Below are 72,089 nucleotides of genomic sequence, written 5' to 3' on the forward strand. Positions count from 1 at the left end.
CCTGGGTTAGTACATGGCAGTGACAAGCAGATATCTCCCAAGGACGTGAAAAAGAGAGATAATTAAGAGTGAAACTATGGGATCAATACATTTTTTAAAACGGAGTCGAGAAAGACAAAGTCACCTAAATGTGAAAGAATGACTCCCAAGGCCGTACATTTTGCCTGTAATCTGATTAATCAGTGGAGTTATTTTATTAATATATATGAAGAAAAAAGATGTCATTAAAATTTAAGTAAGAATTAGTCTCCTATAAAAATGTAGAAAAAGTAGAGTACCAGAGGTAAAAGTTGGCAGTGCACATCAAAGTGCTAGCCAGGTGAGAGTTAAATTAGTCAGTGGATTCGAAATTTCTTCTGTCTTTGGCCACATCATTTTGACTATCATAGCATAAAAGATGAGTGTTGGCAATCCTGAATAATACAGTCTTCGGGAACTGTACTAAAAGTGTAAGATTATTCTGTGATTATCTGGTTTAATAAGGACAATGGATCTAGACCACATCTCTGTAGAATAGACACTACAGATGGTTTCTGCTACTAACCATCCTGATACGAAATTAATCCTATGATAGAGAATTAAGACTTATGGAATTCAGCCTGAGGTTATGACTGGGGACACCATTTGTTCCCTCTGGAGCTTGGAGTGAATTTGGCTTGAACCTCAACACTTTAGAAGGTTCTATTGCGGATCTGGTATGGAGTGGTAAATTGTCCCTTGACAAACATTGATAGGCTGGGATCCAGGCCAATCATTGTCTTATAAGAGGCCCTGGGGTGATCGAAAGTTATGCGATAGTTTGGAATCTCTTCCATTATCCCTGAGCTTCAGGAGAGCCACATTCAAATGGATTAATCTGGTCTCAGCTGCACTGAGGTGGAACCAAGGCACGGAGCCAAGCAGGGTAGGGGAGAACAACATCCCCTCCCTGGTGGCCATGACCTGAAGTTACAACTGTTGTCACTGGAGAGAGCTTGCCAACCCCAGTGGAGAGATCTCACAAGTTTTTCTCTGATCCGTGGCTGCGGTGTAGTGGCAATGCTAAGCAGTTGGGTGAAAGGAAGTCAACAGAATTGTCCCCGGGGAACATGTAAGGAGGTATTGGAGACTGTCATGGAAAGAAGTGGGGGACATTTGAATGGGCTCATTTCTGTGATTGGGAGGTAGGGTGGAGGGGCCATAGATTTATAAAAAGGATGTGAAATTCACTTTAAATCACAGACCACACTCTTGCTTACACAAACATATTCCAGCCACACAGAACCTCTTCAGGTTTGCTTCCCGGCCTAGAATGATTATATTTTCCTTTTCACATGGCTTGCTGCTTTACATCCTTTTTGCCCTCACTGGGTGCTATCTCCTCACTGAAAATTTCACTGAGCCCATGAGCACATGCCCAAATGGACACTGCCTTCCATCTTTTCACCCAATTTGTTTTGCTTTAATTCTTTGAAAATATATTTTTTCATTGTCGATTTTGCTTCTACTTTGTCTTCCTGAAAGATGATGTCCATTTAGCTTCTATAGCTTACTCCGGGGCCCAGCACAGAGCCTGGCACCTAATATCCATATGCAAGAAAAATATTCATTGAGTTAATGAATGACTAGGTTACAGTTTATATGAGTGTGATGTCATTAAACACCAGATTTACTATTTTATATTTTTTGTAATGTTTATTTTTTAGAGAGAGACAGAGCATGAGCAGGGGAGGGGCAGAGAGAGAGGGAGACACAGAATCTGAAGCAGGCTCCAGGCTCTGAGTTGTCAGCACAGAGCCCAACGCGGGACTCAAACCCACCAAACGTGAGATCATGACCTGAGCCAAAGTCAGAGGCCTAACCAACTGAGCCACCCAGGCGCCCCCCAGATTTGCTATTTTCTGATTTCATGCTCATCTTTTTACTGTGTTTTTGTAAATTTTATTGAGGTATAATATACATACAGAAAAGTTCATGAATCCTGATTACTTTTGACATCCAGATAAGCTCAGCCTAAAGGGAGAGAAAGTACAGTTTAAAGAGATACAGAATGTTGTAATTTCTTTTTTAAAATGTTTTTTACTTATTTTTGAGAGAGAGCATGTGAGACTCGTGCAGGGACTGATAGAGAGAGAAGAGAGGGAGACAGAGGATCTTATGTGGGCTCTATGTTGACAGCTGTGAGCCTAATGTGGGGCTCGGACTCATGAACCGTGAGATCATGACCTGAGCCAAAGTCAGACACTCAACTGACTGAGCCACCAGTCAGTTTGTAATTTCTTTATTTTTAATTTATCTTTACATTCATAACTTGACATTCTATTCTCATACATTATTTGTGTTTGCTAGTTTAATGTGAGTCCTTCCCTGAGAATAGAAATTGTATTCAACATCCTAAAAATTTCATGTTTCCAAGTTTCAGAACTGAAGGAAAGACCCTGAGCTTTGGTAAATTCATTCTGATGACAGAATACAGCCTCAGATGTGAGAAGGCCTTCTTTTATTCATATGTTTCTACCCAACTCATCTTGCATTGATTTCTTATTTTTAACTTCTAAAGAAAAGACCAAGTATTTATCACAATTAACATGGGACAACTCTCTAATAAATATATATTTCATCCACATTAAATATATTACATATTCAATTAATAGAAATGTATGATGAATAGGGCTGCAATCTTTATTCCATCGGAAAACTATCTTTAAAAACGTTTGAGGGGCACCTGAGTGGCTTAGTCGGTAAAGCATCTAACTTGGGCTCAGGTCATGATCTCACAGGTCATGCATTTGAGCCCCAAGTCAGACTCTGTGCTGATAGCTCAGAGCCTGGAGCCTGCTTCAGATCCTGTCTCTCCCTCTCTCTCTCTCTCTCTCTCTGCCCCTCCCCCACTTGTGCTCTGTCTCTCTCTCAAAAATAAATAAACATTAAAAAAAGCTGGAGATCATAAATCATATTTCACTCTTCAATATGAAGATTTCATACAAACAAATGATCACAAAATACTTTCATAACTCCACCACCTTTTTTATCCTCTGGTTCTTATAATTATTGAGAACAATTTTGACATCTTTAATCAAAGGGATGGTACCTTCATTATGGAAACTGTAACAATAATATCCATAAGCCTGCTTTTCAAATTTGTATATATATATTTTTTATTCTTATTTCATTCTCCATAGAGATTAGAACTGATGCATCAGTAGTCATCAACTACACAGGGTAGAAATAAAAACTAAAAGCTGAGAAAATGCAACATTCCTCACATTGTAATTAGGAAGTAATCACAGCAATTACTGTAATTGGAAGTCAGTATTTCCAAACCTTATAATGTTATACATCATAAGAGACACCTAAAGTCAGTTGAAGTCAAACCACTGTCTTTCATCCATAGATAATTAAAATGGCCCCACGTTTCAAGACATAAGTCAAGGATTTTCAGGAGTACAGTAATCTTTAATGGCTAACCTTCAGGAAATTTTCTTTGCAACCTGGGAAAGGTACTGAAAAGAACCTATGGACCAAGAAGATAATTTAATGGGCTCTTAATCCCTTTCAGTTGAGGTGCAAGATGTGGGATTAGGAAATGGAGCAACAATTTAAGTCTCTCCATTCTATTTTTCACTCAGCTCAGAAAGAGTCCAGCTAACAAAGCACAGTCACTTGAAATTGTACGTGCATCCTTATTCCCTTGAGTATCAAACTTTCACATTTATGAGAGTCTTATAGAGATATTTCTAGAAGCTAAAATCTCATCTTCCTACCTATAAACTAGCATGTTGCGATAATATCAAAAAGACTGATTTTTAATGTTATAACAGTATGAGAATACTACATTGAAATATATGAATTTCTGCTGTGCTGAGAGTGCTATAAAATTAAAATGCCAACTTTAAATTGTCAAAGAGTTAATTTCCTGACCTTGACTCTGTTTGTTACTAATGTGTGTTATACTAAACATGCCTCCTCAATAATTATATGAAGAAGCTGCAAAGCTTTTAAGATTTCTGCTAATCCAGCACCCTCTGCTTGCTTGTTTCTAATTTGTTCATTTTAACATACCAATTATGCGAATTAGAGCAAATAAACATGTGAAAAATCTCTCTTCTGAGACGCTGACCTCAAAATGTTTTGAATCAGATGGAACAATCCCCGTTCTGGCTTAATTATTCAATTTCTAGAGTAGATTAAAGGATTAAAAGGCTGATTTATTTAATTGTGAATAAGCAGATATAGCTTGAGGTTTCGAAATTTTTATTGTGAATTCTCAAGCACTAAGTATTGTTGTCCTGCTCAATCCAAAGAGGACTGAACTCAAGTTAATGTGCAATGAATCAATAAAGAAAAAAAGAGCAAGACTGTTTAACACATACAGTCTGTTTATGGCAAGCATTAACAACTCCCCTAAATATATCTTTTTAAAGAACTTTTTAACACATAGTCCTTTTATTTTCTGTTGTCTGATAATATTGGGTGTATATATCGCTCTGTTTAGTTCTAATTTTTTTTTTCAGGGCTGATTTCCCCACTGAGATGGAGATGAATTTCTTTTAAAGTTTGTGAAGTAGAATACATCCAGAATTGCTAGATCTCCTGCCTTTCCAGGTCACCTAGCAGATAATGATCATTATCTCCACTTAGTGGATTTAATGGTGCACTCTCCTGCCCAGAGACCCTACACAAAAAGGGTGGCACACTTTTTTCTCCTATAGACTGATAAACAGTGGAAAAATTAAAGCTTCCCAGGTAGTAAAACTTCTCTTAGCCCAATAACTGAGTCAATATTTATGGGAAGCTGATTCAATAGTTTTTATTGTGCTTCACCTTTTTGATTATAAAAATATAGCATGTACAATGACAGATTTGGAAACTCCAAAAAGTAATAGTCACACAACTCTACCATCCTGAGGATCCATGATACATAGTTTAATATTGCTTCTACTCCCCCTAGCTTCTTTTTTATTTTTTAACATGTTCAAGATCATAATATATGTACTTTGGCAGCTGGTTTGCTTCCTGTAATATTATAACGGCATTCTCTGATGCCATGAATAACGTATGAACAACATAATAACATTTATGGTTTTAGGGCTATACACCAATCCACAACATATGATAATGCATAAATTTTTGTTAATTCCTCTACTGTTGTGCAGTGAGATTGTTTCCAGTTTCTTGTGGTTATATGTAACATTACTGTGGATACTGCTATATATAAATTTTTGCTAGCAAACACTGTATTTTGATTTTTTAAGTTTATTTATTTATTTTGAGAGAGAGAGAGAGAGGCAGAAAGAGAGAGAGAGGTGTAAAATTCCAAGCAGGTTCCATGCTGTCAGTGCAGAGCTCAAAGTGGCGCTTGATCTCATGAATAATACCATGACCTGAGCTGAGATCAAGAGTTGGACACAAGTGACTGAGCCACCCAGGTGCCCCAGTATTCTGTTATTTTTGAATAGGGAATGCGTATATATTTATATTTACTGGCCATATGGTGAGTTTTCAGTAGCTGCCCTAGGCATCATCTTCCTGGAAGCAGACATATATGACTGAATAAAAAGTGTCATTAAACGTTTCCTACACATCAGTGTGGTTGGCCTAAGTGAGATACTAGTAGCCATCCCTATGGTTTTCTTCTAGGAAGGGGCAGTGATTTCCGAAGATATTGGCTAGAATTCCTAAATCTCTCTCTTTAATTATGAATTCCTATCTATGTCCTTATTTCTTGTAAATCACCCCTATTGAATTCTAAAATATATATTGAGCCCCTCAGAATATATCTTTTCCTCTTCTTCACCTGTATGTTCTAGTAATATATATTATGTTCCATAACGTCACAAAGAAATCAATTCCTCCTTAAGGAGTGTCATAGTGAAGCATATATCCCTATAGTAATGAAAAGTTTGATAATGCTAATAGTTGAGGTAAGCTGAAAAGTGGTCCCCAAATATATCTGTATTCTGTACTAATCCCAGAAAACTGTGAATGCTACTTTATTTGACAAAAGAAACTTTGCAAGTCTCATTGAACTAAGGATCTTCAGCTAGGAGGATTATCCTGGGTCATCCCCGGGACTGGATAATCCAGAACGATGTGATTGCCCTTACACCATCCCTATAGGAGGGTCAGAGTCTGAGAAGTTGATGTGTTGGCGGAAGCAGAGTGATCTTTACAGATGGAAAAATATAAATGGCCACAAGCAAAGGAATATAGGTGGTAATAGAAGTTTTAAAAAGGCAAGGGAACAGATTTTCCCTCAGCACTTCCAAAAGGAACTACTGACACCTTGGTTTTAGCCAATGAAACCGATTCTGGACTTTGGACCTCCATTGTAAGAAAATAAATTGGTGTCATTTACATTTTTTTAATGTTTATTTATTTTTGAGAGAGAGAGACAGACAGACAGAACACAAGTGAGGGAGGGGCAGACAGAGAGGGAAACACAGAATCTGAAGCAGGTTCCAGGCTCCAAGCTGTCAGCACAGAGCCTGACGCGGGGCCTGAACCCATGAATTATGAGATCGTGACCTGAGCCGAAGTCAGACATTTAACCAACTGAGCCGCCCAGGCACCTCAGATTGGTGTTATTTTAAGCCACCAAGTTGGTGATAATTTAAACAGTAATAGGAAAGTAATCCAATAGTTATCTATGTTCATTCATGTTAGAAAATCTGGTAAAGAAGAAAGAAATAGAAATAAACCATGAGCAAATCATAGTTAACATGTTGGTGCGTTTTCTTCTGTATATATCTTTTATCAAGATATAGATCCAGCTGCATACACACAAATACATAATGCACGTATGTACATATACACCCAGAATCATATATTCTAGGGGCACCTGGCTGGCTCAGTCTGTGGAGCATAAGACTCTTGATCTTGGGGTTGTAAATTCAAACTCTATGTTGGATATAGTAGAGATTACTTAAAAATAGAATCTAAAAAAAATCATATTTTATTGATCATCTTATATTGTACTTTCTTCATGTAATAAAATAATTTTGATTCTCAAGTTATTAATTGTATTACTTAATATTGTATCTATTTATATAGCATGATTTACTTAACCAATTCCTTATTTTATTGTTTTTAAAGTTTGTTTTATTCATTTATTTTGAGAGAGAGAAAGCAGGGGAGAGGTAGAGAGAGGGAGAGAGAGAATACCAAGCAGGCTCCGCGCTGTCAGCACAGAACCTGATTTTGACCTGAGCCAAAGTCAAGAGTCTGGAGCTGAACCAACTGAGCCAATGAGGCACCCCTTAACCAACTCCTTATTTTAGGCCAAAGGCTATTTTTTTCAATTCTTATATTAAATATGTGTATATATTGATATATCATAGTACATATTATTTTTCCCATATTAAATAATATTGAAATCAACACCATCATAAATCTTTGTCCACCTCTGATTATTTGCTAAGGTTAATTCCTAGAAGTAGAGTACTAGTTCAAAGGTTATATATATTTTTCATATACTTGATACAAGTTTTTCCTTCAAAAATTCTTTCTCAATTTACATGTTGTCAAGCAGGGAATTAGACTATCTATATTTGCCAACCATTCTAATTATTTTCATCTCAATATGTCATTTTGAAAGGAAAAATGGTTTATTACTTCTATTATTTTTTAAGTTTTTTTTCTAGAGAGGTTGAACATTTCTTTCATCATTACTGGTAGTTTGTGTTTTTTCATGTGTGAATTTCCATTCATAACCTATGCCTGTTTTACCATTGAGATGTTTTTTTTTTATTATTTTGTAAGAGTGCTTTAGATGATTATAATACTAATAATTTTATCCATTATATGTTATAACATATTATTTATGATATACTCTTTTTTTTAATTAACCATGATTTTGAACGTATGCTGTTTGCTTTTACAACCTAAAAACCCTAATGTAAGGAAAATGTTTATATATATATATATATATATACAATATATTTATATATATATATTTATATTTATATATATTATTTTAAATCATGGCTTTTCTTTAACATTTAGCTCTTAAAACCATTGAAAAGTATGAGGAAGTGTTCTTTTTTCATTTATTTAATTCTCTTCTTTCTAAAAGAAAATGGTGACATCTTTCTCTTCCTTTCCCTGCCCTGTTTTTTTTTTTTTTAAGTTTATTTATTTTGAAAGAGAGAGGGAGAGCATCTCAAGCAAGATCCATTTTGAAAGCTCAGAGCCATGCATGGGGCTCAATCTCAAACTGTGAGATCATGACCTGAGGCGAAATCAAGAGTCGGACACTCAACCAACTGAGCCACCCAGTCGCCCCGTACACCCGCCCTTTTTGAACAATACAATTTTAGAGATATTGATGGACTCAAGAAAGGCAGGCATCTACGTGAGGTGGAAGCACCAGCGGCCCAAGCAGGGAGGGTATCCAAGCCCAAGAAGAATGAGAAGGGCAAATGTGTAAAAGGGTTATCCAGAGCAGTGTGGCAGAATGTAAGCAGGGTAAGGAAGCTAGCTGTTAAGGACAGCCTGCTATAGTCAAGCAGACTGCCACTGGGATGAGGAGGAGAAGAAAAATCGTGTCGGTTGATTGCCTGCCATGAGGTGTTGAAACCCAGGCTTGGTAAAGAAGGATCTTGCAGCGTAGCATATCCCTGTGTGGGGCATCAGAGTACAGGTGCTGACCAGGTGTAGAGCGTTAGAGCGCTAGTGGGATGAAGAGGGATCTCCAGGGGAGGGAATGGCAGCAGCAGTGGGAGATTTGTTCCATACTGGGAGATTAATCACATCAGTAAATTAAGGGTGATGGGGGTCAGTTATCTCATTATTAGAGAAGAGAACTACAAATTCAGAAAGGGAGAAACTAGTATGAATTCTTCAGTGGTGGAATGCTAACAGGTGTCAGTATGTGCTCATTGTTTTTAGATAGATAGAATAGATGATAGGTAAAAAGATAGATAGATAGATAGATAGATAGATAGATAGATAGATAGATATGTAGTAATGTGTGTGTGAATACACACCTAAAAATCTCTGCAGCCCTTTCCACAGAAAGAAAGAATCTGGGAACAGCAATAGCCTAACAGTAAGGAGGGCACCTAGCACGCAGGTCTTGATTCTACTAAAAGGAATCTGAACACCTTAGTTGAGGTAAGCTGAAAAGTGGCCCCCAAATATATCTGTATTCTGTTTTGATCCCACAGCTGGAGGAGAGAAATCATAAGATGGGATCAGAATATACTCTCATGTCAGAATGTAAAAGTGCTTAAAGAATGATAGGGACACATCAAAGGGACACAGGAGCCAGATCAAAGGGGCTCCTACCTCTCAATCTGGGACAATTTGAGCTTTTAAATAAATATAGAGGGGCGCCTGGGTGGCTCAGTTGGTTAAGTGTGCAACTTCTGTTCAGGTCATGATCTGATAGTTCACGAGTTCCAGTCCGGCGTCAGGCTCTCTGCTGTCAGCACAGAACCTTCTTGGAATTCTCTGTCTTTCTGCCCCTTCCCCATTTGTGCATGCATGTGTGTGAGCACCTGCCCCCTCAAAAATAAATACAAACATTAAAAAAACAAATAAATATAGAAACAAATTATAACCATTGAACAAAATAGAGTACCATGAATCTATACCAATATAAATAAATAAATGAATAAGTAGAAAGTTTGATGGAGAACAGAATATTTTTATTGTTCCAAAGTACCTTCCCGACAATATTTATAAATTACAAAAGGAAAAGTGATAACTTTAGAATGGAATAACCCGACCAACACCACTTTAATCAACTTATCAAAGGTATATATTATTAGTAAGGCAAAGGAAAAATGTGTGTATCTGATACGATGAGATAAAATGAGAACACGTTATTTCTAAAATAGTCTCTCCAGAGATGTGAAACTTGACTCTAATATGAGGAAACACCAGACACATCCAAATTAAGAGACATTCTACAAAATAAGTAATATATAATTTTCAAAAGTGTCAAGATATAAAATACAAATAAAAAATGAGGTACTGGGATGCCTGGGTGGCTCAGCTGGTTGAGCGTCCATCTTTGGCTCAGGTCATGATCTCGTGGTTCATGAGTTCCAACCCCGCATGGGGCTAGTTGCTGTCAGTGTGGAGTCTAAATCAGATCCTCTGTCCCCCTCTCCCCCACTTGCACTCTATCTCTCTCAAAATTAATTAATTAATTAATTAATTAAACATTAAAATAAAAGAATGAGGTACTATTCCAGATTGAAGAAAAATGAAGAGACACAATAAGTAAATGCAACATGTAACACTGAATTGGAGCCTTTTGCTGATTGAAGAAATTTGACTGGGGTCCAAAGATCAGATCATAATAATATATTAATGTTAATTTCCTGATTTAGTTTGTTTTCAAGAAATATACTCATGTAATCTGAAAATAATAATTTTATATTTTCCTTTAAAAATTTTTCATGTCCTATTCCATTGACTAGAGCTTTTACAAACCTTTTTCTTTAAATACTCATTACAATAATAGGCATTTTTACATTACATATGACTTTCATGAAATTATCTCTGATGTTTTCAGCTGTGAAAAAATACTGGATGTTGGCATCATACTAAGAATTTCCCTTCCTATTTCTTCCTATTTCTCTATCATAAAAAAGACCAACTGTTTTTCTGTATCTATTGAGATTAGTATATTCTTTCTTGTTTTGACTTGTATGATGTGATTAGGTATAAAAACATATTTACTTATGATAAATAATTTATATATCCCTGGAGTATATCTTAACTTGCTGAAGTTTACTAATAGTTCAGTATACTGCCGAGTTAGATTTACTAATGTTTTCTTAGAATTTTTCACCTGTAGCTGGGCTGCCTGGGTGGCTTTGTCAGTTAAATGTCTGACTCTTGATTTCGCCTCAGGTCAGGATCTCATGGTTGTGAGATCCATGCTGGACATGGACCCTGCTTAAGATTCTCTCTCCCACTCCCTCTGTCCCTCCCCTGTTTGCACTATCTCTCTCTCTCTCTCTCTCTCTCTCTCTCAAAAAAGAAAAAAATTTTCCACCCATATGTAAAAAAAAAAAAAATGTGTATATTTTTAAAATTTTTTTAATGTTTATTTATTTTTGAGACAGAGAGAAATAGAGCATGAGTTGGGGAGGGGCTGAGAGAGGGGGAGACACAGAATCTGAAGCAGGCTCCAGGCTCTGAGCTGTCAGCACAGAACCTGACATGGGACTCAAACCCATTGAACCGTGAGATCATGACCTGAGCCAAAGTTGGATGCTTAACCTACTGAGCCTCCCAGGTGCCCTTCTATATTTTTTAAATTATGCTTTTTACCCAATGATTTTTTTTTGAGAAAATGCTAACAAAATAAGATTTATAACATCGCTCAGTTTTCTATGTGCTTAAACAATAATTGATATATCTCTCAATTTTATAGTCTTTTCTGCTACCCACATTATTAGTTTTTCATTTCATTTTTAATAATCCCTTTCTCTGCATACTTCAGATTAAGAACCAGTAAGCTTTTTCTGTAAAGGGCATATAGTAAAGGGCTGTGTGACTTTGCAAGCCAAATGGCCTCTGTCACAGCTACTCAGCTCTGTACTTGAAGCACAAAAAGAAACATAGACAACTCAGAAATGAATGAGCATGGTTATGTTCCAGTAACCAGCTTATTTACCAAAACAGATGGTGGGCTGAAATTGGCCACTAGACTGAAGTTTGCCAATCCCCGCTTTATTTTAGATATTCTTTTTGTAACTTTTTAAATGAAATTTATAATTTAAAATGTTTACCTTTTTTTCTGTAATCTTTAAAATATATAGAGACATTTATTTTGCTCTGAGTATAGTCTTGGAAATCTCTCATAAATTTTGATACGTGAAGTTCGCACTGCTGATATTTCCCTGCATGTTATATAATTTACATTTATATTTTCTTGTGGTCTAAGAATTATTTAGAAAAGTTGTCCGTTTAACTTTTAAATGCTAGGAAATGAAAAAGGCTTTGAAAATAGGGTCATGCATAAAAATAAATAAGCACAACTAAGTGGCATTTTAGGAAGGGCAATGGCACATGTCATTCAGGGCAAATGTGACAAGCTCTGGGATTTAACTCCTTGTCTTGTGCTGCAGGAGCTAGAGCTATTTGGATACATAGAGGCCCAAAAGAATTCCAGTGTTATTAACTACCTAAAAAAGTACTGGATGATGCCAGTGGGGTGGCCACAGAGAATGGTTTTAGATTAAGAAATTCTCTGCAAGAATATGCAAAGAAATGCTCCTGGAAATAGAGAGTCATAACATAATCCTGCAAAACTCAGAAGACAGTCAGGTTATTGCATCTTGTTCATTTTATGTTGCTATTATTTTCTTGTATTATGGTCAGAGAATGTATCCACTACAATGGCAGCATTTTGCAAGGTTTTGGACTCTCCAAAACCCTTAGCTTAATACACAACCAGTTCTTTGCAAGTGTTTTATGAGTGTTGGGAAAGAAATGCTAAATCTCTGTAGGACATTGATGTATTAATTAATTAATTTATGTGTTAGGGCTACCTCTAGGATGATACAAAATGCATTTCTCTTGCATTATATTCTTTTCAACTTCTTTTGGATTTCTACCATCTGAACATTTTGACTATTTTACCTATTTTGATATTGGTTACTTTTATGCAAAGAACACAGCTTTTAAAATTTTCTTTGAATATTGTGCCTTTCATCAATAATACAGTGTTGCGGGTGCATTTAATATGTTTGGCATTGAATTTCATCTTGCTTAGCATTAATGTTGCCACCTTTACTTTCTTTTCATTTCAATGAGTGTTGTATATTTTTGCCCATCTTTTGCTTTTAACTTTTGTGAAGATTTTTTAAGTGTATAATCTTACTTTTCTTTTAAACATTTTTTTTAATGTTTATTTATTTTTTGAGACAGAGACAGAGCATGAACAGGGGAGGGTCAGAGAGAGAGGGAGACAGAGAATCCGAAGCAGGCTCCAGGCTCTGAGCACAGGCTCTGAGCCTCAGCACAGAGCCCGACGCGGGGCTAGAACCCACAGACTGTGAGATCATGACCTGAGCCGAAGTCGGACACTCAACCGACTGAGCCACCCAGGCGCCCCATTTTTAAAAAAAAATTTTTTTAATGTTTATTTATTTTTTGAGACAGAGAGAGACAGAGCACGAACGGGGGGAGGGTCAGAGTGAGAGGGAGACACAGAATCTGAAGCAGGCTCCAGGCTCTGAGCACAGGCTCTGAGCCTCAGCACAGAGCCCGAAGTTACTTTTCTTTTAGATGGCGCAGTTTTATACTCTTTTCTTTCAGTAAAAAAATGTTGATGTGAGTTTTTCCCTTTAATTAAACTAATTTCCTACTGTTAAACTTATTTGGTCATTTTAATCAAGAATTGAGGAGAGAAATAGACACGAGCACTCATGTGAACATGTTACCTTGAATTTAACTGATAATCTCTTTTTCTACCATAAACACATGCAGGTTTTATGGGTTCAATCTTTTATTTTAACTTCTGATTGGAAATTCTCAAAAATCTCATCATTGGTTTTTGATGAATCACTCACAGCAAGATATACATACAGAAGCCTAATAATGGCTGGTTGTCAGTGAATCAGGTTTATGCATTGTGTGGTCTTTAACATCTCTGAGTAGGTTAATAATAAACAGTTATGGGGGTGGAAATAAAAGCACTGGATATCTTACAATTTTTCCCCAAATCTTGAAAATGCTGGCCTCCATCAAATATACTCCATCAAGTTACATATGTTTCTGCTACCAAGAGCGTACAATGGGACAAGAGAGCAAATCAGAGGTGTGAAGGAAAGCAAGTGGTTTTCTTTAAAAACATGAAATATCAAGACCCCCAGGAAACACTAGGATAGATAAGAGAAAATAAATCCAGCTTTTTTTTTTTTGTTCTCATTCAAATCAAACGTAAAGGAAATTGTTGGCTTCTCCCTCTTCCATGGTATATATTTTCACTTAATTATTTTCTATAACAGTGATCCAGACTCAGCCACGCTCTGGGAACTGTCCATCTGCTTGGAAATTCACAAAGCAAGCCCCATGAAGGTTAGCTGTTAAAAGCTTTATGGATAAGAAATGAGATGGTTTCTGGTTGTAAATTCTATGGCTGCATCATCGATTTAGTGGCTCTATTCTTGAATTCCATGCTAGTTGAATTATGGAGACTGAACTCATTCTGCCTCTGCCAGACCATATTCCTCTAACCTTTCTGAATATGATGATGTCTAGTTCCCACATTACAATCTGAGGAGACTGTGTTTTTTCCTAAGTGTGTACCTAATTCTTATAGGAGCTCAAAAGATTTTAAAAAAATGTGAGCAGAAAAAGAGTAATTCAGAGCTATACCCACAATTCAAAATAGAGAAAATTTGTAGATTTGCTGTGGTCTTTTATGACTTTCTGCTATCAGGCTATTTCCATCATAAAAAAAAAGAAAAGAAAAGAAAGCTCCCAGATGCATAAAGTGAAGGTCACTAAGGCACACTATCTCAAGGTACTATAGTGCTGAAGAGCTCTGGAATTCCTGAAGAGGTAGGCATTCAACAAAGGAATTGCATTAGGGGAGGCAGCAAGCTATAAAACCCTGTTTTCTCTTTTGGAAAGGTCATTGTGGCAAACTTTTCCTCCTTTATGATAGGAAGATGCAATCAAAGGCAGATTCCTAGACGCTAACACTGCGTTCCTATTGCCATCATTAACCCTCCCCATCTGAGGGTCTAGTGGGGGAGGGGGAGGGGATGATAACCCACAAGTCCAATAAATGTTGCACATAAACAGTAATGCAGTGATAGTGTCAAATTTTTTGGTCAGGCAATTAAACTTTATGCCAAACTAATTCAATTTTGCTCCTGTTTTATTAAGTCTTACAGAAAAAAAAAAAAAAGAAACCTGTTCTCTCTGGTAAATCACAAGTTTCACAACACATTTCTTAATACAAGCTCCTTGTTCTGCTATTTTGATATATTAAATATCCAGCAACAAATTTCTGGGGTCATAAATCTACAGTGATAAAATTAATCCTATCGCTGAAGACAAATAAATATTTTATTGCAGTTTTATGAGCTTTTGTTCCCTCTTCACTTGCAAGTAGATGTTGTTTAGTGGTACGAAGACATTTTGCTTTTGTAAAATGTGCTAGAAACAATATAGTAATAACAGAATTCATATCTACAAAACTTGTGCTCCCTTAAGATTGAAATTCAGGCACATCAGTCCCCCCCCCACCAGATTTATAAAGAATAGTTTGCCAATGGAAAATATCCCGTCACTATGTTCAACTTGATTTATATTCTGAAATCTTTTCATCTCAAGTGTGGGCACTAATTCTTTTACATGACACTTTTGTTATTGTTGTTATTAGCAAAAAAATTTGAATTGTAGAAGGGGAGAAAGTGCAACAAAGCAAATACTCACCAAGATGTAATTCTTCTAATTTTTCAGATTGTGCACACCCTGGAGGTTACAATGAAAGTTTTATATGCAGAACTGAGTGTAAGCAAGAATTGTAAGGATTAGGAAAGGGGAAAGCTCCAGGATAAACTGGCTCTCTGACATCTGTAGAAACTTCAATAGGGTTGCCTACTTTCAGAAAGCCTCCCACAAAAACATAGAAATTTAGTATGGAAAAAATCAAGTAGTTTATTCCTTCCCATCTACAATCTTTACAAGGAAACAGGTTTAGAAATGGTAGATTACCTACCCTGAAAATATTTTATGCCAGAACTAGGACCAGACTTGAGTAATCTGCCTGCAAATCGCTTAAATTTAGTAGTTTAAAAAAATAATAATGCATTAATTGCTAAACATTTTATGAGACATTTTGCAAATTTCGATTAGGCAAAAAGTCCACAAGAGTATGAGTACTCCGATCTAACCTGTTCATCATGCACTTTGGCCTTTCTAAAACGACCTTTGCTGTTTCTTTTCTTTTCTTTTTTTAATATGAAACTTATTGTCAAATTGGTTTCCATGTAACACCCAGTGCTCATCCCAACAGGTGCCCTCCTCAATACCCATCACCTTTGCTGTCTCTATAACACAGTCTTGCTTGAGATATTGCTTACCGCTTTCCTAGGTTCATAATCTTTCACTTCAGATACATTTTCTTGTTTTATATTAAAATTTTTTAAATGTTTTATGTATTTTGACAGAGGGTCAGAGCATAAGTGGAGGAAGGGGAGGGAGAGGGAGACACAGAATTGAAAGCAGGCTTCAGGCTCTGAGCTGTCAGCACAGAGCCCTGACATGGGGCTGGAACCCTCAAACCATGAGATCATGATCTGAGCTGAAGTCAGCCACTTAATTGACTGCGCCACCCAGGTGCCCCCAGATACATCCTCTTCTTGAACCAATCCCCATCTCTCCAGGCTCAAGTTGTGCAGGCAGAGAGACATAATTAGAAATGAGACTATTCAAAAGCACTTTATCTCTGGCAAGAAGTAATGTGTATATGCCAACTTCACTTTATAGTCTAGCAAACTTCAAAGAATACCAAAATAATTTGCAAAGTACCGTGTAGACGAAAGAGATGGGATATAATAATAAATAGTGTGGGTGAGGGGAGTGAATAGGGTAGGGAACTTTCACTTCTAGCCAAGACAAAATACCAGAGACCTGATTAACCTTTCCCACCAGAAACACACAAACAATAAAAGGAAATAAAACATATGAAACAAACGGTTTTGAGATCCTGGATATCAGGCAATGAAGGAAAGCGATCCTTCAAAATGAGAAACAAAAAAGGTGAGCCCTAAAATTTCCCCAGCCCACTGACTTGAGAAAGAGTCCAGGTTGTTATGCGTGAGGTCAAACCCAGGTTGCACCCAGGAAATTCCTTGAGTTGAAAAGTTGGTATTGAGAGTCTGGAGGAAGATCGCTAGAGGTCCCAGCAAAGAGTATCAGAGAAAAGAGAGGTGCACAGAAAGAGAACTCTTTAATAAGAACCGGCCAAACACTGTATTCCCTAGTCTCTTTGTTTTTCACCTGCTTTGGCCAATGAGATATAAGGAAATGCTATATGTAGAACTTAACAGATAAAGAAGACATTTTCCTACTGGCTAGAAATTTAGTGTGATAGTTCGTTAGAGCAATCTTCTTCGACAATGAAGCCAATCTACAAAACCACAAACATCTAAACCTTTGTGTCTTTAACCCATAGTGATAATCTGCAGAGACATCCACCATCCTATTTGGGGCTCGGCTCTTCGTCCACATAGGTTCCCAAGGTCACATAAGTCAATTTCACACACATCATCTGTTCACATCTGAGAGCTCTCTTTCTTGCTACCCACCTTCCTTACCTGCACATTGGGCACACTGGAGAGAGAGTATTCTGTTGCTTCTACAACATAACGTTAAGGTATGGGAAACTCAGTGGAGAGGTAGAAGACTTTACACAACAGAGAATTTTTATTCTTGTAACATGCTGTCTCTGCAAGATCTACCTGGGAATTGAGACATAAACCTACTTGGGGATTTTCTACCCTTCCCTCAACCTTTCTGGTAAACAACCCATGCAGGGTGGCACAGCGATCTTACCTAGGGGACCCACTACTGTTGATTTCTTTTCTGTTTCTCGTTTTTCTTAGTGGACAGCAAGAATGTTTTGCTCTTACTAAAGTATTATCCAAAAATACTTTTTCTATGCCTGGAGCCATTTCTATTTCAACAAGGATCCAGGTTTTTGAAAATCAGAAGTCAAGAGGAGACAATCCATTTGACCCTGATTTCCATTGTTAAATCCTTTCCTTGATTCGCTGAACAGAGAAAAAAAATGGCTAAGATAAAAAAAGAAAGTTGGAAATTTCAGGAGAAATGAATCAGGGAAGATATGAAAAGATTATCCTCCCACACTAGATTTCATGACCCTCAAGCTTTCCCCCTGGTTTTTGGACACATGTGTGCTCTGATCTGGAGAAGGGATGATTAACAATTTTGGCAGCTTTCTCATTTTATTTTATCTTCTTAGAAAATGTTCCCTTTTGTTTTCTAATAAGTAAAAATAGTTTATAATGAGCGCTTAGCTTCCTTACAGTGAAAAGTTGCCCTTTCTGCTCTGGTGGTGCAGACTTCCAGACATACTAAAAAATGAGGCATGAAATAACCAAGTGGAACTCACTTAAAAAAGCAGGGAATGAATGCTCAACGAAAGCCCATGCAGACGGGATGAAGAAACCACAGCCTCTACAAATGCATAGAAGATGAACATGGCATGGCCAAGACATTGAGGGAACTCTGGACCCGTCATCCAGGAATGGAAACTCTGAAAAGAGCTAAGGAAAAACAGGTTGCACAAATCACTACTTTAAAAGAAAACATACGAAAGCAAAGTAACTCATTCCTTTATTCTTCTCTCTCTTCTCAATTACATTTGGTTTTTACAGAAAAAAGGAACCAAGCAAGCTTTCACTAGCAGCCACCCTCTCCCCATCCTACCATCCCACAGTCGCCCTCGCCAATAAAAAGATCATGTGATTTGCTGAGCAATTCTAAAGTCATAGCAGGGTAATATTTTGAAATGTTACTTGACATGTCTTTGTCCAAGTTTTGTTGTGTTCATTGACTGCCCTACTGTCAACGGTTGGGCCATTCTGGCAGCTTTCGTTATGCCTTGCCCTTCAGGGTAGGCAGGAATAAGCAGCCACATTCTTTGTTGGGTTATTGAAAACTTACTGAAAAGGCAATTTATTGAAAATAAAAACCTTTGTGATTTCTAACACTTGTGAATTTTGAGAGAGCAAGTCATTTTGGGTTTAAGAGGTTTAAGCAAGTGTTTGTGGATTTAATACAGCTTTTATTTAAAAACAGAACAAAACCAAAACAGAGTATGGAAGATATGGGTTGATGAAATGAGAGCTGTTTTCACACCATACAGCAAAGAGAGAGATAGAAACAGTTCCTGGACTAGAGCAATGATCTTGAAGAGGAGAGAAACTAGGGCTAGAAAAATTAAGCGTCTGGCTTGGGTATCTATTCTCTGTTTATGCCCATATTTAGTACCTGTCAACACTGTGGTTGAAACTTTAATTAAGGATGGAAATAAGAAAGCAGAAAAAACTTATGTCTCGATGCCCAACTGGAAGTCTTGGAAGAGACGGTCTCCCAACATGAATGATGATCATAATAGATTACAAATGATGACATACGCTCTGTCATGATAAAAGCTTTTAGAACAATAATCAGAGATAGAAAAAGTATTTCAATGTAACAATGTGTAAATAGTGATAACATCTATACAAAATAATACCAGGTCAGAAGCACTTGTAGAATAGTCATGTGAGGAGCTCTGTAGATCCTCTTCCCAGTAAACTAAAGTAACATGAAAAGCTAAAAACAAAACAAAACAAACCAAAACAAAAAAAAAACAAACAAACTTTTAAATCCCCCGAAAGTCATTCAGTAAGTGGAGAAATATTTATTCAACAAAAGCTAAATCTTGGCAGCAAGAACAGAAATAGTCAGTAAATTTGAGCCATGACTTTCTCCCTTTATCTCCCCAGGTCAGAATGATGGAAGCTCTACTCTAAGCATGTGAAGCTAAGAGAATGGGGAGCTCTTTCACTACAGCTCCAAGTGTAGTGTTAGGGCATCTCCCCAAGAGGGGCAGGCTACCAGTATTTCTCATCCCCGCCTCTCCCAGCTCCATGTTGCAGAAGCTCTATTCCAGCCAAAACTGACACAGAAGTTATGGGTCCTCTTTCTCCCCCAGTCCCTTGTCATAGGAAGTTCTCTACTAGGCATGAGAGGCTGTGAATACTGGGTCCTAATCATTCTTGACCCATTTCATGTGCATAGCAAAAATTACATGATAAGAGAAGAAAGCCAAGAAGACCAGAGGCTTTCTTTGCCTACAACTCTGTTCATAGAACATGGATGTCCCTGTAAGTGAAATGGGTTACTGTCCTCATCCCACCTCTGGAGCACTAGCATCCATGTTCTTCCCAGGGGGAAAAGGAAGGTCATACGGACAAACTCTCCATAGTTCTCCCTAAAAGACGCACTTCATATGGGACAGAGTGTGGAGAAGTTCAAGTGTAAGAGCATGATAGAAAACAGTGGAGATTTTGACAGTGGGCAATTAGTAGGGGGCTTGTGACTCTGTAACAGCAGTAAGAGAAAAGAAAACAGCTAGAAGGTTAACAGAAATAACTGAAGAAAGAAGCAGCAAAGAAGGGCTCTCCTGGGATTGAAGGAAGCCTTAAGGTTTAGCCTCAAAGTCTCTTCCTACAAACAGGAGTCAGACCATTTTTGTTCAGATAGGATTGGGTCAGACTTCAGAGTCATTTATTTATCAGCGGGTTGCCAAAAACAATAGCGCAATCAGCTAGAAATGAGCGTAGACTAACTGCTGGGTCTGATACCAATATAGGCAGACAGAGCCAGTAGCTTAAGAGGGCATTCATGGAAAGAGACAGTCAAAGTAAAACTATTGTCAAGCCAGTGGAGTAGAAGTTAGGGTACCTGTGTACATGGCCACAGTTGCACTCTCTGAGAAGCAACGTCAGAGGTGGCACATTTTGGGAAAAATAGTTTTCACTCAACTAGTTCAGTCATGTACCCCCAAAAATAAACAAGTAAGCGAACAACGACAGCCCTGGAGGTAGGGTGACAGTATCAGAGTTTCTACAATATATTACCAAAATATCTAGTTTTGAACAAAAAAAAGGTGAATTATGAGACAAGCAAATAAACAAGAAGGTGTAACCTACACTCAGGATTTAAAAGGGTAAGCAACAGAAACCGCCTTTAGTGGAGCCTTAATGTTGTGCTTAGCAGACAGTAGCTATTATAAATATGTTCAAAGAACTAAAGGAATCCAGGCTTAAAGAATTAGAGGAAGGTATGATGCTAACGTCTCATCTATTAGAGAATATTAATGAAAAATAAAAGTTATAAAATGAACCAAAAGGAAATTCTGGAGTTCGGAAGTCTAATGACCAAATTACAAAATGTGCTTGAGGGGCTCAAGAGTATACAGGAGTGGAGAGAAGAACAAATCAGTAACCATGAAGCTAGATTAGTAAGGATCATCCAATCTGAGAGCAGAAAGAAAAAAAGAATGAGGAAAAAGTAACAAGAGCCCTGGAAAAATGGAGCATCCAACTAAACACACTAACATACAGTTCATCCTCATTATTCATGGATTCTGTATTTGTGAAATTGGCTACTCGCTAAAATTTATTTGTAATCCCCCAAATTAATATCCATGGCAATATTCAGTCATTCACCAACATGTGCCGAGCAATGACAGATTTGAGGCACCCGACGTACACGTTCTCACACACAGTCTTTTTTGTTTTTAATGTTTATTTAATATTGAGAGACAGAGACAGAGCATGAGTGGGGGAGGGGCAGAGAGAGAGGGAGACTCAGAACTTGAAGCAGGCACCAGGCTCTGAGCCATCAGCACAGACCCTGAAGCAGGGCTCGAACCACCAACCGCGAGATCATGACCTGAGCGCAAGTTGGATGCTTAACCGACTTAGCCACCCAAGTGCCCCTCACACACATTCTTAAACACATTCCGAAGTCGCTGAAGGCAACATGCTGCCTTATTGTTTAAGTGTTCATACCGTAAACAGTGCCCTTTTTGATGTATATTTAATGCCAAGCCTTTTGCAGTTTTGTGTTTTTGTTGTGATTTTGCCATTTTAAACTCTCTTCAAGTGTAGTTCTAGAGTTCTGTTTAGTATCCCTTAGCACAAGAAGGCCGTGATGTGCCTTATTAGAAAATATGTGTTAGATAGGCTTCACTCAGGTTTAGTTACAGTGGTGTTTACCATGTGTTCGATGTTAATGATTCCACAGTGCATTACATTCAGGAAAAAGAAGAGGAAATCTGCTATTTTGTACATGGGACTGCTCCAGAGAGTGCTAAAGTAATATGTATAGTACATAATGAAGCTACAGAAAAGGTAGAAAAGCAGCTAAATTTGAGGATTCAAGAATTGATGATCAAGAAAAAGATCTTCTTTTAATTTTTTAATGTTTATTTATTTTTGAGAGAGAGAGAGACAGAGTGAGACAGAGCGTGTGTGGGAGAGGGGCAGAGAGAGAAGGAGACACAGAATCTCAAACAGGCTCCAGGCTCTGAGCTGTCAGCACAGAGCCCAACACTGGGGCTTGAACCCATGAACTGCAAGATCATGACCTGAGCTGAAGTCAGACACTTGACACTTAACCAAATGAGCCATCCAGCCCCCCAAGAAAAAGATCTCTCTTGTATCTTTAATATTTGAGGAATATCTGTCTTGCATCTAAGAACATTTAAGGAATAAAGGATTCATAAATGTAGCTAACAACCCCTTGTATGGTTTTGTGCACCATTTAGATGTGGGATTTGATCTATTCTCAAGATTTCATTTGAGGACTCTTTATGGCTGGCCTAGAAGTGGCCTACAGTCCTGATAATAATCATTGAGATTAGTATTTGTGTCACAGCACCCAGATGTATAATAATCTCCAGTCTTAAATGTTGTTTCACAGCTATAGTTCTAGCAAACAATACGATAAATTATCTTCCAACAAATATAGAAGAAAGTCTGAAACTTAAGTTGAAATGATTATTGACAGAAACATTATACACAACCATGACCATAAAAAATATACAGATACAGATTTATCCTGTGTTCAGATGATAATAGAGTCTTTCTCAGCTAACACTGATGAATCAAGAAAGGGCTGAAACGTGATAACAAAATGATTTTCTCTTCCTGTGTGGTTTTTAAAAAACGTTTATTTATTTATTTTGAAAGAGAGAGAGAGAGAGAGAGAGAGAGAGAGAGAGTTGGTGCCCATGAGTTGGGAGGAGGGCAAAGAGAAAGGGAGAGAGAATCCCAAGCAGGTTCCATGATGACAGCACAGAGCCCCACATGGCACTTGATCCCACAAATCATGAGATCGTGACCTGAGTCAAAATCAAGAGTTGGTCACTTAACCAACTGAGCCACCCAGGCATCGCATCTATTCCTGTGTTAAACAATACTGGGGCTAGGCATACTTCCTCTGACTCCATTAAATAATATCGAGAATAAGCAAAGTAAACTTAGGTACTTGCTCCAGGAAATACTTGCTCCTGGGAGATAGGACTATAAACAAACAAGAATAGCTTACTTACAGAGACTAACAGCTTACTCATCATACCCACTTCAAGACCCTCACTTCTCTGTGCATGCCAATCGAAAATAGTCATTTCATAAACTCTGCCCAGTCCCAACCAGTTCCCCTGCTGGTAAGACCCAACTTAAAATTCCCCCTTTCATAACCTAAAAGTATACAAATATTACCCACCTCCCAGATTTTCCCCTTCTGAAGTGCCACAAAGACTCTGTCAAAGTTGTAGTTTCCTTTATTACAGTAATAAACTTAGCTTTGTTGGATTAACAGAATTTTCTCCTGGTCTTTTGGAGAGTTGACAGTTGTCATACTGATTTTTATATCCTATGAGACAAAGATAGGCTCTTAAGCTCTATTCTCTCGGTATATGTCAGGAAGTGCCAAAAAACAATTGCCGCGTTTACCAGACAGTCAGAGAAACTTATTGAACTGAAACATAGTCTTATATTTTTACCAATAGCTATAGTGCAAAAATAAAAGCGTTATATGCTCATGCTTTTGAGACTATAAATATTTTGTTTCATTGCTTTTTAATTAATTTGGAAACTATCTAACATGGAAAAATGAAACTCAGAGAATCATATCAGCCCAGAGAGAAGAAATAAAAATTGCTAGGTTTTAGGAAGATACAGTTTAAAAAGAAAAAGAGAGACCATGTAGAAGGACTTTGAACTAAACCATGATGTGATTAGTAATCTGTTCCTAAGAGGGGCATAAAGATATCTGAAGGCATGGGAATGTATTTATTCGTTCAATAAATATGTTTTAATAGCCACTACAGGCTGAATACAATTTTTGGAATTGTATGGCAGTGTAAGGCGGTGAATAAAACAAACATGATCCCTAACTACATGGTACTTGTGTTTTAGTGGTGAAAAGGCAATCTTTAAAAGGAAATATACACACATATATAGAATTACGATTTTTGGTTAGTACTAGGAGGTAAAAGAGACTCAAAATAGACTCAAAGGGTACTGGGAAATTAAGTAAACTTTGTGGAAGGCATGGCATAAGATTAAGTTCGGATGTAGATTTTTTTTCTACTTTCACTAGAAGGATTAGGGCTAAATTTCCTAGCAGTTGGAAACGTGCAAATCTCCCAAAAACTGAGAATGGAAATTCAATTGTCTTACATAATGGGAAGTAACAGATAACAGGAATGAGACCTCTTTTATCAGTCTTGTATCCAATGATGTACTAAGTTTGGAGAGAAAGGACTGAGAGTGTGTAAAACTGCCACCACTAGAAATTCTATTCTCGTGTACCATTTTCAAACACTTAGGCAAAGTTATTGCGAAAGAAGTTGGAATTAGGACCTATTATGAAACCCTAAAGGAAACCAAGTTTACTGGCATAACAATCTAACTTACTGATTTAATTACACATTATCAGTAAATGCATTTCACATTGCTTATCTAAAATGTCCAGGGCATAACTTGTTCTGTATTAATGAATTTAGATATCTTACCTCCAAAAGAATGCACAAATAGGATAAAAAGCATTTTAGCATGAAATGACACACAAATATACACACACATTCACCCAATCACAATTTAATACTTTTAAAAACATTTAAATTTTTAAAAATTGGACCTTATATGCATGATAAATGACAGGTGCTTTATAAGATTTTCAGTAAATCCCACGATTCAATAATGCCACTTACAAAGGAGGAAATTATAGCTGAAAAATGAAATAAATTCCTAAAGGTCCACGGCTAAGTAATTGGGTAAATGAGTTTTGATGTCAGGCTTGTTTGGATACAAGAGTGCATGCTTTCTTTCCTTGGCTACTTGTTCTCACGGAGTAATGCTGAACTTAACATTTGTCAAAAATTCCTAGGTATGATCCACCAGGATATAAAAGTGGGAGAAAGTAAGACCCAACTTATGATACCTTTAGACAGACAAACAGGGTACCACAACATACAGAGTTTTCACTGCCACATCAGGAAAACTCAAAAAGTTTGAGAACACACCTGTGATTTGCAAATTGTTGATAGAAGTGTGAATTTGTGAAATTCCCAAGGAGGTAAAGTTGGCAGAATCTATTAAAATGACAAATACAGAAACCTTGGAACCAAGGATTATAAATTTGAGCTTGTCGTGTCCCTGGCCTTCTGGGAAAGGAATCCTCTTCTGATCCTCTGTCCTGCTCTTTCTTACAAGCCTGCTCAGTATTTTCACCAGCTTCTCAGTAACTGGATTGGTTCTCTTCTGAAGGCACTTGTCACCTAGAACCATATTCCTAGTAGTCTTGACCTTGAATATTTCCTAGAATCTCTGGCCACCCTGCCCAATTCACTTGATAAGACTCCTTAGAGACACTTGCCCCCAAAAAAGTGTGAACCCATAATAACCTTTTCATGATATGCAGTGGCTGTGGGTTACTGCGCCCCAGTAGCCAGATTTATAACCCTCCCTCCATCTCTGTTCCCTTTGTGCAGTGCGATGGACAGATTGGAGCATACTCTGCAACTGGGTTTGCTCAGTAAAAATACTGACTCTACTGCACCCCATCAGGCACGACACTAACTCACTGAAGTCAAGAAAGGAATGTTTTTGAAATATTTTCTATAAGGTTAAGTCCTCTGCTAGCAAACTTCTACGTATATTATCTGATTCAGTCTCCATTGCAGACCTGTAGTGTAGCTATTATTACCTTCATTTTCTGTTGAATAAACCAAGACCTAGAGACAGTACCTTTTTAAGGTCATATGTTAAAGATTGAGCTGGGATTAGAGCCATGATCTTCACTTTCAATCCAGTGCCATTTTTTAATTAAACCGCATGGCCTCTAAACCACCTTCCTTTTAATCAGAAAGGGATAGTCAATCAAAAGTCAAGTTTCCATTTCAGCAGCTTTAATGAATATAGAAGATGTTTTCTCTATACAACTTCATGACTCCTCGGATACTATATAAATTCATTGTCCAATGGATTTTAATATCTTTTGTATATTCCTTTGTGTTGTGTTACATTGGCCTTTTGTTTTTGTTTTTTGTTTTCCACCACATCAAATCTAGGCCTAAGTCAAAACATGATTAATTTCTTCATTTATGAAATATCCTAGAGTATTTTTCTTTGCAAATCAATCATATGCTATGCCTTTTCTAGGTCTGAAACACAGGCAATCTCTGTATTTTGGCAGTAGGTGACTTATGAAGCCCTACAAATGGAACTTGCCAACTGTTTGATAGCTAAGGATTTCAGGCTTGATTTGTCAAAAAGATATTTAATCTGTATTGATAAGTATAGGCTTATATAGTCATTTTTAATTTTTATGAGTTTAGAGGATATCTCTGTACATGACTTTGCTCTTCATGTTGTTTTTGTTTGAATTTAGAATGCTCCTGGCTCTTAACACAAGTCCAGTTGGTGTGGTCTACTCCATCTAGTCTATCTACCTTGAGACACTTCGATTTGAACTGCTCCATTTCCACTTTAGATTTTCTCATTAGTGTTAAAGTTACCTTTCAGATAACTGAACTTTTTTTATTTTATTCTTCAGTCTTTCATTCAATAGAAATGTGGGCAGAGATTTCCATTCACAGTGTTAGGGGATTTAGCTTCATCTTATGTATTCTTTTTCACAATGAGATGTTTTAAATATTTTATTCCCATTTTAGATATGAGAACATGAAAGCTTAACCTACTGATGGCATTTTCATGGGATACATGTTGTTGCAAACTTCCTGGACTTTATTCCAATGTTGTATCTTCCGTATTGGATACACAGTGACATGATGTGCTATCAGAAGGCAGAGGATAAATGCCACATTACCTGAATCATCAATTTAAAAAAAAAATTAACATTTATTCATTTTTGAAAGAGACAGTGTGAGTGGTGGAGGGGCAGAGAGGGAGGCATAGAATCCGAAGCAGATGCCAGGCTTTGAGATGTCAACACAGAGCCTGACATGGGGCTCAACTTGAGGACCACAAGATCATGACCTGAGCTGAAGTCAGATGCTTAACTGACTGAGCCACCCAGGCGCCTTCCCCCCCCCCCCCCCAGGTCATCGATTTTACTTTAGGTATATTATGGTATAAAAAATAAAATGTTTGAATTTTTCAAAATAAAATAAGAAACTGAAGAAATTTAAAGTTTGCTGTTCATTATGTCAATTGCTCATATATATATATATATATATATATATATTTTTTTTTTTTTTTTTTTTTTTTTTTTGCTATAGGGTGTACGTACCAGATAAGAACTTAGGTCAGCCTCATTAAAGAGATATCTGAAATATCAGTGGCTTGTATGAGGTAGAGGTGTTATTTATCAGGTAATGAGAAGTCAAGAGTGAGTTAGGGAGTCCAGTGTTGGCACAGGCTGTCGGGAAGCACCTTCTGCCATGGTGCTCAGCCAGCCCACATGGGTCACAAGATGGTTCCTACTCTGTATCATCATTGAATCTATATTCCAGAAATAAAGGAGCGTGGAAAAGATGAAAGGATAACAGACAAGCCAGCCAAGTTTGTCCCATTTTAAATGTCTCATTGGAAGCACCCAACAAAATTTTCTTTCAAATTCGTGGGTCAGAACTGTTTCACATGGGAAATGTTAGCTACAAGGAAGGTTGGGAAAAGGGTTTTTAGCTGGACAATCACCACACCCAATAAAATTGGTACTGTGTTAGTAAGGAAGTAAATGAGAAATAGGTATTGAGTTGGTAACAGTTGCCCACCCAAATAATTGAATGTGATGGATAGAGAAGTTTCCATTATACCTTGGAGACATGTCTGTTGGTCACCACAGAGGGCCCACCCTAAGAACTGGGCCTCACAGAAATGAAATGAGTTTTAGTTTCAAGTTTTGGGAAGGACTGATTTACAAATATATGCCATCTGGGTGGCCCTTTGCCTTGCAAAATCTATTGACTGCTACTCGAACTCGCAAGCAAATGATTGATTTAACCCCCTATAAATTAAGCTTAGACTACTCATGTCTGAAATTGCTAGAGATGTTCAAGCTACGAATTCTCCATTTTCTGCTGACCTTGTGAGTGTTCTGTGTCTGCTTCTTGTTGGAGCATTTACACTAAAATTGTTCTCTTAATTTCTGAGAATTTGAATGAAAGAATTCAACTGTTGAGTGGCCTTACCCGGACCATGAAAATACCAAATACATTTTAGTTAGGAGAACTCTGCTGTGGACAAATGGACTCAGAAGAACCTAAATTGGCTCAGTTATGGTGCTCTGAGGTCGGAGCAGCAGTGCCTCAGAAACTATTTTTGTTTCCCTTAGAAAATTAAAATCTCCAAATCAAGAGTCCCCCAGGTGCTTATGAATATTCTTATTATTTAACTGCATTGTGGTCGGTGAACCCAGGCCCTGCTGATGATAGAGAGGATAGCATCTTGCTTTCAAAAATCTATTATGTTTATATCAGAATAGAAGGAATACTTTTCAGTATACAAGTCCCAAGATTCAGATGTTCAACACCAAACTCTGTGATGTGCTTAGACCTGGCGACTTTAGAGGAAAACAAATGTCACTTTTCTTTTTCTTTCCTTTTCTTTCTTTTTTTTTTTTTTGTTTACTTATTTTTGAGACCAAGAAAGAGAGAGAGAAACAGAGCATGAGCAGGGGAGGGCCAGAGAGAGAGGGAGGCACAGAATCTGAAGCAGGTTCCAGGCTGTGACCTGTCAGCACAGAACCCAACACGGGGCTGGAACACACCAACCGTGAGAACATAACCTGGGCTGAAGTTGGACGCTTAACCTACTGAGACACTCAGGCACCCCGAATGTCACTCTTCATAGTGGAGGCGGGATTCGGTTACATTTCCCAGATGAAGCCCCACTATAATTTAGTGTTTTCAATTTACCCAAATCCCACCAGAAAACATAGATTTTGAAGGGCACAGGAAATACCTGGAGTCAAAGTAGTTAGACAAAAACCATTATGAGGCTGAAAACTCCATAATTAACAATGTAATACTTCATGTCTCACAGAAACACAGATAATTAAAATGGACCAACCACTAACAACTCAAAGGAACAAACAAGGTGAAGATGGCCTCACAGTGCCCCCTAGCAAACATCGCAAAATTCCTCTTTGTTATCGTAAATCTGGGATAAGCTATTTTGAAGCCACAGTCCAGACATTTGTTGTTCCTAATTACTATTGAAACAGTTTGAAAATTATGAAGATATATGCTGATGGGCACTTAATACTAAACAAACAAAACATAATAATATTCTTTGATTGTAATCTGCAACTACATACTTATGACTGCTGTCCTTCTTCCTTCCATCTGTCCTTTCCATTCTTCCTTCCTTTCTTCAGTTTAAAAAATTTTTTTCCTTAGCCTGTAATCTTGAGTGTGAAGCATAACGAAAGTAAAAGCAAAGCTAATAAGATTTCAAAGCTGTTTTTCTCTTTTCCACAAATTCACATGTGTTAACTTGGATCATCATTCAGTTCTGCTAAGCCAACACTTTTTATATGGGACTAGCTGAATTTTACAGCCTATTCATCTTACACCTTTTAATTAAATGGCCTCTACCTGGGGCCAGGTCTTTAGTCCACTGTCTTACATAATGTATCTGCTTGCATTTTTCCTTCTGATTAAGAGTAAGAAATGGTTATAGGGAGTGGAGTAGAAATATGTGAGGATTGCAACAAGGCAAAGCAATTTCATTTTTCACCTGGATGTGTCCTGAGCTTTTCATTCAGGCCAGCTGAGCTGCTAAATGCTGTGATTGATTGCTAATTCCACTTGGTTTCCCCAGCAAAGCTGAAGGTAATGAGAGGAAGAGATTTTGTGACAACCACAAGGTGGATAGAAGCATAAAACAATAGTGTTCAATTTGGAGAAAGTCAACAGAAATGTTAAAAATTAGCCAACTCTTCTGGGTGTTATGGAAACTTGGAGAGTGGAAATAATAGGTAGATGACATGTGATTAAATATTTAATTAAGCTAAATACACGCCTCTTAATTCTGAATGTGTTCTGTAGAATTGTATTCCACCAAAGTGAAGTAGAGAAACATTTTTAAACAACTCTCTCTTTTGATTATATTTAATTGCTGACTTGATCAGGCTATGACACATCATCCAACATTACTCTCAAATCAAGTCACGTTTCATATCGCTATTCCATGTATCAGACCCAGTTTTGCAGACGGGATGATGCTCAGGGTACGAATTTCCCCTGCTTAGTCACCATATTGACATATTAACATTTCACCTTCTTGATTAATTTAACTGGCTTTGGAGAGGTTTACCCTGTGGCACTCAGGGACCAACATAATTGCATCATAGGCCACTCTTGTCAATGCTGATGTTCAAGAAGATAGAAATGTGATGATGCTTTTCTGGACAAGGACAACTCTGGAAGAATGGGGGAATATCCTGGATTAGATTTTGAAGCTCAGTGCTTTTTAGTTAATGGAAACTCCTGAGTGGAGATCTAGCACCTTGTCCCATCAAGTTTTACTCCAGAAGATATTCACACAAATGCACCAATACTCCTGTTTCCAGAAGAGTATTCAAAATCACTGGAGGAATTCAAAATCACTAGATAGTGGTTAAAGAGAGATGCATGAGTAGAAAAAGTATTTAAAAATGTTTCAAAATTAAGAAGTGCTTTAAACTTTTGTGTATACATTTGTGAGCGCATTAACTCCAGATATAGAAAGTTGCCACTATGGTCGTCGTGGTGTTTTCTTTCCTACTGGTATGCTTAATTAATCATATGTTTATTTCTCCTACTAGACTGTGACTCTTCCAGGACAGGAACTGAGTCGTAGGAAAACTGTATTGCAAGTAGTGTACTTGCACAATGTAATTGGTACACGATTACTGATTGAATTGGATGGAATTGAATTAACTTATTACTGGTAATTGTCACTATCCCATCAGTCAGCAAGCACTGGAGGCTTGTACTAGGGAAACAAAACACTGGCTGGCCCTTGGACTAGGTATTCTGTAAAAAGAAGGTTGGTTATATGATTTTGATTAAAGCTAATACTGCTTTTTTCTAAGCATAGTAATGAGTAGTTAACTGATTCTGCATTTCCCCTCGATCCCAAAGGAAACTGGGTACCTGTTATGCAATCTTCAACATTCTAGTACCTTCCCTTTTCCATAGCATAAAATAAGCTATCCCTACAGAGACCATTTATGAGTGTACTTTGTTTTAAAGCACATCTGTCTTGCAAACCAGGATTACAGGTGCTGTATTTTAGAGGGCCATTGACCTCTAAATAGTTCCAGAACACTTGACACTCAGCAACCATTTTCTTCGTGCCATAGCATGTGGTGCACTAAGAGAAAAAAAATCATAATTGCAAGGTTACAGCATAATCAAACAAACGCGAATGCTAACACAATCAAAATAACTAAATAAAGGCACTTAACAAAAGAATTAAGAAGAAATCTTGCGAGACAGATGAAGTGGTCCGTGTTGTGATGAAGAAGTGGGTTCAAAGCTGAACTCTGAATCATGAGAGAGGATTTAAATTAGGCTCTTTGTCTACTGATGTGGGGGGGGCCTCACCCCTGTGGCTGCTGCTCTGAGCAATAAGCAGAGAAATAGGCTGGAGGGGAACTGAACAAACCATGTACCACTGAGGCTGAGAACAAAGGGAAAGAAACTAGAAACAATGCAGAAATGCTGTCAGTGTAACTGGTAAAACCTCAAAAGACAGAGACACTGGACCGATTTAATGGCACAAAGAGAGAGTTTCCTCTGATAACGTGTTACCCAAAAGTAAAGAATGCCTTGGAGTGGAACACAGTTCATCTGTAAGCCCTCGGGATCAGAAGCATCAATAGTAATCCTTGGGGTACAGGAAAGTTATGTGATTCTTGTCATCGTGTCTGCCCCTCCACCACGTACACACACACACAGAGTTTATCTCAGGGCTGGTTTGATATTATGAATTACAATACATCAATGAATGTTTGGATTTTAATCACCTTAGTTAGGATTATTCATCAATTTAATTAATATCTCTCAAAAATTCATCAAAATCTGAATAATACGCAACCTCTGGGCAGATGTCATACATGCAAATCCTGTAAATCCTTTACCCAATTCCTTGTGATAGAACAAACTTCTACCTTGTTTTGTTTTTTTTTTTTAAACTCATTTACAGGAAATCAAGGTGTAAATCAGGATCATTTTCTTTTTTTATATTTTTTTAAATGTTAGTTTTGTTTATTTTTGAGAGAGAGAGAGGGCAAGTTGGGGAGGGGCAGAGAGAGAGAGGGACAGAGGATCCAAAGCGGGCTCTGCGCTGACAGCAGAAAGCCCATTTCGGGGCTCAAACTCATGAACAGTGAGATCATGACCTGAGCTGAAGATGAATGCTTAACCAACTGAGCCACCCAAGTGCCCTGTAGGATCATTTTCTTAAGCCCATACACCATGTTTTGTCTCACAATCTTGAGTGGTATTGATAGCATAAAAAAAAAAAAAACACCCTACATTCATGTTAGTAGATTAAAACATTACAACTGGTGTAGTTTATGTTTATTTCTTTTAAAAATTATTTTTATTTTAAAGTAATGAATTAAATGCTTTCAAGTCATGTATTTCCTTTTTAAAATTTTTAAAGATACTTTTATTTATTTTTGAGAAAGAGAGAGACATAGCACAGTGGTAAAGGGGGAGAGGGAGACACTGAATCTGAAGCAGGCTCCAGGCTCTGAGCTGCCAGCACAGAGCCCGATGTAGGGCTCGAAACCATGAACAACAAGATCGTGAGCTGAAGTCAAATGCTTAACTGGAGGCATCCAGGCACCCCTCACGTCACATATTTTCTAAAAGTTTTTTTAATATAAATTGCAGTCCCCTCCACTTTTTCTATGTCCCAACCTTGTCCCTAAAATGTTTTAATTCTTCTGGCTGTTCCTTCTACTTATCTCAATATTCTAAAATAATTGACTTGCATTACTATTTCTTCAATCTTCAATTTCAGATATTATCACTTTATTTTTGTTATGGCAATTAAGTCCACCTTGCCTCAGTCACACACATAAATAAGCATGTAGACACACACACACACACACACACACACACACACACACACACACACACATTCTTCCCTTTCCCTCATTCTCCCAATATAGTTTAACATTGTTTTTAGGGGCGCCTGGGTGGCTCAGGTTGATGAGTTCAAGCCCTGGATTAGGCTTCATGCTGATAGTGGGAAGCCTGCTTGGGATTCTCTCTCTCCCTCTCTTTCTGCCCCTCCCCACTTACTCTCTCTGTCTCTCTCAAAAAAAAATTAAACATTACTTTTTTAACAGGAAGACAGGGATTACATTATCTAGTGTGTGTGTGTGTGTGTGTGTGTGTGTGTGTGTGTGTGTGTGTGTATATGATAGCATTTTTTTCTCTTACATTTTTCCTGTGGAATTAATTAATCATTGCCTTTCCTCCCCCTATTTTCCCAGTTTCATTTGGAATCATTACTACATTTTCCAAATATTCCAACAGATCTTTCAAATGCCTATTGGTAAATTTTTCAGTTGACTGAGCAGAATTCCTTTTTTTTATTTGGCCTTGATTGTTTTCTGGAACACCTTCACTCTGCAGGTGTCTGTCCCCTGCTCTGGTTTTCTTAGGTCTCCTGTGCTGTTCAGATTCTTCCTTAGCTAGATTTCATGTCCTTCTCATTTTTCATTTTCTCTCTTGTTTTTCTGATACACATCCCACAGTAGCTTCCTAAGAGGAGGATCTAAAGAGATAAATTTAAAGAACTTGTACACCTGAAAATTAATTTATTTTCACTTCCCATTCTATTGATAATTTCCCTGAGTATAGAATTCTGGATTGAAAATACTTTCCTTCAGAGGTTAAAGGCATTACTTCCCTATTTTATAACATCCCGCATTTTTATTAAGAAATCTGATGGCAGGTGAATTCTATTTTGTTATGTTTGATAATGTTTTCCTCACGCCAAAAGCTTCTAGGACTTCCTCCTTTTCTTTACCGTTTTTAGATTTTCTGATAGGTTTAAGTAGTTCTTAGTTTTATTTTATTCATTTGCTTGATACCTGTGAGCTTTTCTAATCTGATGATGTGTGCCTTTCGGTTCTGGAGATTTTCTTGTCGAATTTATTTGGAATTGTTTTCCCTTTTATATATTTTGTTGGCCTTTCTCTAAGCACTAATGGTGAAACTCCTGGGATCACCCTTTTTCTTTTCTCATATATTCTATTCTTTTCATGTCTTTTTTTCAATTTTCTGGGCAATTCCTCCAGCTTTATTTTTTAAGAAATTAATATACATGCATTAGTTTGTCTGCTTTGTGTCTATTTATTGTAAGCCCTTTTATTTCTGTTTGTTTGTTTCCCTCATTGATATTGCTTCTCCTCTCAGAGGACCTGCACCATGGCACATTTATATTTAGGTATAAATTTACATTTGGTACTCTTCTCACCTTCATGTTTGAATGACATCAACGTCAGAGCTGATAGAAGGAGGGAAAAATAAAACACAAATGTGAAGTGCTAAAAAAGAGCAAGTCAGAGCAGTGTACGTGTTGCTGAGTTATGAGTGTTCAAACTTCCCTCTTTTATGTAGTTATCACTTCTTCACACTCATAAAAATGGATTTTCCTGACAGTTTAAAAGTTAAAACATAAGAATTCATACATAATTCAAAATACATAGGAGTTTGTTACAGAATTCAGTTGCTGAAATAAGAAAAATAAAAAGAACCTAGCTGTCCCACTAATTCTATGACTAAATCATACCAAAACAAATCAAAACAAAAACATCTCCCAATGGCGGGGAAGGCTATTTTCCACGATCTTCTTGGGGACTTGAAAACACTTACGCCCTTGCCATTTCATTCCAATTCTGAGTCTTTTTTTTTTTCCCCAGAACACTAATCAACAAGCAGTTACAAAACACTTAAGAGAAGGAGGACAAGGTATGATACGGGAACATCAAGCTTAGACTGGAAATTGAAGTGATGGCCGTGTCTTTCTATATGTGTTGGTTTCAAGGTTCATAGCAAAAGGGTTGCCCCTGAGGTAAAGCCCAGCCATTGACTCCACCTTGTACTCGAGGAGCCACCTAGCCATAAATGCGGAGACTCCAAATGCCACACATTTATTTACTGCAGAGTGAGACCTGTGTTGCAAACCCTGTTTGGAAGTCAGCCAAACCCTGTTGTGAAATTGCCCCAGCACCAGACGTACAGATCCGAGAACTCTGCCATTTCTGATGGCCACCGTAGGGACTCCACTTGGAGTAAGGTCTCACACATGCTCCTGGTGAAGAGCAGTGAAGGAAGTGGGTTCAGTAATCACTTTTCCAAAGACAGAGGTAGTATTTTAAACTACTCTAAAGGGCATAACCAGATTGAAATTGAGGGGAGGAAAACAAACAAACAAATACAAAAAAAAATCCATTACTCTAATAATTCAGAACCAACTAGGCCACTTCCATTGTTCCCCTTCTCATTTTGGGATGAATATTCTATCTCTCATCTCTTGTTCTATTATTTTATACCCCCATCTTTTCTTCTTCTCTCCTTTTTTTATACTTTTTTTCTTTAAGCTTTTCCTCCTCTTGTTTTCTGTTTATGTCTCCCCATCTGCTCTGCCTCTCTCTCCTTGATTGATTTCCTTTATGTTTCATTCCATCGCTGCCATAACATTGATATAAAGATCCAATATAAGGATCCTCTATCACTCTTTCCTATCTTGTTTGCTCCTGTCACTAAGGTAACAAAAGAGCTATGCAAACAAAACACAGCATGATCTGAACCTCATAGTGTTTTCTTTTCTGATCTTGGAGAGCACCCTTCTAGAATGTGAAAGCGGTATGTATTCTGGAGTCCCTCACTTGGTGAGGAGAAATCTGGAAGATGAAAAAGGTGGGGCTTTCTTGCAGGTTTCTTGTGCAGAGCCACTCTGATTCCAGCTCCTGCCGTAATAAGAATAAGACACATGGCAGTCCATAGAGGTTTTCCCGGAAAAGACCTATAGTCACATTGTAGCATCCCTGGAAGCAGCGGTAGTGCCATCAGGTGATGGCAGTTTGTGTGCCGGGAAATAGCTGTCTACATGTGCAACCATGTGCCTGTAATTCTCAGTGCTTGTGTGTATGTGTGTGTTTGCATGTGTGTGCATATGCCTGTGTGTGTCAGTTTTGTATGCAGTTTCCCTAGATGTATATATAATCCCCTAAACCTTGCAATTAATGGTGTCGACTATCTCAATAAAAAATCCCATCACCGTTACATCATGAGTTTTTATGCAGGTAAAAGTGCATCAAACAGTACAACTGAAATGTGTTCATTATACGCCCAACACATGTCAATGTACCAGGAAAACAAATCTCTCATCACACAATATCTGTCACAGAGTCAGAGACAATAGGACCTCACCTCCTGGTAGGTCTCATGGCATGACTGGTCATAATATGTCACTCTTGCCATTTTCCTCACACAAAACACCCTTCATCTGAGGCTCCACAATGAGTCCTCCCAAGTCACTCTAGTCACATTGGGTACATTAAGGTGGAGAAAGAGAATCTCACCAGTGTGATGGGAGAATCCCCACTTACATTTGTGTCCATCTGCCAGTGGAAAGAGGGGCTTGATGTAGTGTGAAGAAGGCTTTTGCAAGTAAACAATTTAAGGTAGCTATCCTAAGACAGTATAAATATAAACAGTGCCAAATTATGATTTGAGTTCCCTTTAGAGGCTAAATCTTGTGAATTGTGAAGTACCCAACCGCTACTTTTCTCAAGGTTCCACTTGTAGTACATCACTTTTAGCCCCATCACAGAAACAAACGAACACAGCATAGTAACATATTCACATCTGAGAACAGGAAACTGAGGAATGGAGCCCTCTCCGGTCTCTCTCAAGTATGTGTAGATTCTTATTGTGATGTCAACCCTGGCCATCACATGTGGTGACTCTGCTTTCTGGCATTTATATTAGTGTCCCTGCTAAGTATCAGGACTGGCCCACCAAACCTGGCTGTGGGCCCTTTTCAGTGCAAACCAAAGCTCAACATCTTCCTAAGTCCATTTTGAATGCATGAGATTTGTTGGGCAGCTGGTGAGTAGGGAGAGCGGGAAGTTGATTATGGGTAAAGTATGATGAATTGTTCTATGGTCTTCTGCTAGCAAGATACCAACCTTACTCTCTGATTCTCTGCAGTTCCCAGAAAATTGCTGTAGCAATGAAGCACAAGATGTGCCACCCAGGACAACCACATCCATAAAGAAAGGAGACCTCTTCTGGTTGCACATCAGGATGCAACCTCTTACTGTACCAGAGGAAGGTACCATGGAAATTTACTAAGTTGATTAAGAATAATTTTTTTTCATTCATTGTCCTGTACTACCAGGACAGTATAAAATGTCGAGGCAGGTGTTTCAGTGATTTCAAGGCTACAAATTCAAATTCCTTAAGTCAATCATAGTACAATAACTATAGAAATTAAGAAGCATTTCTATATCAACACAGGATCCATGTTGAATAGTACACAAGTTTCTAGTACAGCGTTAGCTACCTTTTGAACAGAGCTCAATATCGATCTCCCCGTGAAAGAGTGTTTCCAGATTTTTTGACTATGGTAGACATGATTGACAAAGGTTCACTTAACATAAGATTAAGGGAAATGTTGAGGTTGTTTTTGGCTAACGTGTGTCCCTAGGAAAGTCATCTCAGTGACAGAATTGACACTGGATATGTGGATACTGTCAGTACTCTCTCCCTCTAGGTACCCAGCAGCCCAGATGCATGACAGGTACTCTACAAACAGGAGAGATCAGGGATTGTTTGAGTGGTGCCAGGAAATCACCTATCTTTCCTCATATTTGAGAACAGTATAATTGTGGAGGTTGTCAGAAGAATGGAAATGGAGTATATCTGGGAAGGGAGGAGGAAGGGGAACACGAAATGTGAGTTGCAAGGAGGGACCTAGGCAAAGTCCTGCACAGTCATGGGGACAGTGAGCACCTGGAGGATGGGCAGGATGACACAGGCTTCATTCCTGGTCATGGAGATAACCCGAGATGGTACAAATGAGTGTTAGATAGGAGACACACTCCTCCCCTGAAGTTTCAAGGGCTTGAGGTCTGGAGGACTCAGAACTGAAGACCCATCACCCTTTAGCCAGGATCCATCATTCCAAGAGCAGAGGGCCACAGGTTCTCACCTCCACTAACTCTTCCCTGCCCTTTTCAACAGCTACCCGAACATGGTTGATGCCCTGTCCAAAGGAAGGCAACTCCAAGGATGGCAAGGATTCAGAAGAAAGGAGCAACGTGCTGCCTGTAATTCATCTCCTCCTCCGTGTCTTGCACAAACTCTCTTCCGCCATCCATAAGCAACGCTTTGGAGCCCTCCCCATTCAATCCTTTTATAATCCCCATGCTGACATACCTGGCTTCATGCAGGCAGTGATGACTTGCATATGTAGCTTGTATGTAACCTCTCTGCAGAACCCCTCAGTCCCTTTCTTAGTGTCCCTCTGGACACTTAGTGTCAGCATGTTACTGCAGCACGAAGTCTGGAGAAAATGTCCCAAATGGCCGAGAAGGGAGGGGGTGAAGGAGTCAGCAGGGCTGAGCCCAACTTGTTGGACCTGTCTCAGGAAGTGGGGATCTACCTGGGTTCCGTCACTGTGTGTTTCCTGCCTGAATGGATCTTTTCATGCTAGATTCAGCTCTTCCCTCCATCTCTCAAGAAGCACCCCTTCGCTCAACTTATGATTAAAAGCAGGGTAAGCAGGTTTGCTGTCACCAGAGGAGCAAATGCAAATGTGGTGAGTTTGTCATGAAAAGGGTAAGGAAACCTGGGCACACATTCTCCATCTCTGCATAGCTTACATGGCAATTCAGGAAACCCAGCCAAAACCTGGGATGCTGCCAGGGCTTGTGACCACAAAGAGGAGACAAGATTAATGCCATAATCCCTGTAGACCCTGAAGGATATCCTGAGCACATTCCCCGAGGAACCTCAATCTAATCTATACAAGGCCATGAAATCCTGGGCTATCATTCCACCAGCAGCTGCTGAACTTCGAAGGAGTGCTGTGGTTGCCCATAAGGGACCTGGGGGGCAGGAATCCAGGAGACATATGCACTGTATTCTAGGAGAAGAGAGCCCCAGGAGTTGTGCTCCCTTAGAATTTTCCTGCCCTTAGAATTTTCCAATGTCCACCTTCCTCCCAGGCTGGACCACAGGTGAGCCTTGTTTCCATTTGAAATGCATCTCTACCACTGACCTCTGTGGCCCTGGAGCAAACTAGAGGCCCACAGCACAGCATGCTTGGAAGTGGGTGGTTTGAGGCTACTGTTCAATTTTTGTCGTTGGAGCCCTCAGCATAGTAGACAGAGAACCAGGTTCCCTTTTCTCACAGTCCTGGATCTGGAACTCTCCCGCGGCCTATATTGCACTCCTGCCCTCTGCCTGTGTTCTTCCCGGGACCCTCGTAACTTCTCCATATTTGTCATAAAGCCTGCCTCTTGTTCATCTGCAGAATTCTCCTGTGAGTGTGCTCTGTAGATCAAGTGTGGAAAATCATGAGGGGCAACATGAGAGAAAGACCTGATTCAAATTTCCTGAGACTCAACTAATGGATTAGAGAAAGTAGCAATCCTTGATGGTTAGGATGGACACCTGAGTTTTAAAAGTGTGGTTGGAGTCTAAGGAAAACACTTGGAATATACCAAAAGCGCAAGGGAGGAATAAACAAGGACAGTCATCCATGCTTGTTGAAATTGCTACCACTAAAACACTACTCTGACGGATCTCTTCTACCATTACTAGCTGTCACCAGGAGTCCACATTAAATTACCCAAGAGTCCAAGACTAAAAGCCTCCTCTATGTAACAGTTTCATTTTTTAAACATTGTTGCTTGAAAGTCCTAGGCATATCACCTATGTACACTTTTCATCTACATACTGTGGGCCTGGTGGGAAGCATTCTTGCCAGGGAAAAGAAGGAAAACGTTGATTCTAGCCTGCCACATATGCCCATGCGATTTGTGGCATCCTGATTTGAATATCAGGACTCTCTCTGTTCCTCTCCTCCTTTCTGCAACTTTAGGGATGAAAGGGAGCCATTCGAGCAGGAACCAAACTAAAATTAGTCAGGTTTTTAATAAAAAAGAAGAAATACTTCTAATTTGTGGTCTGATATGTATGTAGCTGAGACATCATCACTCCCGTGCTCACCACAAGAGAAATGCAGAACAACCTGAAAATAAATAATTCCTAAAATTTACAGAGAACTGATCTCACAGGGCAAACTATCATTGTAATAATTGGAGAATTATTGGAGAATAATTGGAGAATAGGTGAATACAGAAGAGTCAGAGATTCAGGAGCAGAGGCTTCTGCAGGAGCAGGGATCTGGGCTGCAACACTTCCACTCTGAATGATGAATTTCTGAAGGCTCAGTGTGCACAAGCTGCGAAGAGCAAATTTCCAGGGGCCCAGAGGGTGGGGCCTCCACACTTCCATGGTTTACCTCCAGTACCCCTCCACATTCTCAAGGTGAAAGTCAAAGAAAAATCCTTCAAACTTTGGACCAGGGAGAAGAGAATCAACCATTCCAAAACACACCCAGTGGCCTCTGTTCTCTTTAAGGAAGCCTTCATTCAAAGAAAGTGTCTCAGCAGAGCAATCACCTTGGGTGCGACAGGAGCATAAGTGGCCTGGGGAAAGGGAATGCCCAAATCTAGTCACTCCAGTTTCCATGCAGAAGAAGGGACTCAACTACCTCTTGAATTCTCTCACCCCATGGGAAGGAGGATTCTGAGAAGCACTGTCACTGTCAAGTCCCAAGGACACAGGCTCACTGAAAGACTGAGGTCTCATCATAGAACAATACGCCCCCTCCCCTATACATTTCTGCTGCATGAATAGGGATTTTAAAAATCCTGTATCAAAAGGGGATTTTACCTGAAGAACTCCAAGTCTCAGATGTTATTGAAGATGTATCAAAGGAAACCCAAAGCACACAGGAGAGACAAAATAAATAACAGCAAAAATCCTTCAAACAAACAAACAAACAAACAAACAAAAAACAAAGGAAATGGTAGCTTGGATATCTATCCTAGCAGTGAACTGAGAACATAGTTTAACTCCTAGAATATAAAAAACTCAATTAGAGACCAACTTATTTGAGTTGGTTTTGCCCAACACCTTATGTTCAGCTTTTAATAAAAAAAAAAAAAATTACAATGCTTATTAAAAGTCAAAAGGCAACAGTTTGAAGAGACAGAGCAAGCACCATAATCAGATTCAGATTATGACAGAGAGTAGGGAGTTATTAGGCTATGGATTTAACATATAATTAAAACCTTAATGGCTGCAATGGAAAAGGTGTAATTAGCCATGTGAGCAGAGAGATGGAAATTCTACCGAATGTAAAGTAAACGGTGGGAATAAACACTATATTAGAAATGAAGAATACTTTAGATATGCTCATGGATAGCTGGGGACAGGAATGAAGAAAGGATCTGTGAGTTGAAGCCATGCCACTGGAATCTTTACAAACTAAAGAAGAAAATAATGACAGAAGGAAATGTAAAGGAACATCCAGGAACTATAGGACATTGTAAAAATTGTAACATCTGTATAAAGAAAACAGGAAAGGAAGGATGGGAGGGAGTGAGGAATGTGGAAGGAAGGAAGGAAGGAAGGAAGGAAGGAAGGAAGGAAGGAAGGGGCACAGAAAATATTTCAAGCAATTAGCGCTGACAAATTCAACATGTATGAAACCACAGATCCAGGAATGTCAGAGCAAGAGAAATACCAAGTGATCAATACCTTTGTAAAGCATTTGCAAAGGGCAGTAAATCAAGACAAAAAGGAAAAAAAAAAAGCTTGAAAGGAGACAGAGGGGAAAAGTCCTATGTGTAGAAGAACCAGTATGAGTTATTCTGGATTTATCTTCAGCAACCATGCAAGCAGGAAGACAGTGGGATTAAAATGTAGAAAGAAAAAATTAATTAGATGAATTCTGAATCAAATACATTTCTCCTTCAATACCGCTGCAGACATAAAGTCTTTCTAATATAAATAGAAATTGGAATTGCCAACATTACATGTTCCTTACAAGGTATCTTAAAGAGGGTATTCAGAGGGAAGAATAACATATATGTCAGCAACTTGACTCCACACAAAGAAAGGGTTTTAGAGAAAGGAAGAAATGAAGGTAAAATTGTCCTTAGGGTCTTATTTTTCTTCTTTTAAGCTGATTTAAAGACTCATTTCTTAATATAATAATTGCAAAAATAATTTTGATGATAGTTTATAAATAATGAAAATATATAACAAATTTTGTTCAGTGATGGGATAGAGGAATTGAAAGAATTCTCTTTTAAAAGTACTTGTTGCCCTAACCATGAGGAAATAGTGTCGCTGGATGAAGAAGGAGGAGGGAGAGAAGGAGGAAAAAAAAGGAGAAGAAAAAGAAGCAGCAGCAGCGGGAAGAGAAATTTCAAACGTTTTCCTCTAAATGGAAATGAAAACATACAACTCCTGAAAGTGTGTGAAATGAAGTGAAAGCAGTTTTTAAGAAGAAATTCACTGCACTGAAGGTATGTATTAGAAAGAAGACTGATCTGCAACAATAATCTTAGGAAAAGAAGAACAACATAAACCCAAAGCAAACAGAAGAAAGAAGTAACAATTACTGTAGAAGTTCAATGAAGTTAAAAATGGGAAGACAATAGAAAAATCAAGAAAACAAAGCTAGGTCTTAGAAATGAAATGAGAACAAACAAAAATTAGTAATAACTAAAAATTTGGTCAGGGAAATGACATATTCCCTGATGAAATCTATCGGATCTATACCAAAGCTGAACATACTCGAAATTTCCCCCTTTCCCATGTGACCTTTAGTTTCTACAACCACAATGCAGACATGGATATGTGATAATGCTTAAATAACTTTTGAGTAGGACTCCAATATCTATACATTAGACCTCACTAAAAGGTAAAACTTTAGTGATTCAAAGGACACCCCACACTCTAGAGAAAACTTTACAGTTCATAGAGCTAATGAGAAACATTGTTAGTGTACATTACAGCTCATTTATAAGAAGACAAGGAACTCCATTTAAACATGGACCAATGAGTGCCAAAGATTATTCTCTGCAGAAGGTATTCAGAACACCATTAAGGACAGGAAAACGTGTCCAACAACCCTCGTCATCAAAAGCCCAGAAACCAAAACCACCATATATACTTTCATAGCCACAGTATAGCTATAACCAAAAAGACATGCTGAGACTGTCAGTGAAACGATGGAGAAATTGAAACCCTCTCACCTGGCTGGGTGGAATGGAAAATTGTAGTCACACTGGAAAACAGTCTTGCAGGTATTCAAATAGGGACATAGGGACTTAACTTTGGACCCAGCAACTGCACTTTTCTAAACAAATGAAAGATATGTCCACACAAAAACTTGTCTATGAATGTTCACAGAAGCTTTATTCACAATAACCCCAAAGTGCTAACAGCAGCAAATGTTCATCAACTGAGGCATGAATAAACTGTCCTGTATCTGCACAATGAAATATTATTCAGCAAAGAGGGAATGAAGTGCTGACCTATGTTACAACACAGGCAGACCTTTTCAAAGGTTCAGAATTTTATAAAACATTTTTAATAATAGTCTTTGTGAAAATATAGAGCCTCTCAAACTTCTAGAATCAACTTTATCTTATACAGTGCACATTTTTTCATTGTAGACTACCAGCAGATTACTTATGCAATACAGAAACACATGACTTGTTTGTTTTCATGTCAGAATTTTTTTCTTGCCTGCACCAGAATTTGGAGTTCTATGAAGACAAGATTGTATATTTGACACTGTCATGCTCATAAACAGTCCAGTTTCTGAAGTAGTGAAGGTACCATGAAACAGACATTACTCAGTGAAAATTTGATAAATGAGTGAATAACGTGATTTAGGTGCTCCTACTCCTGCATGGCACGTTCACACCATTGATTCCTCAGTCCGATTCTCCCTTGAGGATCAGAAAGATGTTATAGACTTTCTCCCTCATTCTCCCAGGTGCATATGTGTGTAGACAACCCAAAATGTTGCAGGCAACATCCTATGTTTTAGAGACCCCTTGAATACCATGTTTCACCCATTCAACTTAAACAGACCTCAGGGATATAATAAATGTTTTGACCAACGAGGAGAAAGGAATTGATCTGAAAACAGGCCAGAACTCATCTTAGAGTTCCTACATCCTCCCTACGTTAGCATTCTTGCAGGTGTAACTTACAAAACAGAAACTCTGTGTTAATCATTGTCCTAGCACTTTCTTTTAAAAGACCATTCATATAGAGCAAAGAGTAGATGTCTGCAGAGTCCAATTCCAAATGGATCTCTGAGTGGAAGTGCTTTGTCTTTGCAGGAATGACCATATGTACCCATTGCTGTTCTAAGATGGAACTGGAAATGGGACCCTTTCCAGTTCTGCAATGGTCTTTCACTTTCTCAGTCCTGGAGATATCTATCTTGGCGGGATGGGGTAGGATTTGCTAACACAGTCCAATATACGGAATGAACCACTGCTTGAGTCACAGAAATGTTAGGGATTTCCCGTCCAGGTACCCACAATTCTCCAGGACTGGCGCAATTATTGAAGATGATGTTAACTTACAATTCTCTTTGAAGTTGTGGTGAAAGTCCTAAATGAAAATTTCACAATCATAGAATTAACGAAGCATTGGAGTTTCATCACAGAGCATGTGTTCATTTTTATTCACATTATCATTCATTCTTGTCATGTATCTAGGTATCCGAACACTAATATCATAGTTAACACACATCATATCGGGTTCTACATTTTCAGTTAACATTCAAAGTTACCTCCTAATGGGGCACCTGGGGGGCTAGGTCGGTTAAGTGGCCGACTTCAGCACAGCTTGTGAGTTCGAGCCCCTCGTCAGACTCTGTGCTGACGGCTCAGGGCCTGTATAGAGCCTGCTTCAGATTCTGTGTCTCCCTCTGTCTCTGCCCCTCCCCCTGGTTATGCTCTGTCTCTTAGAAATAAATAAATGTTATTTTTTTAAAAAAATATGTCAATCTATAGTCTTCTGACTTTTATCATCCCTATTGAAAGGTCATATCTATTGTACCTTTGAAGATTATTGGTCTTTGGTCTATAGCTGTATTTAAAAATTTCTCTGCCTTAGTTCTCAGTTCTCCAAGGATAGATATGAATAGGGAGCCTAAAGATTAGAGAAGAGACATCTTTGGGAATCATTAGCATAAAGGGGAAAAGTAGGAGTGATGAGGGGTGAATGTTAGGGACAGTATGAAAAGGAGTAAAGAAAAGGGAAGCTAGGAGATGGAAAGGAAAGAGAAATATATTTAGAAGACAATAAATAAAAGATGGAACCCATAATTGACAAAATGATCAGAGAAGGAGGAAGAGGTTAAGGGTGTCTACTATCTGAGATGCAAGGGAAGAGAGTCACAAAGAAGGGGTCAACAATGTCATGAAAGATAGGGTTCAGTTACATGTCTATAGAGTGCATTGTTTACATGTGGAAAAACAGAAATCACTGGCAAAATTACCTGCTGTTAAATTTAATGTATCAGCTTCCTTTGCTTTGGTAACAAATTACCACAGACTTAGTGGCTTAAAACAATGCCAATTTGTTATGTTACAATTTTAGAGGTAAGAAGCTCGAATTTCAGGGGTGCCTGGGTGGCTCAGATGGTTAAGCATCCGGCTTTGGCTCAGATCATGACCTCACGGCTCCCGGGTTCAAGCCTTGCTTTGGCCTTTGTGCTGACAGTTCAGAGCCTGGAGCCTGCATCAGATTCTGTGTGTCCCTCTCTCTCTGCCCCTCCCGCTCATGTTCTCTCTCTCTCTCTCTCCCTCACTTGTTTGAAATAAACAAAAAAAATTAGGGGCACCTGGGTGACTCAGTCGATTAAGCTTCCAAATTTGGCTCAGGTCATGATTTCATAGTTCCTGAGTTCCATCCCCACATTGGGCTCTATGTGGACAGCTCAGAGCTTGGAGCCTGCTTCAGACTCTGTGTATCCCTCTCTCTCTGCCCCCCTCCCGCTCACTCTCTCTCTCTCTCTCTCTCTCAAAAATAAACACTAAAAAATTGTTAAAATTTTTGAGTTCTAATTTCAAAGTGTGGGCAGTGTGACATTCCTTCTGGTGGCTCTGGGGAGAATCTGTTCCCTTGTCTTTTCAGTTTCTAGAAGTCATCTGCATTCTTTGGCTTGTGGCTTCTTCCTCCATCTTCAAGGCCAGGAGCATGGCATCTTCAAACCTGTCTCTCTTTAACCTGTTTCCATCACCATGTCTCATCTGACTCTAACCCTTCAGATTTCCTCTTTTAAGGACCTCTGTGATTATGTTGGGCCCACTTAAATAATCCAGCATAATCTTTTCATCTCAAAATCCTTAACTATATAGGAGCAAAGTCACTTTTGCCATGTAAGGTAACATATTCACAGGTTCTAGGAAGTAGGGCATGAACATCTTTGGAGGATCCTTATTCTATCTACCATAATCATGTCACACGACCCGTTATCTGTGTCTCAGTTTCCTTATTTGTAAGACAGGTAAAATTATACTGATCACACTTTGCTACTGAAATAATTCATTTCCATTAAACTGAACCCTGATTCACAGTAGACAGGCACTAATAAACAGTGGTGAAAAGGGAGTTTTCATTTCTTTGCCACTGGTGGGAGAAGTTTAAAGGAGGCAGAGTATGAATTAGGAAGCATGTCAAGGCAAATCTCCTGGCAGAGGAAGTAGTGAGTATGTTCAGGACAGGGTTCCCCAGCAGCTGAGGAAAAGGGGAAATTACTGTTTTGAAAGATAAGCCACATATTCCCTAGCAATATTTCAAATGTCTTTCAGCAAACTGTCCTCCAAGAAAGAAAATTAGCAAAACAAAAACCAGAACACACACACACACACACACACACACACACACACACACACACACACACAACAACAACAAAACTTACAGGGAAAAAAATAAAAAACCAAGAGAGAAATAAACCCACGTGTAATCACACGGGAATGTGCAGTCCCCTGATCCCCAGAGGCCAGGCCTTCTAAGATGAACCTAAGAATTTCTGGGCAAAAGTGAGTAAAAGTAAGGAAGTCAATATTCTCTTCCTGTACATGATTTTGGTTTCCATTTCAAGTGTCAATTTCACATGAGCAGCTCTAGTCCTCTGTTGCAGAACACCTAAATTGGTTGAAATAAGTATTAGTGGAAGAAAGGGGGTTATGGGCTGGGACTGAAGAGACATGGACTCTGGTTCCACTGAATTAGTGAATAATTTTAATCAAGTTGTTTTCTTCTTTCTGGGCCTCAGTTTTTCCCATGTATACATCAAGAACTAGACTGAGCTAACAATGCCATAAACTCTTCATTAGTGGATCTTGATTTTATGCTCTTGTCCTCTCCATCCCTCAGAGATCTCCCTTTCATGACTTTGACATTACTTCCTTACTAATAACTCCCAAATCATGCTATCTTCTCATTAGCAATCAGAATTATAGCTTCAGCTATCCACTAGTCATTTCTACTTGGTCATTTTGACACACCTCACACTCAACATGACAAAACCTTCATTATTCCTTTCTTAAAATTTTAATTCTAGTATAGTTAACATACAGTGTTATATTAGTTTCAGGTGTACAATATAGTGATTCAACAATTCTATACATTACTCAGTGCTTATCATGATAAATGTACCCTTTAATTTTTTTTAATTGTTTAATTTTGAGGGAGGGGAACAGAGAGAGAAGGAGACACAGAATATGAAGCAGGCTCTAAACTATGAGCTGTCAGCACAGAGCCTGATGCAGGGCTCAAACCCATAAGCCATGAGATCCCGACCTGAGCCAAAGTCAGACTGAGCCACAAAGGCACCCCTTGAGAAGACTGATACCCCTTGATAAGCATTCACTTAATCCCTTTCATATATTTCACCCATCCCCCCATCCACCTTCCTCTGATAACTGTTAGTTTATTATGTACAGTTAAAAGTCTGCTTTTTCGTTCAGGAGTTTATATCTAGGCTTTCCATCCACTCCATTGATCTTTGTATCTATTTTTGTGCCAGTACCACAACTATTTTGATTACTATAGCTTTGTAGTACTATACCTTAATATTGGAGACTGTGGCACCTCCAGTTTTCCTTTTTCAAGACTGCTTTGGCTATTCAGAGTCTTATCTGGTTCCAAACAAATTTTGGATTGTTGGTTCTAGTTCTGTGAATAATACTGTTAGGTCTTTTCATAGAGATCATATTAAATCTGCAAATTGCCTTGGGTAGTGTAGACATTTTAACAATATTTGTTCTTCTAATCCATGAGCAGGAAATATCTTTTCATTTGTGTCATCTGTAAATTCTTTCATCAATGTTCTGTACTTTTCAGAGCACAGGTCTTTCCCTCTTTTGTTTATTCCTAAGGATTTTATTATTTTTAGTGCAAATGTGAAAGGCATTTCTTTCTTAATTTCTCTTTCTGGTACTTCATTATTAGTGTATAGGAATGCAACAGATTTCTGTACATTGATTTTTTATCCTGTGAACTTACCAAATCTATTGTTCAGTTCCCTGGTTTGTTTTGTTTTGTTTTGTTTTCCTGGAGTCGTTAGGGTTTTCTATATATAGTATCATGTCATCTGCAAACAATGCAAGTTTGACTTCCTTCTTACCAATCTGATTTTTATTTTTTTCTCTTTTCTGACTGCTGAGTGTGGGACTTCCAGCACTATGTTGAATAAAAATGGTGAGAGTAGATATCCTTGTCTTGTTCCTGACCTTGGGAGGAAAGCTCTCCGTTTTCGCCCACTGAGTATGATGTTAACTGAGTTTTTCATATAAGGCCTTATTATATTGAGTTATGTTCCCTTTAAACCTACTTCGTTGAGTGTTTTTATCATAAATGAATGTTGTACTTTGTGAAATGCTTTTTCTACATCTATTGAAATGATCATATGGTTTTTATCCTTTCTCCTACTGATGTGATGTATCACACTGATTGATTTACGAATAATGACCACCCTTACCTCCCAGGAATAAATGCCACTTGATCATGGTGAATGAGTTTTTAGTGTATTGTTGGATTCGATGTGCTAATCTTTTGTTCTGGATTTTTCATCTATGTTCACAGGAGATATTGGCCTCTAGTTCTCTCTTTTGGTACTGTCCTTTGCTGGTGTTGGTATCAGAATAATGCTGGCCTCATAGAAGGAATCTGGAATCTCCCTCCTCCTCTATTTCTCAGAATAGTTTGAGAAGAATAGGTCTTAAGTCATCTTTGAATGTTTGGCAAAATCGCCTGTGAAGGCTACTGGTCCTGGACTTTTGTTCGTTGGGAGTTTTTTGATTAATGATTCCATTTTATAGCTGGTAATCAGTCTGTTCAAATTTTCTATTTCTTCCTGATTCAGTCTGGGGAGGATATACATTTCTAAGACTTTCTCCATTTCTTCTAGGTTCCCCAACTTGTTGGCATATAGTTTTTCATAATATTCTCTTATAATCTGTACCACACATATTTCTGTGGTATCAGGTATTTCTCTTTCATTTCCTGTTTTGTTTATTTTTTTAATTTAATGTTTTCTTTATTTTTGAGATACAGAGAGAGACAGAGTGTGAGTTGGGGGGGGGGGATGCGAGAGAGAGGGAGACACAGATTGTGAAGCAGGCTCCAGGCTCTGAGCAGTCCACACAGAGACCGGTGCAGGGCTCAAACTCACGAAGTCAGAGATCACCACCTGAGTGAAGTCTGGCACTTACCCAACTGAGACAACTAGGCGTCCCTCCTGTTTTGTTTATTGAGTCCTCATTTTTCAGGGATGGGGATAAGTCCAGCTAAAGGCTTATCAATTTTGTTCTTTCCAAAGAAGCAGTTTCTGGTTTCATTGATGTTCTTTTTTTTTTTTTTTTTTTTTGTTTTGTTTTGTTTTATAGTTTCTATATCATTTATTTCTGCTCTAATCATTATTATTTCTTTCCTTCTGCTGGATTTGGGTTTTGTCTGGTCTTCTTCTACTAGATGCTTTAGGTATAAGGTTGGCTTGTTTATTTGAGATTTTTCTTGTTTCTTGAGGTAGGCCTGTATTGGTATAAAATTCCCTTAGAACCACTTCTGCTGCATTCCAAAGATTTTGGAGCACCGTCTTTTCATTTTCATTTGTCTCCATGTATTTTTTTTTTTGTTTGTTTCTTCTTGGATTTCTTGGTTAACCCATTTATTGTTTAGCAGCATGCTATTTAACCTCCATGTATTTGTGTTCTTTCAAGACTTTTTTATTTGCGATTGATTTCTAGTGTCACAGTGTTGTGATCGGAAAAGATGCACTGTATGATTTCGATCTTTTTGAATTTGTTGAGACTTGTTTTGTGGCCTAATATGTGACCTATTCTGGAGAATGTTCCACGTGCACATGAAAACTATGTGTATTCTGCTGTTTTTGGATGGCATGTTCTGAATATATCTGTTAGATCCATCTGGTCCAATGTGTCATTCAAAGCCACTGTTTCCTCTTTCATTTTCTATTTGGATGATCTATCCATTCATGTAAGTGGTGTATGAAAGTCTTTATTATTGTATTACTATTGATTACTTCTTTTATGTTTGTTATTACCTGCCTTATGTATTTGTGTGCTGCCATGATGGGTGCATACATATTTACAATGGTTCTATTTTCTCCTTAGATTGTTCCCATGATGATTATGTAGTGTCCTCCTTTGTCTTGTGTTACCGTCTTTGCTCTGACAGAAGTATTGCTACCTCAACTTTCTTTTCACTCCCATTTGTATGATCAATGCTTCTCCAATCCTCCACTTTCAATCTACATGTGTCTTTAGATCTAAAGTGAGTCTCTTATGGGCAGCATATGATGGGTCTTGCTTTTTTCTCCATTTCAGCACCCTATGTCTTTTGACTGGAGCATTTAGTCCATTTACACTCAAAGGAATTATACATAGGTATGTAACTTATTACCATTTTGTTATTTGTTCTGCATTTCTGTTTGTAGTCCTCTGTTTCTTTCTTCTCATGTTCTTTCATCCCAAAGTTTTGTGGTTTTCTTTAGTGATACACTGGGATTCCTTTCTCTTCATTCTTTGCATATCTATTACTAGACTTTGATTTGTGGTTACCATTATATATGTATGTAACATCTCCCACATATAGCAATCTACATTAAGTTGATAGTCGCTTACATAGGAACACATTCTTTACTCTTTTCCCCACTCATATTTTAGGTAGATGTCAGATACTTTACATCCTTTTATTTTGTGAATCCCTCAACTGATTTTTATAGCTAGGCTTCTTTTTATGCGTTTGAGCTTCCTACTTTTCTTACTCCTACATTCCAGTCCTTTCCTTTCCGTACCCCTGGTCTTTCTTTCCTTTCCACTCAAAGAGTCCTCTTTAACTTTTTTTTGTAGAAGTGGTTTAGTGGTGATGAATTTCTTTTCAATTTTGTTTGTCTAGGAAAATTTATCTCCCCTATTCAGAATTGTAGCCTTCCTAGATAGAGTATACTTCTCTACAGGTTTTTCTTTTTGTACTTGCCATGTCATGCCACTCCCTCCGGACCTGCAATGTTTCTGCCAAAAAAAAAAAAAAAAATTCAGGTGATACAAGATTTTCTTGTATATGATACTTTTCTTTTCTCTTAGTGTTTTTAAAATTTGGGATGCCTGGGTGGCTTGGTCGGTTAAGCGTCCAACTTCGGCTCAGGTCATGATCTCATGGTCCATGAGTTCGAGCCCCGCGTCGGGCTCTGTGCTGACCGCTCAGAGCCTGGAGCCTGTTTCAGATTCTGTGTCTCCCTCTCTCTCTGCCCCTCCCCTGTTCATGCTCTGTCTCTCTCTGTCTCAAAAATAAATAAACGTTAAAAAAAATTAAAAAAAATAAGATAAAATTCTCTCTTTATCAATACTTTTTGCCATTTTAATTATTAATGTGTCTCAACGTGGACATCCTTGGGCTGATTCTATTGGTAGCTCTCCGTGCCTCCTGGACCTGAATTTCTGTTTCCTTACCAGATTTGGGACATTTTCAGTTATAATTTCTTCAAATAAATGTTCTGCCTCATATCTCTCTTCTCATTTTGGGATTCCTATAATGCAAGTATTATTATGCTTGATGGTGTTACTGAGTTTCCAGAGTCTATTTTCATTGTTATTAATTTTTCTCTCTTGTGGAACTTGACTGCTTTCTGATACCTTGACCTCCAGGTTGCTGACCCGTTCTTCTACCTTCTCTAGTCTACTATTTACTCCATCTAGTCTTACTTTTAATTTCAGTTATTGAGCTCTGCATCTCTAATTGTTTTTTTTTTAATGTTTTCTATCTCTTTGTTAAGGGTCTCACTTAGCTCCTCCACTCTTCTCAAATCCAGTATCTTTATGACCATTAGTTTAATTTCTCTATCAGGCATATTACATATCTCCATTTGGTTTAGGTCTCTTGCTATGATTTTGTCCTATTCTTTCATTTGGGACATACTGCTCTGCCTCTTCATTTTGTCTAACTCTCTGTGTCTGTTTCTATGTCTTAGAAAAGTTAAGTCATGTCTCCTGTTCTTGAAAGTAGTGGTCTTATGAAGGGCATTACAGTGCCCTGCAATGCAATATCCCCTGTTCACTAGAATCTGGTGCTCAAGGTGGTCTCCTAGGTCTACTGCATGTGCCCAGCTGTTGTGGCTGAGCTGCATTTGCCTTTACTCCAGTCATCTGCATGGCTTTCTTTGCCTTTTGTAGCCAGTGTTTGGTCCTTGTGTTGTTAGTGAACCAATCTGGGGCCATCTTAGGCTTGAGTTGAATCAGACCAGGCATTTGCCAGAGATGCAATAGAACCAACTATAGGTCATTTTCCCTGTGTTATCCCCTGAGGAGCTTCACTGATGGGTGGGATCTGCACTCAGAACAAATGTCTGTCCCCAGCCCACTGCCGGGACCATAGTCAGACTGGTGTGTGTGTCCTCTCCCCAAGAAAAGAGTCAATGTCAAGGCTCTTATACACTGCCAGGCTTGTGGCACCATTCTGGATGGGCTCCAGCCAAGAGCGATTTGGAGGGAGCAGGTCTGCAGGAGAATAAAGCAGTGGGGCACCCTGTACCAGCAAGGACTCTAACACAGTCCACTGTGAGAGGGGACCTCCAGCAACCAGGGACCAAGGCAAGGTTGGAGGTGGTGGTGTATATGGCGTTTGCAAAGTTTGTATGGATTTTCTATGTGAGGAGGCCTGGAACCAAGGCCTGGCTCGAGGAGGTGTGACCACAGGAGAATTCAGAGGCAGGGCATTCCATTAACAAGTTAGGTAGAGAGTAATGGTATCATGCTGGTTCCTGCAGATGTCCCTGTGTCTCATCTGGGAGGCAAAGATGGAAAAGGCACCCACCAGCTCCTTTGTTCCTGGAGAAGTCTCCCAGGAATCCCTGCCCCTTCAGCATACATTCGGAGATTATTAAACGAATCTCTCTCCTATATACCTTAGGCATTTTTTTTTTTTTCAAAATGCTGCTTCTATGCTACGTCTGTAAGGAGCTGTTTATTCCCCTATCTTTTTTAAGGGCAGGGATTCAGTTTCCTCTAGCCCTCCTGTCTGTCCCAAAGCTGAGCACACTGATTTTTAAAGTTCCAGGTGTTAAGCCCCATTGATTGTAAGATCTCATAGATTCAGCCTCTCTGGTTTTCAAAGCCAAATGTTATGAGGATTCATCTTCCTCGTGTAGATACTCCACCCCTGGGATATGCTAGGAGAATCTGTTTCTTTCTCCTTCCTGCACCTGTAGCATCCTTCCCCTCCTGTAGATCCATTTGCCTCCCAATCACGTTTCTGTCTTTCCAACCTTCTTTGATATGGCCTCTTCTCTACACATAGCCCTGGGGAGCCTGTTCTGCCAGACTTCAGGTTGTTTTCTGGGTTATATACAGCCATGTGCATGTTATCTAGTTGTATCAATGGGACATGGTAAGCTTAACATCCTCCTACTCTGCCACCTTCCCCAGAAGTTTCCCAAATGAGATTGTAATGAGCTTCTTCCATCCACAGTATAGTAACTGTGTTTAAGCCCTATTCAACTAGGACATCGTTTGTGAAATGTAAAAATTTCTTCATTTTCCCCTTCATTTCTGTTAACATCCTCAGCTTCTAGTAGCCTAAGTTGTAACATTTAACCTAAAATTTATGGATAAAAAATGTTTCTATTCATTTGGCCTACAAATGTTAATTGAATGCCTACTAGGTAGCAAGCATATACTAATTGCTAGTTTAGTCTCTACTCTTTAGTCTTCTACTCTTCTCTATCTATATTCTATATAGATAGATATAGATATAGATCTCTCTCTCTCTCTCTCTATATATATATACACACACACATATGGAGTATTACTCAGCAATCAAAAAGAATGAAATCTTGCCATTTGCAACTATGTGGATGGAAATGGAGGGTATTATGCTAAGTGAAATATGTCAGAGAAAGACAAAAATCCTATGACTTCACTCATATGAGGACTTTAAGACACAAAACAGATGAACATAAGGGAAGGGAAACAAAAACAATACAAAAACAGGGAGGGGGACAAAACAGAAGACACTCATGGAGAACAAACTGAAGGTTACTGGAGGGGTTGTGGGAGGGAGGATGGGCTAAATAGGTAAGGGGCACTAAGGAATCTACTCCTGAAATCATTGTTGCACTAATGCTAACTAATGTGGATGTAAATTTTAAAAAACAAAAAATAAAATTTACAAAAAGATTTTTAAAAATTAACACTGAGCAATGATACTGAAACTGAAGCCAAATGAAACCTTATAACATCTCCAACATGATCAGTTGCTTAGAAGAAATAAGCCCAGGAGCATCATGGAAACCAAATGTGTTTTCTGATCATTAATAAAACTGTATACTTGCTAATGTTACAGAAAAATATATAGGTGACAAAAAGAATTTTAAGCTTTAGAAAATATTTCTTGTAAAAAGGGATAAAATTATGTAAATCCACATTCTCTTTTCCACAATTACAAAATCCATAAATCTCTAAAAACCGCATTTTTTTTTCATAAATTTGGTGCCAAAACTATTTTGTCAATGAAATGTAAGCTAAATTGACATGAAACTATTTATAACTTATTCATTTACTGTGAATGTGATATTAATGTGTTTGATTACAAGGTACTCTCCCATACCCCATGGGGATATTATGTAATCAGCCGTACATATGCTGTATTACTTTTCCAAATCAAAAAAAAAAAAAATCTAAATTCTGAAATATATTTGCATCCAAAGCTCCGAATAAGGGGTTCTAGATGTACATTTCCTCTTCTTTAAAAGACAATTTTACTAGTAAGCTTTAGGAAAAGACACACACCCATGCACACACACACACACACACACACACACACACACACACGCAGATACCAAATAAACTACCATTTCTTTGAGGGTAGGGTGTAACACATTATGCACTTTCCAAATCTATCTCTAACTCTCATCTGAGAAGTTGATCTTACTGTTCCCAATTACAACAGACTTAAGTATTTTGCCCAAGTACTAACAAAAGATGAGAACACTATTCTCATTTCTAAGGCTTTTAAAATTTCAACATTCTGTCTATAGATGATTTCGGGTATCATAAAATTACTTTTTTAAAATATATGCATTTATTTCACAAAGTGATCGAGGTACAGGCCCTTTTTTTAAGAGAGAGAGACACACACAGAGTAAGCAGGGGAGGGGGAGAGAGAGAGAGAGAATCCAAACCAGGCTCCGTGCTGCCAGGACAGAGGCAGACATGGGGCTCGAACTCATAAAACCATGAGATCATGACCTGAGCCAGAACCGAGAGTCAGACGCTTAACCAACCGAGTCACCCAGGCACCCCAAGGTACAGGCCATTCTTAACGGACTGCATCATTCTAGAATTTCTGGTTGGTATGGGCCTCCACAAAAATAACACACTTGGCAATACAGGAACAAAATGTGACCAGGGATTCACACAAAACTTTCTTTTATACAGTTGGCAAGGAAGAAGAATCTGAGAAACTGAAGCAAGTGCAATCTAGGGTGAGACTAATACTCCTACATGTAGTTAGCTATAAGGTTTCTGTTTTATTATTATTAATAGTCAAATTGTTGGAGAAGAAGAAAAATTCAAACATTCTTGTTCTCATTTTAAAGTACAATATTTTATGGGCACCAGGGTGGCTCAGTCAGTTAAGCTTCCCACTTCAGCTCAGGTCATGGTCTCGTGGTCTGTGAGTTCAAGCCCCACATCTGGCTGTCTGTTGTTACTACAGAGCCTGCTTCAGATCCTCTGTCCCTCTCTCTCTCTTTCTGCCCCTTCCCGGTTTGTTCTTTTTTTTTCCTCTCTCTCTTTCTCTCAAGAATAAATAAACAGTAATACATACATACATACATACACACATACATACATACATTTAAAAAATATATAATATTTTAAAGAAAATTCCTTTTGCAAATATGACCTTCTAACAGAGATATCTATATGCTTGGAAAAAAAAATTAACTATCCCTTCACTCCAAGAAATTCCTCAAAATCCATCTCATATACAGACCTATTCCATGACATTTAGTTCACGTAACAATTCCACATGCTCCTAAACTTGGTGTCTGCCTTTCTTGTAACAGTAAATACATTATACCAATGGAAAAAAAGGAGGTAAAAAAGAATGTCTTAAATTCATCACTGTATGCTTAGAGCTGGCTTTTATATGTATAGGTAATACATCTTAATTTTTTGACATTCAATCTTCAGGGGGTACTAAGAAAATATCATTTTTCGTGCACTTCAGATATATTATTTCTAGAATTCACAACTATCCTGAAGATATCACCCCCATTTTATAGATGAGGAAACTATAGATCAGAAAATGGAGTCCATGGTTCTCATCTAATAGCTTACAGGAACAGATTTTAAACAAAGATCTGAATTCCAGTTCTTTCCACATTACCTTGCTAACATATGCTTACCTTAGAATGACGTTTCCTGTAGGACAGGGATTTCATCATGGCTATTATTGCTTCATTATATAGAATATTGCAATATAAAGAGAAAGCCAAATAATGAATCTGGATAATGTTAAAATAAGCCCCAAACAGGGGTGCCTGGTTGGCTCAGTTGGTTAAGTGTCTGACTTTGGCTCAGGTCATGGTCCCCTGGTTCTCGGGTTCATGCCCCACAGAGATATGCACTGGTGGTGTGGAGCCTCCTTGGGATTCTCTCTCCCTCTCTGCTCTTTCCCCACATGTGTGCTATCTCAAAATAAATAAACTTAAAATAAGCCCCAAACATGTATAATCTTACACTTATTTGCAGATCTTGAGGAAGTTGCTTAACTTCTCTGTGCCAAAACTGCTTCAAACAGTAGTGATAATACCTTAGAAATTAGTTATGATGCTGACATACATTAAAATATATAAAGCTCTTAGCACAATATCTGGAACATAGTAAACACTCCAGAAATGTTAGCTATTGCTACTGAGATGAAAACTCACCAGATGGACATGTTTTAAACCAGGTGACTCCAGTCAGCAATAGCTGGACATCTAATCCAAAAACAGTCAATCCTACACTGGCTTGAAATCTATGATATGATCCGGTGAAAATATGATGCATGTCTACTAGTTTCTCTCTCTTGGGAATCTGAATTAAGAAACAAGGACTAAGCCCATCAATCGTAATTCAGAATTTATATGGTTTGGCTCCTACCTTCATCAATTTTTCTCTCATCATTGTAACCAACGATGCTAAGACTGTTGCTGAATCTAGTCTTTCAGTCTTCATTTTTATATCATTTGGCAGCATTCCATATGTTCAAGACCATTCTCCTCATTCTCTTTGGAAAGCACTGAAAAATTGCAGCTATTCAACACTTAATCCCAAGCCTCTAATCTCCACACCCCACTGTCCCTCTATGCAATTTCATCCACACTTTTGACTTCACTAATTATCTTCATGTTAGCTCAGACTTGTCTTACACATTCAACTGCCTTGTCCATCTCTCACTTCTCTGGATGGCTCAACGATAAATGATACCTCCGACACCATATGTCCCAAACCAAACTCATGATCTTCCCTCTCAAACATAGCCAAGATCCCTTCCAGTGCTCCTTACCTCCATAATGGCCCCAACAAGTAACCAGATCACGAATTAGAAAATTAGAAGCATGCCCGGATACCTCCTTTTCCTTTATCCCCATCTTTTACTAAAATCCTATTAATTTTATCTCTTAAATATTTCTCAATTCCTTCTCTCCATCTCCACTGCTACCTTTTAACAGGTATACCTATATCCATTCTAATATCTTGTGTACTTTCCATACTGTAACCAGTTATATTTTTTTATGATTCTAATCATGTCATGTTCCTGCTGAAGAGTCCACCAATGGCTTCCTACTATTCTTAAGATGTTTGGTGAAAATACATATCATAGTAGTCAAGACCTGCAAAGATATGTTTCAGCTTCTTTCCCTCTTCTGTTGCCCTACATGCAGCCATATTTGTCTTTTTTTCAGTTCCTTAAACATAATAGATTATATTTCCTGCTACCTTAGGATCTTTGCACATGGTTTCCCTCTGCCTGGACTACTCCTCGTCCTTCTCTTCACTTAATTAATCCTTATTATATCTCATCTCATAATATCACTTCCTCACAGAAAGTTTCTTGAACAACTGGACTTTATCAGATCATTTAGTTATTTATTCAACAAATATTTAATAAAAACCTACTATACACCATGTATAGCTCTAAACATATGGGATTGAGAAACACAAAAAACCCTTCCCTTCATGAAGCCTACATTCTAGTGGAAGTAAACAGGCAATAACCAATAAAATAATGCATAGAATGTATAATATATGTAAAGCCAGTAAGTCTGGGGACTGGGGGTAAGGGGGAAGAAAGAAAAAAAAAAGGGTAAGAAAATCACAAGCAGAGAGTTTCCAGTGCCTGAGTTGGTATGTGACATAGAGTTGGCCCTCAATAAATATTTGTTGAGCAGACGAATGAATAAAGGAAGGAGCATGTTCAAGTTATGAGAAAGTGTAAACTGTAAAAGACTAGAGGAACTACTTGATGGATGAAACAAAGAGAAACCAGGCAGGTCTTGAGAGATAACAGTCTCTTGAACCATTCATTCTCAATGGCTTCATTCAGCTCCAGTTCCAGTCATTATATGGTCTTAGTATAACCATATTTAGTATCCATACCCTTCCTTCCCCAGTGCCAAGGGCTGGATAATTTAAGTGGGTCATTCTTAAAACCAAAATACCTAATCAGGACACGGATACAAGATTGTGTATACCACTTCCATCACTCACCACCACACATATCCCTAAAGCCACTTCTTTACTACACACACACACACACACACACACACACAGATATCACTTGTGTTGAAGCTTCAGTTCTCCAGTCCACAGCCCCTTTCAGGTACAAACTCCCTCCCATATACACAAGACTGTGAAAGCCCTTGCTCTTTTCCCTGACGCTGTGAGACACTTAGGTCACTACTCTCCAAGTCCAGTCAAACCCACAACTGGGGGCCCCTCAGGAAAAGGAACCTGGGTCTCTCCTTCCCAGCAGTCTCCTGCACCTTAAAGACTATCTTCTACCCACATGTAGATGGACATGAACTCCTTTGTGATTCTGAATGACCTTCAAGATCACTGATCCCATATATACTCAAACTCAGGCTCCAGCATCAGATGGCAAGGTTCTGAAGGACTGGGGCTCTGAGTGCCCCCTCAAGCCTCTTGTCTTTATCAGAACCCACAGAAGGATTTGTATACTTTCTGGGTGGCCTGGGCGGAAACTAAGGCACTGTACTTCCCCAAAACACAAATATTCAGTGTATACCCCCTTTCCATGGCACTGCCTGATATTACAGTAACACTCGCCTCACAGATACCTGCCTCCTCACAATTAGAGACTCTATCAAACCATGTCCCTTTAGGGAGCCCTCCCATGTTCCCACAAGTCTGTGTACCCCGCTCCATGACTAAGCCCACTCCTATGATCAGCCCCATCACAAGCACCCCTCAGGATTGGAGTCCTGTATCTTCCCTGGAGCCCCAGCACTTTCTGGGCTCATGCTCACTCAGGAGTGGGCACACTCGCACATACATCCCTGCGCCTTCTCTGGGACTCTGAGGTCCCTTCCCACCATTCAGAGTTGTATGACTTCCCTTGACCCCTGACCCTGAGGTCCCAGCCCCACCACACAAACACACAGGGACGCCTCCTCAGGAGTAGGGCCATGCCCAAGTCCCCTCTCCCCACAGACCCAGGACTGCCCAGCTGCTTCAGCGCTTTCCCCTGAACGACCGCGCCCACAGACCTGCCTCAGGTGCCCTCTGGCTCTACTCCGCCATGTTTTGTTGTCCCTCCACTTCTAAGCCCACGCAAAAATCGTGGGGCAGTGGGGAGTGGGCAATAGGATCCTCGGGGTGACATACCTTCCTCAGGAAGACTGGGAACAATGGCTGATAGAGCAACTGGTGGTCCACGTGCTAGCTGCAGGCACGTGGAGGGCCTGGCGGGGAGGTGGTAGGTGGGCTGGGAGGGAGCAGTCGCCTGAGGCCCCGCCCCCCATGGCCCCAGTCCTCTTGGGTCCAGGTGCCCACAGGGCTAGGAGTCCCCAGCACTTCTCATTTTGCTCCTGGGCATTCGAGTCCTGGCAACTGAGCATGCTCAGCCACCTCTGGGGACCCATTGTGCTGGGATGGCGCTCTGCTGCACTGAGGGGTTCTTCCTGCCCACCCCAGACATGTAAGGACTGGCTTTACTGTGGTTGAAGCTCAATTTGGGACTTGAGACAGATTTCCTGATTTCCCAACACATCTCCTCCTGGCCTGCCTGGTTCTGGTCGAGGTGCTGGGTAACCTATTTCTTCAACTGAAATGCACCGAGGAATCAATAGTTCTGTGCCCACCGATACCAAACTCGAAGAGGCCCAAAGAGTTCTGGCTCCTTGCCCCTCTACAACTGCACCAGCCCTAACCCTAGACTTTACTGCTGTATTTCTCAGTATACTTAGGATGTATTTTCCCATCTCCCCCTGGTGAATCGACACTATCTTCTAAGACCAAGCTAAACATTACCCTTTTCTGAGCTGCTTTATCCTCCCACAGTCACCTGTGTGTCCCTGGCCTGATGCTGACAATGTTTTATGCATTATTTACTTCTCTCTTCCTCACTTAAGGGTGGAGTGAGCTCTTTGATGCCTGGGGTCTGACACTTCATCTAGGTATACTCCATACCACAGCATAGTGCTTGACACAAGGTAAGTGCTTCATAAAAGTAAATGTTTGTGGAATGAAAAATGAATCCTAAGTTCACTCCTGCACATCCTACCAGTTTTATTGAGCACTTAATTTTTTAACAACTACCATTCTAGGCCCCTTCTCTTCAAAGGTCTCACAGAGAAAGGAAGAGATTATGGCTTTATATACCTCATAGAGACACCACCTCCAGCCTGGACTTCAACTTATTCTAGGATGTTAGCCCACCAGAGAGTGGACACTCCATACATTTCTTTACTGAACAAAAAGATGTAGTCACAGAAACAAAAAGAGAGAGATGGAGAGAAAATGGCTTTGGTAGAGGTTAACTAGTGTTTGAAGTGCTGCCGAATCACAGAGAGAACTCTCAATTAGAGGTGGCAGGAGTAAAACAACGAAAATCCTAAAGAGGAGTGGATACCCTAGCTGAGTCTTGAAGAATGAATAGCTGTCAGCCAGGCAAAGGAAAGGAAGACTGTGCCAGGCAGAGGGAGCAGCATGAGCAAGGCAGAGTGTAGGGAACAGCAGTGACACTCAAAGAAGTCCAGGAGGCTAGAGCACAAAACTCCTAGGGCAAAACATTATCTCTAAAGAAACTCCTGTATAGCTAAGTAATGTCTTCAGTTGGGTTCCCCAAAAGCAAAATCTGAGGCCAGGACTTGGTTGCTGGTAATTTGTTTGGGAAGTAAGCTCCAAAAACAGATGGGAGGGAGACAGAATGAAAGAGGGGAAAGTGGAAAAGCCAAGAAAAGGGTGTGATATTGAGCTGATAGCTTTACTAGATAATTGGGCTTGATTTTACTGGAGACCCTCTGAAAACCATGTAGAAGGTGCCTCAGCTTTGCACCACCAAACAGCAAGGAGACTGGGTCATTTGCCTCTTAATTTCCATCCCCATTATTTGAAGGTTATCTCAATCCCCCAGCTGGAACTCATTAACATTTCCTGATTATGCTTGCCCAAGGCTAAGCATTCTACTAGGATTTGAAAGAAAGCCTTGAGGCAGAAAAGCAGATGGACCAGAAAGCATTTGAGCTAGTAACAGGCTTAGAGCTACACTGAAATCAGGAATAAGGTTTTGAAAGGGTGGGCCTAAGCCAGCCAACTCCCATCTTGTTCTCTGTCCTTCACCTTGACCACGCCTCCTCCCCTTGAGTAACCTCCCGCTCACCTGCCTAACAGGACTCCGACCCTTCCCCAGCCAATCGGATGAGGCCACAGCCATTACCTCACCAACTGCCCCTAGACCCCAATAAAACCTTTGTGCTTTTGAAACTCGCTCTCTCTTCCCGGTATCTCACCGCTGCGTCGGTGCAGGTAGGGGATTGAGCTCGAGCTAGCTTGAATAAGGGCTCTTTGCTTTTGCATCAGACTTGGCTCCCTGGTGGTCTTTGGGGATCACGAATTCTGGGCATAACATTTGGGGGCTCGTCCGGGATCCCCAAGACCCCCGAAGGACCCCGACGTGGAGAGCCTGACTGGCCACGGTGAGTGTCTGTTCGTTCCGTCTTTTCTGTGTGAGCTCATTTCTGAAATTCTGGTAGTGCCCAACATGGTCTAAGTGGACGCACTGGAGGACCACGGGCCGGGAGTTTCAGAAGACGTTCCGATCCTCCCTTTTGGAAAGATGTGGAACCCCCTCAAAGGTCTAAGCTAGCTGTCAGTTTTGCTTCCATGGAGTTGGAAGACTTTCTAGGGGCCCTGTTTGTTTTTGTGTTTCTCTGTTTGGTTCTGTGGACGTACTGGACTTACTGGACGGACGTTATGGGACAGACTCAGACTACTCCTCTAAGTATTATGATTAATCACTTTAAGGATGTGAGGGGAAGGGCTAACAACCTCAGTGTGGAAGTCCGAAAGGGTCGGTGGCAGGTTTTTTGTTCTAGCGAGTGGCCAACTTTCAATGTTGGATGGCCACCAGAGGGGACCTTCGAACTCCCTACCATCCACCGAGTCAGGAGTATCATCTCTCAGCCTAAGATGGGCCATCTTGATCAGCTCCCTTACATTATCACTTGGCAGGACCTTGTAGAAGACCCAGCCTCTTGGCGTAAGCCTTTCCTAGACCCACTCCCTCTGGAGCCAAAACCCATTCTTGCTTTGCAGGGGACAAAGAAGAAGAAAAGTCTTACCCAGCCTTCAGCACCCCTCTACCCTGTCCTACAAGGGGGGACTGAAGAAGAATTAATTTTTCCTCCCCTGTATAACCCCTCTAGGATGCCGGAAGAACACCATCCTCCCCCTCCGGGGGAGGCAGATGCTATTCCGAGAGCGGGAGGTGGAAAGGCTCCAGTGGGAAGCCCGCCCTTTACCAGACAAAGGGCTCAGAGGGAGCAATCCGCCTCCGCCGCCGCCGACTCCACTGTTCTGCCCCTGCGAGCCACCGGACCCCCAGACGCAGAGGGGAATCAGCCCCATCACTTTTGGCCTTTCGCCACTAGTGACCTCTACAATTGGAAAGCTCAGAATCCTAAGTTTTCCGAGAAACCGGCAGGGCTTATTGATTTATTAGACTCTGTTCTTTTTACCCATCAGCCCACGTGGGACGATTGCCAGAAGCTTTGCAGGTCCTGTTCACGACTGAAGAAAGAGAAAGAATCCTCAATGGGGCCCGAAAACTAGTTCCGGGCGCAGACGGGAATCCCACCACCAACCAGGCTCAGATAGATGCCTCCTTCCCCTTAACTCGGCCCCAGTGGGATTTCAACACGGCAGAAGGTAAGGAGAGGCTCCGGGTCTACCTCCAGACTCTAATGGGGGGGGTCTCCGAATGGCTGCTAGAAAGCCAACCAATTTGGCCAAAGTAGGAAATGTACAACAGGGAAAAGATGAATCTCCGGCTGCCTTTTTAGAATGGATCATGGAGGCATTCCGTACCTATACCCCCAGGGATCCAGAGGCTCCAGAAAGCAAGGCAGCTGTTATCATGGCCTTTGTAAACCAATCGGCCATAGACATTAGGAGAAAATTACAGAAAATAGGTAGACTAGGAGAAAAAAGTCTGCAGGACTTACCGGTGGTAGCCAAAAAGGTATATAATAACCGGGAGCCTCCTGAGGACAAGCAGGCTCGCGCCATGGCGGCTGCCAGCAGTAAGCAGACTCGAGACCTGGCCAGAATACTACAAGCTACCACTGCTGAGTTCCCCGAGGAACGAGACCACCATCTCCGGCAGCTGGCAGACGACGCAAGAAAAGGTAAAGGAACCACCAAGGGGGGGAAGCAGAGGCTGCAGAAAGATCAGTGTGCATACTGCAAGGAGATAGGGCATTGGGCCCGAGATTGTCCGAAAAGGGCCCGCGGGAAGGGAAGCAAGACTGATGGAATAAAAGTCCTAGAGCTAGATGAACTAAGTGATTAGGGGAGTCGGGGTTCGGACCCTCTCCCCAAACCCAGGGTAACTCTTAAAGTGGAGGGGACCCCTGTCGACTTCCTTGTCGACACCAGAGCACAACATTCGGTCCTCCACACCCCACAAGGAAAACTAGCCAGCAAGAAGTCCTGGGTACAAGGGCCAACTAGTATGAGCCAGTATTCATGGACTACCCGAAGAACGGTAGATTTGGGGACGGGACGGTTATCCTACTCCTTTATGGTAATACCAGAATGCCCCTACCCACTGTTAGGACAGGACTTACTGACCAAGATTGGAGCTCAGATAACTTTCAGACAAGGGGGGGCCTCAGGTCACCGATGGCAAGGGCCACCCCATCCAGGTCCTGACCATGAAACTGGAGGATGAATACCTCCTCCACCAGGAGGCGCTCCCGAGAGAGGATAATATAGACAGATGGCTACAAGAATTCCCCTCGGTTTGGGCAGAGACAGGGGGGATGGGACTAGCCGCTCACAGGACCCCGGTCCTGGTAGAGGTCAAGCCAGGACAGAGTCCGGTAAGGATCAAATAATACCCCATGTCTCAGGAGGCCCAGAAGGGGATCCAGACACACATCCGGAGACTACGAAGCCTAGGGGTACTAGTTCCTTGCCAGTCTGCCTGGAACACACCCCTACTGCCGGTCAAAAAGCCTCACACAAATGACTACTGACCGGTACAAGATCTCTGGGAAGTAAATAAGAGGGTCGCGGACATACACCCAACTGTTCCCAACCCATATACTCTCTTGAGCTCCTTGGCGCCCTCCAGGGTCTGGTATACTGTACTAGATTTAAAGGATGCCTTCTTCAGTCTGCCGCTGGCACCCCAGAGCCAACCCTTGTTCGCCTTCGAGTGGCATGATCCGGAGGAGGGCTACAGTGGGCAGCTCACCTGGACACGGCTACCTCAGGGATTCAAAAATTCACCCACCATCTTCGACGAGGCACTACACGAGGGCCTGGGTGAGTACAGAAGGGAGCACCCTGGCCTCACCCTTCTACAGTACGTAGATGACATCCTGATTGCTGCCGACACGGCCAAAGACTGCGAGCGAGGGACCCAGGACCTGCTGGCTACTCTGGGGGCCTTAGGGTACTGGGCATCCACGAAGAAGGCTCAGATATGCAGGGAGAGGGTAAGTTACCTGGGATATATCCTGGAGGGTGGACAGCGGCGGTTATCAGATGCCAGAAAAGAAACTGTCCTAAAGATCCCTACTCCCACCTCCCGAAGTGAAGCAATGGAATTTTTAGGATCAGCCGGCTACTGCCGCCTCTGGGTTCCAGGTTTTGCTGAGATCGCCAGGCCCCTATATGAAGCTACTAAAGACAAGAAAACATTTAAATGGGCTGAAAAAGAAGAAACTGCCTTTAATCAGTTAAAAAAGGCCCTCTTAAGTGCCTCAGCCCTGGGCCTACCAGACATTATGAAGCCCTTCCACCTCTTTGTAGACAAACATAAGGGAATAGCAAAAGGGGTTCTAACTCAAGCCTTAGGCCCCTGGAACCGCCCAGTGGCTTACCTGTCCAAGAAACTACACCCAGTGGCTGCCAGCTGGCCACCATGCCTAAGAATTATTGCGGCGACAGCACTCCTAGTCAAGGACGCAGACAAACTGACCCTAGGATAGGAGATCTGGATCACGACCCCACACGCCATTGAAGGGGTCCTAAAACAGCCTCTGGATAGATGGATGAGCAACACACATATGACTCATTACCAGAGCCACCTACTCACCTCCACGAGTGTGGTTCCACCCCAGTGCAGCCCTCAAGCCTGCAACCCTGCTGCCCGACCCTGACCTAGGTGCTCCACTACATGACTGTGGGAATCCTGGAACAAGTACATGGATTCCAGACGGACCTGACCAACTGACCCTCCCCGATGCCGAGGCTACTTGGTTCACTGATGGCAGCAGCTTTGTGCGAGACAGACACAGGTATGCAGGTGCAGCGGTGGTCACCGAAACGGACACTGTATGGGCGGAGGCTCTACCCTCCGGAACGTCAGGCCAGCAAGCAGAGCTCATAGCCCTCACCAAGGCGCTGACGCTAGGAGCTAGAAAACGGCTTAACAACTACCAGACTTGGGAGACCCAGTTTTACCAGACCAGCCCAAATACTCCCAGGAGGAGTTACAGTGGATCAAGAAACTCCCCATGGCCCAGGAGATAAAGGGATGGTGGTATACACCTAACAAGGAGCTCGTGCTGCCAGACCGGCTCGGAGTCTCAATATTAGAGCACATGCATCGGTCTACTCACATGGGGGCCCGAAAATTAAAAGACTTAATCCGACATGCCGGAATCAAGATTCACCAACAGGACACCAAAATACAGCAAGTTGTATCTGCCTGCAAGACCTGCCAACTCACCAACGCGAGAGCCACATCGAATAAAAAAGGAACCAGGCTCAGAGGCACCAGACCGGGAGCCCAATGGGAAGTCGACTTCACTGAAGTCAAACCAGGAAAGTATGGTTATAAATATCTTTTAGTATTTACAGACACCTTCTCTGGCTGGGTGGAGACATACCCAAGCAAGCATGAAACGGCTCAGACGGTGGCTAAGAAGCTACTAGAAGACATCTTACCCAGGTATGGTTTCCCTGCCATGGTAGGATCAGACAATGGACCAGCTTTTATCTTGCAGGTAACACAGGCAGTAGCCAAGGCGGTGGGGGCAAACTGGAAATTACATTGTGCTTACAGGCCCCAGAGCTCAGGACAAGCAGAAAGAATGAATAGAACCCTAAAAGAAACCCTTACCAAATTAACCATGGAGACTGGTGGGGACTGGGTGACTCTCCTACCGTATGCCCTTTACCGGGTTAGAAACACTCCTTACACTCTGGGTTTTGCTCCCTACGAGATCATGTTTGGCAGGCCACCCCCTGTTATTCCCAACCTTCGAGCTGAACTTCTTACTGAGTTTAAAGATCAAGAACTTTTTCTTTCCTTGAGAAAGAAAAAGCCCTTGAGAGGGCTCCAGAAGGCGCATGAGGACATTTGGCTGCGCCTCCGTGCCATCTACGAGGCCGGCCCAACCCTGACACCTCACCAGTACAGGCCGGGAGACTGGGTCTATGTTAAGAGGCACCACCAAGAGACCCTCGAGCCGCACTGGAAGGGACCCTACATCGTGGTGCTGACAACACCCACTGCTCTCAAAGTAGAAGGCATTGCAACCTGGGTCCATCACACCCACGTTTGGTCAGCGGACCCCTCCTCCATCCGGAAGGACTTCGTCATGTGATGGGCCATCAGTTGGGACCAACACAACCCGCTCAAGCTCAAGCTACAGTGCATTCAACCCACATAATATTGGTAACGCTGTTAACTCTGCTTGTCATTGCTCATGCTGCTGGGAGTCCCCATGCCCCTCAAAACATCACCTGGCAGATCATAGACACCAGCTCAGGGACAATACTTAATCAGTCCTCCCAGAGCCAACCCAGGGACACTTGGTTCCCAGAACTTTGAGTAAACCTGCAAACTCTGTTCCCCTTGTCACCATAAATGCAGCCGGTCCCACGATTGGGTCCGTAAGCTACATGACAAGGGGGGAATGAAAGGGCGGGCCTATGCCAGCCAACTCCATCTTGTTCTGTGTCCTTCACCTTGACCACGCCTCCTCCCCTTGAGTAACCTCCCGCTCACCTGCCTAACAGGACTCCGACCCTTCCCCAGCCAATCGGATGAGGCCACAGCCATTACCTCACCAACTGCCCCTAGGCCCCAATAAAACCTTTGTGCTTTTGAAACTCGCTCTCTCCCCGGTAACTCACCGCTGCGTAGGTGCAGGTAGGGGATTGAGCTCGAGCTAGCTAGAATAAAGGCTCTTTTGCTTTTACATCGGACTCGGCTCCCTGGTGGTCTTTGGGGATCACGAATTCTGGGCGTAACAGTTTGGGCACCAGAAGAACCTCTACAAAAAGTTACATGAAAATACTCATCAGAAATAGCCCTCCATAGCTGAGTAGTTTAAAAATTCACAAGCCTTGTCACTACAACTATCAAGATGAATATACACAAGCTTTTACACATCAATCCTAATGATTGGTAAAGGCTGTGGGGGCTATAGGAATTTCAGTGTGGGAGGGGTCACTGAAGGCTGAAGAGGACAAAGGAGCTTCATGAAGTATAACAAAATGGAAAAAAAGGCCTTTGAGAACCAAGGTTCTACTCAAACTCTTGGGCAAATCACTTAAAGAGACATTGAGCCTCAGATTCCTTTTCCAAGAAACCCAAACAACAGTGCTGCCTACCACAAAGAGTGCAGTAAGTCACAAATGAGACAGGTTAAAATGCATTTTATAACTATAATTATGGTAAATAAAGAACCTGGCATGTTTTTGAACAATTAACATAAACATACCTTGATTCCATTGCTGAGTAGGCTCTGTGCAGATGCTAGTGTTAAACTTAAAAAATAAAAATGACAGGGGTGCCGAGGGGCTCAGTGGGTTAAGCCTCTGACTTCAGCTCAGGTCATGATCTGGAGCTCTGCTTCCCTTAGAGCTCTGTGCTGACAGCTCAGAGTCTGGATCCTGCTTCAGATTCTGCGTCTCCCTCTCTCTGCCCCCCCCCCCCCCCGTTCATTCTCTCTCTTTCTCTCTCTCCCTCTCACACACACACACACTCACAAATAAACATTAAACATTTTTCTGAAAAAACAGATAAAACTTCCAGCTGTTTTACCAATAAAAACAGGTTTCTCTGGGAATAGAGATTTGCAACCTGAGACAAGCAAACTGTGGCAAAACCACAGACAAGGCCTCCTGGAAAGGAGAGATATGCTCTCTCAAAGAGAAAAGGGGGAAAGTTGGAAATGCTGTTATAAAGTCCATTGGACGAAACTAGGAGTTTAAAGTATACCAGATTTTCATTGAGTATGTTGTGACAGGTTTTCATTGAGTGTGTTGTGACTGTTTCTCATTTTTCCTCACTTCCAGTAGGTCTGCAGGAAACAAGGAGTACTCAACTTGACAGCTCCCTCTGCCCTCTGCCCACCTCCTGACTCCTTTCTAAATGAGGTTTCCTTTTATTACTTTTCACACCGAAGATAAAGAAAAAAATGAATATACCACTGTCCGTGGTTTCTAGAAGCTCGCAATCCAAAAAAGGAAGGAGAATTAATCCATAATTATAACCTAGCATGATTGATGTTCTGATTAGAGCAACCATGGGAGGCTGTGGGAGCCCAGAGGGAGGTATACAACCCAGCCTGGGGTAGAGAGGATAGGCTAAGGGATATTTAGGGGAAACTTCCTGGAGGAGAGTGTTTGATCTAACTCTTCAAGGGCAGGTAGGAATAAGCTTGGCAAAGAAAACAGTGGGACAAGGGGAAAAGGTGGTTGGGGCAATGGGAACAGCATGGACAAAGCAAAGGATAGTGTGTCTGGGGTGGACAGCAAGGACAGGAGTGGCTGCATCAATAGGTAAGTACAGATTCTGGAGAACTCAAATAGCAGGGGACTTGATCCTGAAAATGATAGAAACCCATTGAGGAATTTTTAAGCAGGTCAGGGACCTGGTCAGCTCCTCTGGTCGCTGTGTAGAGAGTAGATTTGAGACAGAAAAAAAAAAAAAAAATTGAACAGTGCAATTCTATACAAATGTGTTTGTTGACATTTCAAATTACCATGTGATGAGAACCTTTTATTTGCTATATACACTTGCCCTGTACAATTTAAATCTTAAGTGAATTTAAATATCAGTTATTTAGTCAGACTAGCCACATTTTAACTGCTCAATAGCTATCCTATATTGGAAAGCATATATAGAGAACACTCAAAGTTTTTTCCCACAGCATTGAAAGACAAATTACAACTGGGCAGAAGAAACAAAATGCCTAGAAACATTCAGGACTTAAAAAGGCCAGGTTCAGGATACCCGGATGGTTCAGTCAGTGAAGCGTCTGACTCTTGATTTCAGCTCAGGTCATGCATGATCTCACGGTTCAAGAAATCAAGCACCAGGTTGGGCTCTGAGCTGACAGCATGGAGCCTGCTTGGGATCCTCTCTCTTTCTCTCTCAAAATAAATAAATAAACAAACTTAAAAACAACAACAAAGTCCAGGTTCAGTTCTTTATGTCAGCTCCTCCTCAGGAAGCTGGGAAGGAAGGAGGATAGACTTCATACCTGCTGGAGTCCTCAGAGAATTCCTTCTGATATGACTAGCACAGCATGAGGACTGGGATAGAAATGTCGCCCTCATGGTCTCCTGGGAGTCGGTTTTCCCATGCTATCATTCAGAGTGTACCCAGGAGGTCTGCCTTCCCCAGGGATTTCCTGAGGTTTTTTATCTCCACAGATAGCCACTTCCCACCCACCATAGAGCCAGGGTGCCTTCCTTCTCACAAAATATTCCCTATAAGATTCACCCACTACCTCTGTAAACATTTATTAAAATGATGCCTTCCACATGCCTGTCACTGACTTAGATACAGTATGGAAAGAGAGATATTCAAGGTATAATCACATTTCTCACATGGGCTAACTCATTTACATCTCAAAGTAACATTGTAACATTACTATTAACATCATCATCCTGTACAGAAGATGAAATTGAGATTCAGAGAGTTTAAGTCACACAGTCAGATGGCAGCAGCGCTAAGGAAGGCTGAAATGGTGCTATGTGGTCTTAAGTAATTTCATATCAAAACTCTCATGCTTTTAATGTTTACAAACACGTTGGGAAGAAAAGATGAACACACACAAATACAATTTATAATTTCCAAGCAATGTAGTAAAAGCAGTGTTACAATCATGCTCAGAAAAATATTGAAGCATCAAAGAGGGATGCCTTTGGTGGACATCATGGAAGGTTTCCTGGAGGAAATGACCCTGGAGCTAGCTGGAAGCATTCCACCCACAGAGCTAGGGGCAAAGTTGTTATAGAGGAGAAAAAGAGGCAAAGCAATTATTTGACTGGTTATAGCTTAAGCAGTTGTCTGATTTGGGAAAGCCTAGGTGGCTGTTTGTGACTGGCTGCCTCAGGGTTCATTTTCTTGGATTCAAATGCACTGACTCTGGCTTAGTGTTTGGTTTGGTTAATGAGGCGTTAGAGCCACCCCTGTCTAGTGGCCTCCTCCTTTAAATATTTTCACACCAGCATATATTCTCCACAGGTTTAAGTTTAAATATAATGAGCAGGGACAGAAACAAACCTTGCTGAAGCAAAACTGTTAGGGATACTTCCTTTTCTTTTAAGTTTATTTATTTATTGAGAGAAAGAGAGAGACAAAGAGCTTGAGTGGGGGAGGGGCAGAGAGAGAGGGAATAGAGAGACCCAAGCAGGCTCTGTGCTGATAGCAGCACACGCTG

General features: G+C 40.2%; 2 long non-coding RNA genes across 2 annotated transcripts; one reads left to right on the forward strand and one right to left on the reverse strand.

Annotated features, from left to right (window-relative positions):
• Positions 1-30,107: 30,107 nt before the first annotated feature.
• Positions 30,108-31,362, reverse strand: LOC128774622 (uncharacterized). The gene is made up of 2 exons (XR_008419063.1): positions 31,148-31,362; positions 30,108-30,432 (listed from the first exon to the last, which is right to left on the reverse strand). It is a non-coding gene; the product is annotated as an uncharacterized LOC128774622 (long non-coding RNA).
• Positions 31,363-37,007: 5,645 nt separating this feature from the next.
• Positions 37,008-37,459, forward strand: LOC128774623 (uncharacterized). Its single transcript, XR_008419064.1, has 2 exons — positions 37,008-37,132; positions 37,242-37,459. It is a non-coding gene; the product is annotated as an uncharacterized LOC128774623 (long non-coding RNA).
• Positions 37,460-72,089: the final 34,630 nt, after the last annotated feature.

Source organism: Panthera pardus, unplaced genomic scaffold (assembly GCF_024362965.1).
Source record: "Panthera pardus isolate Hobbes unplaced genomic scaffold, ASM2436296v1 HiC_scaffold_345, whole genome shotgun sequence".
NCBI lineage: Eukaryota > Metazoa > Chordata > Mammalia > Carnivora > Felidae > Panthera > Panthera pardus.